At 38.1% G+C, this 72,089-nt stretch overlaps 2 protein-coding genes across 3 annotated transcripts; both read left to right on the forward strand.

The window, feature by feature from the left end:
- Positions 1–220: 220 nt before the first annotated feature.
- LOC306757925 (LIM/homeobox protein Lhx8-like) lies at positions 221–6,930 on the forward strand (the record flags this gene model as incomplete). Its single annotated transcript, XM_079243115.1, has 8 exons — positions 221–295; positions 1,667–1,825; positions 2,376–2,497; positions 2,972–3,192; positions 4,265–4,365; positions 4,758–4,853; positions 6,474–6,654; positions 6,854–6,930. 8 exons carry the CDS (start codon positions 221–223, stop codon positions 6,928–6,930), a joined length of 1,032 nt encoding a protein of 343 aa, XP_079099241.1.
- A 7,049-nt stretch (positions 6,931–13,979) lies between these two features.
- Positions 13,980–29,143, forward strand: klhl20 (kelch-like family member 20). 2 transcript variants are annotated; one of them, XR_013771389.1, is made up of 14 exons: positions 13,980–14,093; positions 15,622–15,685; positions 18,838–19,095; positions 19,210–19,318; positions 20,276–20,482; positions 21,835–21,993; positions 22,336–22,430; positions 22,601–22,716; positions 22,864–23,047; positions 23,179–23,322; positions 23,437–23,570; positions 23,695–23,883; positions 24,679–24,785; positions 26,114–29,143. XR_013771389.1 is itself a non-coding variant. In XM_079244053.1 (14 exons), the coding sequence occupies exons 2-14, from the start codon at positions 15,663–15,665 to the stop codon at positions 26,196–26,198; spliced, it is 1,830 nt and encodes a 609-aa protein (XP_079100179.1). In that variant the 5' UTR covers positions 13,980–14,093; positions 15,622–15,662; the 3' UTR covers positions 26,199–29,143. The 2 variants fall into 2 exon arrangements, 1 of the variants encoding a protein (XP_079100179.1); XM_079244053.1 differs by having other exon boundaries at positions 23,675–23,883.
- The last annotated feature ends 42,946 nt before the right edge of the window (positions 29,144–72,089 follow it).

Below are 72,089 nucleotides of genomic sequence, written 5' to 3' on the forward strand. Positions count from 1 at the left end.
TTTAATACAAAATTAACATTTTGCTGGACGGGTAAAGCCAACACTAAAATAAATAAAAACTACACAAGCATATCCAGAAAGCTTTTTGCGCAAATATTTCGTTAACCAATACTGTCTGTTAATAATCTGAGTGCTAATCAACGTGGTTGTCATGGAAATATGAAGGGGACGTCCACTTACTTGTTCATTCAGGCTCGTGCGTCGACAGTGACTTGACAGCATGTCGGAGGGGGAGAGGTCGCCGACTGAGGCTGTCTTCACTCAGCTGCAGCTTGGACATACTTTTTACGACACAGTAGGTGTTTTCAATTTCAAATTAACAACTTTTTTCCGCACCCGACAGGCCGAGATTGGGGAATTAGGGTCAAGTATAGCCTACCTGGCGCGAGAGCAAACACACTTTTAAGTGCTGCTAAGTAATTAGAAACATAAAGGAAGGGAAGTGAGGAAAAAATAGGTAAATTTGGGTTAGTTTAAACAAAACAAATCCGTGAAGGCAGTTTTGGTTTAGCGTTAATCTCTCGGTGACTAGGTTATAGTTGGCTAGTTATGTTAAAGCACCTAACTAATGTAGGGTTACAGTCTAGTTATGTTTTCACTGCAATATTTACATGAACCTACTGCACAGACTTCTTGCCAATGGCCATGTGACCACAAATTGTTCATTCAAGAAAAAATAGTTTAAATAGCCGACCCTGCGTGCCATGTTATGAACATGTCTTTAATTTAGTGGAAATAAATTATAGAAGGTAATGGGATAAGTGTTCATGAGAAAATTATATGAACCAAACAAACAAACAAAACAAAAAAAAATCAAAGCACGTGAATTCTGCCAGTTATGTTACGAATTGTCCTTTATCAATATAACATGGTTTTAATTTATTTAGGCTACATTTCACGGAAATTGCTGTATGTTTTACGATTTCAACTCATCTATTTGCCTTTAATTCTTTTTTTTTTTTTTTAACTTTTTTTAGTTATCTGTACAAGCTTGCTGTTTTTCAGGCTCTTATTTTTTTTTTTTAAGATCCCTTACTCCCTTATCGACTATATTTTTAATTGGAGCCATTTAAGCCTTTGCTAAAACATTTGTGCATTTCAGTTTAGTGTGTTTTACTGTTTTTTTCTTTTTAGTTAAAATATTCTGAAACCAATCAATCTTTATTGATATACTTACAGGACGGTAAGTTTTTAATGTGTGAAAGGGTGTTTTCTGATATTTAATATTAGTTTGGAAGAGCACTGATCCATTTTGACATTTGATCTCACGTAATGATTGTATGTTTCTCAGCATGGTGGTTAAATAAATATAACGACCTGGAAACAAGTTTCCCAATTATTTACCCATATTTTAACATTTGTATGATGACAATTTACAAAAATTCCAACATTTCCTTTTGCTTGGAACCGAAGACTTTTTATCTATTTTAAATGATATCAAAATAAACACATTCATTAGTATTTGAATACACTGGATATAAAACAGATCATTTTAAACTCAAAATGAACAGAAAACTAGTTTTAAGAAAGCTAAGTTTACTTTAAATGGTTCAGGCATTTTTTCCCCCCAACATTTGCTTCTGTAAAAATCATTGAGGAGCTGCTCATTCCTGCTATAGCTATACATTTAATGTTTTAACTACTTTTGATCACATGTTTCTGACAGGGGTCCTCTGGTCCTGATGATCTTTTTGAGGATGACTCTTACTCACCATCCTCCCTCTCCTCATCATCCTTATCGTCAGTCCCTATGGCAGCTTCCATGCAAGGGAAAACCCTGTGCACCTCCTGTGGCCTGGAGATTGTGGACAGATACCTCCTTAAGGTTTGATATGCACTCTGTCCATGGCATCATTGTTTATGACAAAACTAAGCCAACTTACAAGGCACTTGATGTAAGACAAAACTCGCAATGGACCACCATTGTCTTAACTCTACACATATTAACATTCATTTATAGAAAGGTTTTTTTTTTTTTTCTGGTTTTTTTTTTTTTTTGTATTTTTTCTGAACCTTTATTTGGAGCATGTCCCCATTGTATCTATCACGTGACTGAGTTTTTTTGTCTAAGCTTTCAAATTAATATGTGGGATTTACTCAACATCTTGATGCATTGGAGTACTGAAATTAATGGTTTTCTTCTAAATTTTCTTTAATTTTTATTTTTTAAAAAAAAGGTAAATAGTTTTTGTCTTACTACAATTCAAATTGCATGTAAAATTAAGATGAGTATAATCAGAATGCAAATTCTTGTGAATAATAAGCCAATCTTTTGATGTGAATAGTATAAAATAATTAGTGATGATTAATGATTCTTGTGGACCATTTTAAATAAATCAGTCACCCACCCCCCTTTTCTCCCACCATAATTTTAGGTGAACAACTTGTCCTGGCATGTGCGCTGCCTGTCATGCAGTGTGTGTAAAACGTCACTGGGACGACATGTAAGCTGTTATGTAAAAGATAAACAAGTTTTCTGTAAACTTGACTACTTTAGGTAAGTCCAATCCAACATTTTTAGTTGCTCTCTGTTGTAAATTTATTAGAAAAAACTAATTTAATCCAAGGACAAATTAAAACTGTTTTGTTTTCTTTTTTTCTTTTTATACATGTTAAGTATTTCCTGTTTGTTGGGTGACTAAGTAAAATACCAAAGTAATTATATAATGTATGATGCTGTCACATTCCATGTAAATGATAAAGAAAGTGTCTTTTATATCTAAAGGTTTTGACATTTAAGAAAATTGTGTATAAAAAGTCGGGGCTAAAGAATTTCATAACCTTATGCCATGCCAGAGCTTTAAGTTGCATTTGTTTAAGTGAAAGCTCAAAATAAGGTTTCATCATGCTAATTGTTTGAATGTTTCATTACTTCTTTAAAGATATGAAATTTGAATCATTGGATCATGCATGTCCGTATATTCTGCAAAATCTGACTTTTCTGCTTAGAAGTAATGATTCCTTTCTTCAGGAGGTATGGCACTCGCTGTGCTCGTTGTGGCCGAAACATCCATTCTACTGATTGGGTCCGTCGTGCAAGAGGAAGCACCTTCCACCTGGCCTGTTTCTCCTGCTCCTCTTGCAAGCGCCAGCTCTCTACTGGAGAGGAATGCGGACTATTGGAGAACAGGGTCTTCTGCCGACCTCACTATGACGCTATGATGGAGAGTCTCAAACGTGCCAAGGAGAATGGTGAGTTGTGGATGAGATTGATAGGAAGTTAACAACTTTGGGTCTTCATCCCCATGATTTATAAAGCACACAGATCACACACATCTTGATTCTTTAAAAAATAAGATTGAAGTAGATTAGTGTCGAGTCAGCTAACATGGATCATGACTGTGGCCAGTTCTTCTCCATTAGAGGTCTTGGTTAGCCCATGCTGCATTATCAAACAAGTGGATTCATATATGGTATAAAATGTTCTCTGGAGATTTCAAACTTTACCTTTTTAAAATACAGTATCTGCATATTTGATTAGACAATGCAAGTGTATGGTAAACCCAAAATGATTCTCAATTTTACTCCACTGACTTAAAGAGCAGTTTACATTTTGACACCAACATCATATGCACTAGTCATACTGTAACATTTGGTAATGTAACTCAGGCTAATGATATGGAAAAGCTAAGTTACAGTTGTTACAATAACGTCTTCCCACTCCTTTTTTTTTTTTTTTTTTTTTTTTTTTTTTTTTTTTTCTAAGCCACTTTTTTGCTATTCAATGGCAACAATCAAATCTGCCCATTTCCTCTCTGTATCACAAATACAGCTGAGGGAGGGAGGCGGTTATTGGGATTTGTAGCAATTTTACGTGAAGAGCTGTGTTTCTTGTACCTGTTACCACTGGGATACTTATTCAAAGGCGGTATAAAATTCCAGAAGAGTGCAGTTCCCAATCATTCAAGCAGAGGGATGATGGGAGAATTTATGTTTAAATAGGAATGAATTAATTTTTTAAAATATCTTCCCAGGTACCAAGTAGCTTTGTTGTGCCAGTTGTACATAGCCAGAGATATTCAATGTATAAGAAAAGTACAGTAATGATTTCCTAAAAATATATTGCATTTGTCGGACAAGTAGATGGTATTACTCCTTTCTACCTATCTTCCCCTTTCAAATTACTTAACCTTTGCTCAAAAACAGCTTTCATTGTATTTCTACTATTGTGCACATTAAAAATTCCTGTGTCAGCATGTCATAAAAGATGCAAACTGTGTCAAATTGTCTTTCTTTTGGGAAAATTTTTGGTTTTGTACTTAAGACCAACCAAAAGAAGGCGAGATGGCAGACAAGGATGATTCCAACTCCATGCCCCGACCTGCTAAGAGAGCCAGGACCAGTTTCACTGTTGACCAATTACAGGTACTGTCAACTGGTATTAATATTTAACTATTATAAAGGCTTATATGAAACTCTGCTAAACTATTGTCATACTAGAACTGGCAAAAGGAGACTATATGAATCTACCTATTTAAAACTGATCTGTTGATTAATGATACATGATATTTATGTAAAAGATTAAATGTTAACTTTGGCTTGTTGGGTAAGCAGACTAAATGATTATTTTACGACTTCTGAATGTGCTAAATTATATTAGCCACAACAAAGGCATAACGAACATGACAGATTGTTATAGATATTTCTCGGTCCTTCATCAGGATTTAATAAATGCAGTTTTTAAAGACAGTGAACCAATTGCTGCAGTGTTGTTGTTCAGACATAAAATGGTCTCCCTTTGTCATTTCCATCTGTAGGTGATGCAAACCCAGTTTGCTAAAGATAACAACCCAGATGCCCAGACTCTGCAGAAATTGGCAGAGCGGACTGGTCTCAGTCGCAGGGTTATTCAGGTAAAGTGATGTTGGATGATCATTAAATTTTGTACTAAATCATTTGAGAAATTGGTCGGCACTCATAAGGTAATGCTAATAAATGGTCATGTTATAAAGATGGGACAAGATGTGTTCTGTGCCAATGTGTTTCGTGTTTGTAAGAGTACAAAGTCTAAAGGATGGTCTAAAGAATTTGAGTTGGAAAATCACTTCAATGAAGTTAGAGATTCTGATTTCCCTTCAGTATCAACAGCGAGACATTCAGACAATTGTGTAAAATCAATGCTTTGACACTTTTCTATCAGGAAATCACATACAAATATGTATAATAATCACATCATATGTGAGGCATATTGCAATGTCATTACTGATCATGATGTATGTTGGTTGGCAGAAAAATGTGGTGATTTTATGATGAGCAATTAATGATGCAGTACATGTCACACAACTGTTTCCATTTCTGCGACGAGTTGACAACATTGACGCTCAGCATAGTGAAACAGACTCTTGACTTTAAAGGTAAAAACTAAAAGCCAACTTTTATAAGAATCTTTCTGGGATACCTCTCTTTTTTTTTTTTTTTTTGCTATATTCTCAGCAAAATGACCTATTACTATTGCAGGCAGCCTGTATGTTCTATTTAGACTGGGATCACTGGAGTAAAGGCTTGTATTGTGCCAAAAAAAAGCCTTCTATATTTCAAGGTTGTAAAAGCCATTTCTCCAACACACAGCCTGTGATTCTACCCCAGGGGTCTCCAACTCCAGTCCTCGTGATCTACTAGCCTGCAGGTTTTAGTGTTTACCCGCTGTGACACACCTCACTCAAATCAATGGCTCATTAACAGGCAGGTGCAGGAGATAAGTTGTTGGAGAACCTTTCTTTTAATTCAGGTGTGTTGTACAAGGGGAAACACTTAAAACATTCAGAGGTAGCTCACAGGGACCGGAGTTGGAGACCCCTGATCTAAACTGAGGAAGCATAAGGCAGTTGCACATTGTGTCAGGTGTCTTACAGAGTTGAGAGAGAGGAGGCTTTTTAGCTGTCTGGCTTCCTTAATGCAGGGTCAAGGGTCAAGATTCTGTCAAAGAGTTAACAATTATGGACACTTCATTGTGGTTTGATCCTGCAAACATGAGAATTAGTGTGTTTTGGACAAAAAAATTTAACAAAAGCAAAGCTGTTGGACTGTAGGTGTAGCGTCTAAGCATATTGATTATCAATAACTGAATGAGGGAAATGTTGATGCATTCTCATCTAATAAGATAAGTTAAAAAGGAAAAATATGTAGAAGAAAAATATACAAATCATTTTTTCACATAACAAATTTAAATATAAAGTTAGACAATTTTATGTGGATATGAAAAATTTTAGTGCTAAGCTACACAGACTTTACTGTTTGGTGCTCAGTGATTGCCATTTCTATCATGTGATATGATGTTGCTCATAAAAGAAAACGTCACCATTTTGCCATCTTTTTAAGTCTAGATTGTGAAACTATTTAATATTGCATGTCAAGGAAAATGTTCCACTTGAACTATTTCTGGTGAAATTGGACTGGTGATGGATTTGGCAAGCAACACAAAAACCACTCTAAGTTTTAAAGACCAGTGGCATATTTGATCTTCCCCTTTTTAGGTTTGGTTTCAGAACTGTCGAGCTCGTCAAAAAAAACACATCACCCCAAGCCAAGCCTCCTCAGCCATGATGACATCACTACCAACTGGTCACCTGACTCCACCACTGATGGAGGATCTGCAGTACACAACCTATTTATCCCCTGACACACCTCTTCTCACCACTCTGACTTACATGGATGGTAAGCAACACCAGTTGAAACTGCATAAAATATACCTGAACTCCAGTTTTCTCAATGCTAATCGTATGAATAATTCATGTACAAGTGTAAATTAGTGCGTGTAGTTCTAGGAATTCCTCTAAATTATTTAAGTTGAACACTTCCAGTCAGCATTTAGTTACTGTTGTAGTCATCCTTATATATATTTTTACCTCCCCAGTGCAAACTCCAGACCCACTTTTGCTTCAGCCGCTTGTGTCCCATTCACTGACGCAACTGCCCATCAGCCACACCTGAGTTCAGGTCCAGCTCCTGAGGACTGAAGATTGATTGATGGGCGAATCAAGAGCAGATCATTACTACTAATTACTAAATAAAAGTTTTGTAAGTTTTGGATGAATTAAATTTACAAACAGTGCTTCAATAGTAGCCCTGAAATGCCACTTATAATGCTTGAGTAAATACTTTGATAAATCAACTGGTGAGTTATACATATTTATTTCATACAGGGTTTCACGCTGGAGAATAAATTGAGGGAAAAACATTTTGGCATTTGCAAGATGAAACGTATGTTAATGCGTGTATGTAATGAATTTCTGTATTTAATTTATTTGGAGGATTGTATGAGATGATAAGGCACTTTCTTCTGAAATGTAAAATGACTTTGCTTTGAGTAAAATGGCTTTTTTTTCCCCTTTAAGATGCAACTGAGAAAATATAGTCTTGGCATTTACAAGAATAGAGATTGTATATCTTTTTTTCTGACTAAAGACTAGTAAAAAGTTTAGCTTTTGGTCACACTGCAAATTAAAACCACCATGGATGAGATATTCACAGAGTAAGTCTTCCTTTTATTCTCACTGACATCACATTCATGTACAGAAAATTAACTGAACAGCAAATATGGACAAACCTTTTGCATTTTCTTCTTCCAATGCTCAACTCCTGGTACTTTTTGCATTCACATGTTTTAAGACAACATTTAGAGTATATTTCTTGAGTATATTTCTTTCTTCATGCAAACACGCAAAACTGATGCATAATGTTTCAATAAGTTGTAAATTATTCTGCCAGGAGCCTTGAATAACATTTTGGGAATAAAAGGACCCATTTGATCTTGTAACTAAAAGCTACACCTCAAAGTTTTGTTGGTTTAAATAGTCTGACAGTCATCTTGGAATTTCCAGTTAGCCACAGGCCTTTCAAAAGAAACAGGTTTTGGGCATTACTCAAGCCATTTTTTTGGTTGATACATTAAATAGAAACAAAAATCTTCTAAAATAACTTAAACTGTAGTACGAGCAGCATTACCATATGAGGTGTATGTGCATGTGTTTTCCATTTTAAAGATGGAAGTTGAAACCCCAGTCTTGTCTAAAATGCTGATATCTTTCAAAGCACAGGAAACTTATTCACCTCTATCCAAAAGGAGAAATTGATTTATGTAATTAAAGAGAATATTTAGCACTTTTTTCCTGTTCCAGTCCCCAGGTTTTAATGAAATCCCCCTCTGTCTGTATATCTAGCTTTCTGGCCTGTTATACCCAGTTTCATAGCAGATTCACCACAGAAAGGCTTGATTTTCTTCAAAGGGGTGCTATTATGGTATTTCAAGTTTTCTGAGCTTTCTAGTGTTGAATCCTCATCAGACATGTGAACGGTACTGTTTTTTATCACCTAAACGCATGTTTGAGTTCCAGCACGCTCTGTTCGATTTCCATGGCGACAAAAAACGCGTTGTTTTAGAGAGTTTTTTCTACTTGGAAATCCTTGTGACGTCCTGGGGGATAAGGTTCGGTGATTGGTTACCTTCTACTAGTTAACAAGGGCATGTACAAATACATCAGGCGGGTGGAAAACGTGGGATAAAGTTATTTCCAACGATGGCTGGTGAGTTTACCAAAGAGAGACATCCTGCTGCATTCGTTGCTGTGGGTTGCTGTTTTCCACTTCGTTTTCAGGGTCTGATTCAGTTTCCAACATGTAGGGCTGTATGCTATGTGTTGACATTGTATTTTGTTTTTTTATTGAGTTCACATTAGCCTAATCCTTCTGTTTATGAGATGTTACAATGACGGCGAAAGCAGTTGCGGTGCGCGCTCCCAATGTAGTGCAGTGGTGGGAGGCGGGGCTTAATGTGGAAGAGTCTCAATCCACTCGTTTTGCCCGCAGGCTGATCTGACAGCCTACGGAGAGGGTCGGTCTGAAGTAAATAAAGAGATTTGTGACAATAACTTGATCAATCCCAGCCCTTCTGGGCTGAGAAATAAAAAATTAGCCTGAAATGCACATAATAGTTCCACTTTAAATGCTCATTGTTATACTGGTCAAAGCAGATGGCACTTTTCAGAGTTCAGAGGACTGCATATTTTGTCAGTCAAGTATTAGAAAAAAATCTATCAGTGCAGCTGCTCACTGGCTAACAGATTTGAAAATGAAAAAAGCTGATTTGCAGCTTATTTAATCATAAATCAACCCTTTTTTAAAAAAAATAAAATAAAATGAAGCAAATCAGTTCTCAAATGTCAGAATATAGTATCTCATCATTTAAAGCTTCTAAACAATATACTGTACATTAACTGGCTTCTGATGGCAGTCCTTTGTGCTCTAGCAAAGTTCATTTTAATATTTTCATTTGTGTACTGGGCATGGGCACATCCCTGCAGGAGGAGATCCCTGAGGAGACCCAGGACACAGTAAAGGGATTATATCTCGGCTGGCTAGAGAACACCTTGGGATCCCCCTGCAGAGTTGGCAAATGTGGCTGGGGACAGAAGTCTGGGCTTCCCTGCTTAAGCTGCTGCCCCCACGACCCGACCCCGGAAAAGCGGCAGAAAATGGATGCATTTGTGTACTGTAAACGAGTGGGACCCAGATCGACCATCCGGCTGGTTTTAGCAATACGAGACTGTTGATGAAGCACTGATCTGAGTCAGGTGTGTGGCAGCAAGGAAACACTAAAACCTGTAGGATTGTAGATCTCATGGACCATTGTTACAAACTTTTTTATAGGCAACTCCGGTCCATGGGGGCACTGCAGTCTCACAAATTTGTATTTTCATTCATTTTGATCTTCATTAGCTGTTGGAGTACAGCTAATTTTCTTCGAGTCAATCCAGCACGCTTCTCTTAATACAACCTTTACACCAATTTTCCACATCACCTTTAACAGTGATGACAAAAAATATTTCTCTTCTGCAACACAGCCGACACACATCGGATTTATTTAGCAGACTTGTGCAGAGATTGACATCAAACGCTGTAAAAGTCAGCTAATTACCCATTGATTAGGGTCAGGTGTGTTGCAGCAGGGAAACTCTTAACATCTGCAAGACTATGGCCCTCGAGGACCAGAGTTAGCCACCCCTGCTTTAAAATGTCAGATGTGAAAATTTATTCTAAATTTAACAGGACAATGTATATCTGAAATCTCCACTTAGTGATAATAATAAACTGATTATTTTATTATGAGAAAATTATTAACCTTCATCACACAGCATAATTTTTTTCCCCTTATAAAACTGCATTCCTTTTCCCAAACAGAAAACAAATCATGCCCACCTGTTTTAAAAGCACATATCTTTCTTGTTTATTGTTGTAACAGCCTGGTATTTTGTACATAATTAAAGAATGGAAAAAATATATTCATAGTGTTGTCATTGTTTTTTGTTGCATATATTTCTTTAAAAAAAGAAATTTATTTACAGTTTTTCTTTGGAACTTTTTACTGCTGAAGATCAGGGGTGCAATCTACTTTAAAATTCAAAGTTAGCAACACGAGACGATTATCCTGCTCTGTTGCATCTTTTACTGCAAAACTGCACACCGATTAGTTTCGCAGACAAGAGCTCAAACAGTTCCCCTTCAGACACATCACTGTCTTCTAAATGTAGCCCTGCAAGTTCACAGACAGTGAACTGTGTTACTGTATTTCGGTGCATTCATGCGCCGGCAGCTGTCCAGTGCTTGCAACAATCGAGTGCATGAATGAGCTGGCAGTGTGAAGGTTAAAAAACAAGTCACGATAAAAAGTGCACTACTAAGTTATAAATTTTTCATAAAGTTAAGAGGCAATAAAAAGCCCAGAACGCATGGCGAGGACATAGATTAAACTCAGTCAGCAATTAATGACCTTAAAACCTAGGTAAACCAAAGTAAGTCATGAAACTAGTATGTACATGGATTCAATTTTAAAATCTATATTCTAAATTTATCATTTCACTTTAATAATGTGAATGAAAGAGTTAAAGGGGCTCTATTATGCACATTTCAGTCTAGTTTATTTTAACATGCAAGTCCAGAAGGGCAAGAAATATTCCAGCATTTTTCATAAACCATTTCATTGATTTTATATTGATCCTGTCAGATCAGCCTCTGCCAGAAACAAGCAAACAGAGAAAGCTCCACCCTCTGCCTGCGGGCTGCGTCTGATTGGTCAACTGCCAGGAGTAGTGCTACTGAGCAGTAAAGGTGGGTGTAGCTTTCTTCTTGTGAATATGCACAATCTACAAAAGATTATCAATCACTGAGTCCCTCCCATGGGACGTCAAATTTCGTAGGAAAAAAAAACTCTCTAAAACCAAGTGTTTTCATCGCCATGGAAACTGAACTTAGAGAGGCTCTGGAAAACTCAAACATGCGTTTAGGTGATAAAAAATGGCGCAGTTCATATGTCTGATGAGTATTCAACACTATAACACTGTAGAGAGCTCAGAAACTAGAAATATCATAATAGAGCCCGTTTAAGTTTCTACTCTTTACACTTTTCCTTAGTTAAGCTGCCGTGTGTCCCATTGTCACAGTGGTCGTTTGTAAACAAACTCTTGAGGAAATTGAGGCAAAGCTATTCCATAACAAGTGAACAATGGCTGAGTGAGCCTCTAATGATTAAATTACACTCACCTTTGTCATCTAATCACTACTTCAGACGACGTAACCAAGGAAATCTAATGTTTAGAAAAGGGACTTAACTTGTCAGTGCCACTAATCTGTGTCGGTATCCTGGCTGAACTACAGTATAAATGTCCATGAAGAGCAGCGTGAGAGGAAAACCTTTAAACTATTGAGTTCCTCAGCTGTGGAGTAAATAAGGAGAAAAATAACATGTTTACACTACTACTGCTGCTACTTCACTGATTCTTTTCATTGTTGGTTACGAAAAAGTAGATAAAATGCTTAACACTAAGTCACAAATTCCAGCACATGTCAAAGCTACTGTTCATACAATGGGTACAAACGCTTAGCTCCTTACAGCTACATGACCTTTCATACAACAATAGTCGGTGCAGGATTGTGTAATTTTTGTACCTTAGTTTAGATTTCAATCTCCGTGTGTGTCTCACAAAAACTGTTATATGGCTCAAAATTATGCAGTCCTTGAGTTCAATCAATCCAGAAGATAACATTCAGAAGTGGCATCAGGATTACATTGAGGAAGATTTAGCATGATTGTCAACTGAAAAAGTGCAGCAGACTTTTATTGAGGCAGGCTAAACAGCATAAATCTTAATTGTGTGGATAGTGTAAGATTTGGAATTTATCCGATACCAAGTAAAGGACAGTTTTGCATATACTGATACTTTTGACTAATTAAAGTAAATAAATAAATAATTTGCCAAATCTGAATGAATTTTTGTGGTCTTATAGTTCTTGTGATTTTTTTTTTCATAGGATTTTGGATCTGAGCCATACTATATTCAGTATGTAGATTTAAATCCACATAGTGAATATACTACACCAACTTGACTCTAGTTATCCACCATGCATTGTGCACTCCAGTGTAACGAACTGTCAAAGCTCATTGGTGCAACCCTGCTCTGAAAGGACAAGTGGAGGTGAAAGGACAGGAGCTCATCACATGCTTTTGTGCTCATGATTACATATAGGAATATTACGGAATGTCTACAGAAGATTTAGATCGTACAAATCTAACATTTTTATGCAAGTTATGTTTGCCTGCACTTAAAAAGCAAGTTAGAAGGTCAGTCCCATCAACTTGTAATTCAAGGAGACATGGAGTTCAAGCATCCATCTAGTTTGAGAGCATATCTGCTAGGAAAGGGCATGACCTCCTGCCAACAGACCCAGATGACCCAGATAACACTGCCTGCAGCCTTCAGAGGTATAACTTCCCAGCAACAGCTTAGCTGGTTAGTACTAGTAGTTGGTTATTCAAGTTCAGTCTGTCATTCTTCGTTGTAAATTAAAATATCTGATATGAACTGAACTTTGAACAAGTTCAAGCATGACTGCACAACACTGGTTTAATCAATATCAAAGTTATTACCTATATTATCAATACTTTGATCCCTTTGCCCAACATTAACAACCATGGAGCAATGCAAGCCGGTGATGATGGCTGACCAAACGGGCCAACTCAGCATCAACATCAGCAGCTTTTCTCAAGACTGGTAAAAGCCTGCCCACTGGGCCTACAGCCTGTGGCAGAAACGATTTGTGGCCGGGCGATAAAGTAAGGGGGAGACGCTGAGAGAAATGACTGCTGCCCCACAACAGAGATAATGATGGTGACGAGGGGAAGGGTCACCTGGTTTGTGACTATACTGCACCCAACATAAGCAAAACCCTAAGGATGGCTGACACTGCAGAAAAAACAGAAGCGATGGGATCTCAATAGCTGCAGGACAAGCACAGTCTGGATTCAGTCCTCTCTCAACTCTGGCAGTAAGTGGAAGCAGACTAGTGGTTTACCTGAGAAGCCATGTCAGTCCTCAACCCAGGGACCAAGGTCCTGCACTCCAAGTGGCCCAACAGCTGCTTCTACAGCGGTGTCTTTCAAAGACATTGTTAGACTTCAGCGTGACAGCGCAACATTCTCCTTCTGCCGGTGTACCGACAACTGTGTACCAAGGTGTTCTAGATGTTGTACAGCTACATGGTGTTGGGCTGGCCCACTTCAGGGTCACCATAATACTTTAGCATCTCAGGTCCTGATTCCACTGGTCCAACTTATGCCAACCGATGCAAATATAAAACTCTCCAAATTGGTAATCAATACAAAAAAAAAAAAATATGACTGAACTCTAAAAGGACGATTTTTTAATGTAAAAATTAGCAACACATTCTTTGCATTGATTATTTTCAATGCTTGTGATAAACTGTAAATGCCTGTAATTATTTTACATGTACAACACACACAGACATCCATGAACACACACGAAGTTGATCGGGGTACCACAGGCAGATATCTCAGGACAACAAATCCTCAGTCCAACTCCATCCACGCTTTACGTACTTCCGTAAACTTCAGAATGATAATGCATGTGTACAATGACGTCATGGTATAAATTTATTTTGAAATCCGACAATCCGGAAGTGGTGCTTGGCGTTTGGCATGCGCGTACAGCCGAGGGAGAAAAGCCCCAACGTCTCTCAAAGGTTGAAAACGAACCACCAGCAACCAGGGCTACTTTCCTCTGTCGTTGGGATGGAAATATATGGTAAAACTTTGTTTCCAACGCGTCTACTTCTGTTTTAGTAGCGTACTTGTCAGTTCTCACTCAGCGCTTGGACTTTAATGTTGACTGAACTGATGCTAGCATACAATCTAACCAAACTCATGTCTGAGCAGAGGCTTAAATTAAAGCATAAACCGACACAGACTGTCTGAACATGTAGACTAATGCCTGGATGTCTTCCTTTATTGCAATTAAATTTTCTTAACACTTTCACGGTAACAGTATTCGGCGGTGAGCTCCCCCATCACAGTGCTAGCTCTCGCGCTTGGCACTCCCTGGTAGGCTGGAGAAGTTAACTAACGTCAGTGAGCTAGTGTTACCTCGTTGACATGAGTTCTCTACAAGGAAAACATGGATTTAGGTAAAAGCATAGGTTTCTGTCATAGCTTTGATAAAACATTTCCCCATTAGGGTACAAGAAGCTGTGATACTTAGCACGCTTACGACGCATCCCAATCTCAAGACGCTAACAACCAAGAGTTAGCCTGTTTTAGCTAAGTTAGCTGTAGGCGAAGATCAGTAGAAACGCAAATCAACAAGGGTTGTAACTAACTAAATTTATATGCTCGATAGTTGATATTTTAGCACATAGCACAGCGGTAAAATGAGCTCACATGCAGCTGTTCTTTGCAATAGCATGCGTTTTGTTTCCCCATCTCATTGATTGATTGATGACTGCCTTATTGTACTACAGCTACAGTTTCTGTTTATTCACAACCATCAAGCTGATCACTGAATCAAATTCTAGGTTGTATTACTTAAAAATTCCTGTCCTTTGTAATTAAATTGTATAAGAGAACTGCAAGTAATTTATGTACAATGATAATTTTGCCTAACTGCATGTTTCAGAAATGTTTCATTTGTTATTTTGGGATCTCTGGTTTTATGGAGGGTCGTGGACTTCATCTGAAGTCATATGAATGGAAGGTGTCGGAGTTGCATGCTCATGAATACAAAAACTCAAAGGGGTTTCTCAACAGAACACCTCAGTTAATCACTAAATAAGGCTTTGTTTACCTCATCTGTCAGTGGTTTTAATGTTCTGACTGATCCCAATTTATGCTGTGTATATTAGGTCAGAGAAGTTTATATCTGAACTAAAGGTTGGCATCAGGCTGTAGTTGGGTTTTCTTTTATGGTAATGGATTTTATTAATGAAGAAACCATACTGATGAATTCCTTTCAGAATGACACAATGATGGCCAAATAAAGCTTCCAGATAACCACTGAGATTGTGCAGCATGGTTTTGACAAAGGCAGAGTTTATTGCTGTGCATGCTCTGTCTCACTGAAAGAAATTGCCACAAATTACTTTAGGCAGATACCAGAAAAGCTTGGCTCAATTACAATAATTAAAATAAAGGGAAAACTTCAACAATATGGCTTGGCCTCGAAAAACAATATTGGAGGAGAACTGGTGAACTGGTTACTGCTGAAAATATGAAACTCTTCTTACGCTTATAAGAGGATGGAATGAAAAAAGGGTGATTTTGTTTTGTTGTCTTTGTAGGTTAACTTGAAGGTGTTGGACCAAACGTTGTTCTTCAGTTCATGGACGCGAAACCAATGCGCAGGTAAGTATGGTATTAAATTTGAACCACTTGCATTTCAGATGTTTCCAGTAAAGCACACCAGTAATGGCGCTAATTATGGCGTGGACAACCACAGAGTCCTTGTTTGTACGCTGGTTTTATTTAGTCAGTAAGGAAATCTGATCAATTCATCTCAAGAAGACCTAGTTTGACTGTACATTGTGTTTAAAAGTAGGGTGTAAATGCTTTTTATAGGTGCTACAATTAGTTTTGTATCTGTATATGAAGCAACACTTCCATGCTTTACACAAATGTAAGTTGCATAATATCGAGCAAAGGCCAAACTATTCCATAAGGTAATGAAAGGAGTTGAGAATCGGCACCACCCAGGTCTGCTTTCAAGACTGACAATTCAGTCCTACAGTGTAGTTGATCTAGATTAAAGGCTTTTCACAGGCATGTTCTACCCAGAATTCTCTCCTAACCTCAGGAAGACTGACCTTTGCTCTGCTGCTTTACACAATGTATATATTTAAGTTTGTGGTCCCTTTCAGCCTGTCAGGGTTAATGTCTTGGATGTGTTGGGTTGGAAAATGGTTCAGGGCAAGGCTGAATGAACACACCCAGATTCTAAAAATAGAGTAGGGCCTTCACAATAGCTCAGAATGAATAATTCTGAATGTAAATAATCCATAATAATCTGCTTGTATCAGAATAAAAGTATCCTCCTTTGAGTTTACATAGAGTAATTCTGAATTGAGATTTGCGTTGAAAACACGTTTAGTTAATTCTGCTTTAGATCTGAGGGTCGGAAGAACTCTGATTGGACATGACATACATGCATATACTGGAAATAAACAAACTCCCCTTCCTGCCTCTCGTCTACAACATGGAAAACCATGCACCAGTTTTGCTTCAATTTTGATTATGTTTTTGAAGTACCAGCTTGACACGAGCATACTATTTCACTTTTTTGAGCAGCTGAAGAGAAGGAAGACAAAGTACCTGAGTTGGGAGGCAGAAGGTTGTGCATGTGCATCATCACTACAGGACTAGGTCGCGATGGGGAAGGCATAATACACAGAATGACTAGAATAAACTTAGAGCGAAATGAACATTTACATGACAGAGGAATGAATCAGTTCAGATTTAAAATGAGAATAAACCAGCCACATACTAAATTAGGTTTAATTCCAAATGGTCTTTTTCATACAGAATTAGGTGTTTACACAGTCAGTTTTAATTTGTTAAAAGCAGAATTAAAGAGAAATTAAAACTCCCATGTAAACATTCTAAATGAGTAGAAACATCAAATCTGGGTCTTTTTTAACCAAAATAAAATAAAAAATAGAAAAGTTGTCTGATTTCCAATGTGCATCTGGTTGAGGTAGATGTTAAAGCAACCTTGAAAAAGGCATGGAAACAGATTGGCTGGTTGAAATAATCTTTTTACACAATTTGGAACAGGTCCTCTGCAGCATTTGTGCTTGTTGTAATTATAAAATAACATGAAGTTATTTTTAGTTATACAAAAAGAAACAGAAAAGTGGCCATAAAGTAGTCTTAAAGTCTGATTTTTATCTGGCTGTTTATCAATGACTGTTTTCATTGAAGGGCAGTCTGTATTTCCTTTATTTAGTGGCCAACTAAACAACAATAAAAGTGTGAAAAAATAAAGATTTACTTATTGCTATTGACCAATCAGCAATAACCACATTTCCATCACGCAGAATTTGGCAGTAAATAAAGAAAAAAATCAGTTTCCCTTTTTTTTACCTTCACATGAATCACATTGTTTTGGAAGATGAATTGAATTTATAAGATGAATTGATTCTATGATTTGCTATAGCTCCAATCATATCAACAAACAAAAATCAGAGTAAATGCATACAAGTTCCATGTCATACATCAGTTTGTGTGATAAGAGAAGAATCTAGAGAAGAACCCAGCATTGTTTGTGGAATAAAGTTCCACACGCAGACCAGGTCTTTGATATAAATCTCAGATTTTCTAAGTTCTTGTTTTGTTAATACCCACTTTGTCAGCACACCCTCAGTTTCTAATGCAGGGGTGTCCCTTGGTATCGCAGCTGAGTTGTCGCAGTCTGCCAGGCATGGAAAAGGTTAACTGAAGTTGTCTTGGGTTACATTGCATCACACTTTTTCTAATGATGTAATCTGTATGGATATTTACGCACCTCATTTAAACCCAACAGAATTTTATTGCAGAGATTTTCACACTCGAACCAAGTTAAGAACTCTAGATGAGTGAATTATGAGAAAACTAGTGTAAGTGTGAGGCCCACCCATGATGAAGATGACACATGCTGAGACAGATGTGTTCAAATGTGAAGTACTGTGAACATGACCTGAAGTCAGTCTCTGTGCCAAAGTGTTCCTGTGTCCACACGGGATACATTTACACTGACTGCTACACATATAGGGGTAGTGACCCCCTACTATATTTGTCTGGGCTGGTGGCCACAGAGTAGACTGTCCTGTCCATCTTTGTGGAATAGCAGTACGTTAATATAATAAGTCTATATAAAGTAGATGAATACATTTTAAAAACTATTTACATTTTTTTTTTCTTTTTTTTTTTTTAATACCAGTGATGACTGAACTACCAGTTTAGAGGCATTTCCCAGTTACATAATGCGGTGGCTCTGGTTGAACTCAACAGAAAGGAGGCTTTTTTCCATTAGGCTCAATTGGTCCACTGTAGCACAGTGGTGCTCTGCCAAACCTAATGATATGCATATCCAGCATAGTCCCAAAGGAGGGTTTAGCTGTGCAAAGCTGCACTGCTGAGGTATCAGGGCCAAATCTCAGCATTCTTCTTCTCTTGGTGAAATCTGTGCAGTCTCTCACTTCGATGCTTTTCTTCTACCCGAGTTTCAGCGGTTTGGGGTTTAATTTCGGTCTTTTTCCCCATCCACTTAACATGTTTGGCTTTATTAAGTTTTTCCTGCCTTTATGATTTCCTGCTTTGCTTCTTCATGCTCTCAGCCTCAAGGCGGCTCTTTACGCTACTGCTGTTATATAAAATGAAAATTGGCTTCTGTAGAGCCATGAAGCATAACATTCTCTAAAAGTTTGGGCTAAATCTGATACTGCTTAACACACTTAACTGATTGGATTGCCAAGTTCACATACACTGCATGCACAAATTCACTTATTGGTTATTGTGTTAAGGGCCACCAGCGCACGTCAGGACGCCACTGGAATGGACATCACCAGCCGCTGTACTCTGGGGGACCCCAACAAGCTCCCTGAAGGGGTCCCCCAGCCAGCACGCATGCCCTACGTCTCAGACAAGCATCCACGACAGACCCTGGAGGTGATCAACCTGCTGAGAAAACACCGGGAGCTTTGTGATGTAGTGCTGGTGGTGGGCGCCAAGAAGATTTATGCCCATCGTGTGATCCTGTCTGCCTGTAGCCCTTACTTCAGGTATGAAAAGACTAAGATTAACTTAGTTTTCTTAATGTCAGGGTTTATTATTGATGAGCTATGCAGAAAAATTGCTATACTAATGCTGTGTCTATATTTTAATGTTCTCTTCAGGGCAATGTTTACTGGGGAGCTGGCAGAAAGCAGGCAAACTGAAGTAGTTATCCGTGACATTGATGAGAGAGCCATGGAGCTGCTCATTGACTTTGCATACACCTCACAGGTAGGAATGGTTGCATCCTACATAAACATACTACATAAACATGCACCAAAGCTAAAAAAAAAAAAAAAAATAGCTTGATATTTTCTAACTGCAGCATGTGTAAAGCTGGATAAGCACAGAAGAGAGACATAACTCTTCTGTTTGTGTTTATTATATTACATTGATTTTGAATTTTATCCAAAGCAACTTAGAAGTGAAGAGTGTAAATGATGACAGTGATGATTGTGCAGATTGAATTAGTCCTTTTTTTTTTTTTTTTTCTTTTTCTTCCCCTAAGAGTTGAAATGCCTGCTGGCGTGTATCATTAGAAGTAGCGTTGTTCAGCAGAGTGCTTCCATTAGCTAAACATGCTCATCATGTACATCAGTTGTGTTGACACTTGGTGAGCCATCTGAACAAATGAGATGTACTGTCGTGTGCAGGATTTTCAAGCTACTGAATGGAAGAAGGAAGTATGTGAGGGTGTGAAGTCGTAGAGTTGTTTACACCCTGACATGATGTTTGTCTTTCACCAGTCGATGCGCTGCAGTGTTTCCGAGTCTTCATATGTAGGTGACACTACCTGCTTCTTATGAAGTAGTACCAAAAAAGAAGCGTATTAGAAAAAAGAGTTGGCTTCACAGTGGTGTAGTGGTTTTGACTGCAGCCTCATTGGTTAATGCAGAACATCTGTTTCCGCCACAACTTTTAGTCCACTTCCTGCATTTGCCTCACTTGAACTATCTTTCTAAGCGGATCTTTGCTTCTTTGTTGTGCATCTCGCTTTATTTGCACATTCACACTTCCCAATATGGACCAGACTTTCCAAGCAAGCTAACTAGGTTTTTGAGGCTGGTATGAATCCGCCATAGTTGCAATACATGCTCAGTTTGAAAAGTTGCTCCTTAACTGTGGTGGTTTTATGTTGACAACATAAAAAAAAAAATTGTGCATATCTCTAATGTTGTGATCCCACAGGTAACTGTAGAGGAAGGGAACGTTCAGACTTTGCTTCCAGCAGCCTGCCTTCTCCAGCTGGCAGAGATCCAGGAGGCCTGCTGTGAGTTTCTCAAGAGGCAACTGGATCCATCCAACTGTCTGGGCATCAGGGCCTTCGCTGACACACACTCCTGCCGAGAACTGCTGCGCATTGCAGACAAGTTCACACAGCACAATTTTCAGGAGGTAAAAACATGGGTACAAATAAAAGGGTTAGGCTTTGTTCTTTTTACATGTATAAGCAGTGCAAGCACACTTTTGCTTATTTTTTCACACAATGCAAATGTATGATACATTTTGTATAAAAGCTACTGTTCAAAAAAGTCAACTTGCTTCCTGCAAATGTGTGACTTATTAAAAGCACACGTCTCTCTCTAGATAGGGTTGATATCATTCTGAGAAAACAAGCTGTGTCACATTGACAAAAGTTTGCATAGCTTGAGAGCACATTGGTTTCCTGAAATTATGTGAGAATAGGTTCTTAATCAAATAGCTGATCAAATATACTGTTGGCTGTTAATGCCTGTTTATTTGGGTTTTGCTGTTTTTTTTTTTTTTTAAATTAGATGCATTTTTTCAGACATTAATAGAGCTTGAGTTTACAATATAAATGTCTGTTTAATATTTGATTTAATCATCCTGTAAAATCCATTAAAAAAAAAAGTTGCTTTTTGGGGTTAAACTTGTTATGTGATTAAAATGTGGTTAGTAGAGATTAATCAAGAAAGCCTGTAATTAATAACTTTTTTTAACCCCAGTTACACACATACACAAATAAATTTCTGTGGCAAATATGTCATGCAGACATGTTTCATAGATATTCCATAGATGTCAAAATACTTTGATTTACTTGCTTTTAATGCAGAAGAAGCTGGTCCAGACACACTTCTTTTGCTTTTACATGCTTCTGTGCTTCTTCTATATTCCCTTATTGATTAATGTGTATGAAAAGATTAGACATCTCTGAAACTATTCAACATCTTTCATGTTGGCGTTTATTGTTAATATCGATCACAACAGTTGTGATAGACTGCAGTCACATTCAAAATAATTCAACATATTTATTGGTCTTACCACGACAGGACATTGTCCTTTCTACAAACGTAATTTGGACTGTAATTATACAGATAAAATGAATATTATGGAAATATTTAGTATATACTCTCAACAGTACTTGAGTTTTATTGCATCACCAAGCCAATATCTTGGCTATGAAATCAGAATAAAGTGTAAATTATAACCTATATGTGCATCCTGTGTGCTTAAAATGTCCATTTAGTTTTGTTCTGTACCAAGAGGTTGCTGGTAATCCAGTAGAATATTTTATCACCATATGTTTGTAATAAACAGGTTAATCTTTTCAAAAATGAGAAGTTGAAATATAAAGTCATTTATATCAAGAATGAAAGCTTTATTCTTCAACTTTGTTAAAAGCCACATAAAGCTTGTTTTAATCATTACAAACTTTTATTATGAAAACTGTTTTGAACTTTGGGTCTTTGGGAAAAAAAATGGCTTCTGTTGTGATTGTGTTCTAGGTCATGGAAAGTGAAGAGTTCATGCTGCTGCCTGCCAACCAGCTCATTGACATCATCTCCAGTGATGAGCTTAACGTACGGAGTGAGGAGCAGGTTTTCAATGCTGTAATGGCCTGGGTGAAATACAGCATTCAGGAGCGCAGACCCCAGCTACCCCAGGTTTGTTGAAGGGAACGGGAACTATAACATTGAAAGCTTGTAAATTTCCCCGTGTATTGACATTCACACACCTCATTACACAAAATGGACTGTTCTGATATTGTCCTGCAATGTATAAATCAGAAATGTCTGGAAGGTTTATCAGTCCTCATGTTGCAGACTATAGATTCTGCTGCCATTACTATTTGTTTCATTTCGACTAAAATTTGTTCATTATAAACCTTTGAATTTTATTGTTATTCTTGCCGCTGTTTTCACTGTTTTATTATAGAGTGACGTAGGATACTTTGAGCTGTTTATGCATTGCATGTCTATTCTGACTGGAGGTTGTGTGCTCTGCAGGTCCTGCAGCATGTCCGCTTGCCTTTACTGAGTCCCAAGTTCCTGGTTGGTACTGTAGGTTCAGATCCTCTCATCAAAAGTGATGAAGAGTGCAGGTGGGTTATATTCTTTAAAGCAGAAGCTGTCAGCCATTTTCTGTGTTTTTCAACTCTTTTTACTTTCTCTTTTCAATCTACAAAACATAGTTGAAGGCAAAAGACCAGATGCAGGGTGATTAAAAATGGATATGGTTGATATTGTATTTTTTTTTTTTTTCTGTTGTTAGAGACCTGGTAGACGAGGCTAAGAATTACCTGCTGCTACCACAAGAGAGGCCGCTGATGCAAGGTCCGAGAACCCGGCCGAGGAAACCCATCCGGTGTGGGGAGGTTCTTTTCGCAGGTCCGTGCCCTCAGAAAATTAAAGTCCCTGTGTGGGATATAGTATTTTGTGTATAGAGCTCTACTGCTGAGTCAGATTATGATGGATGTTTTTTATGCCCCCCCGCACATGTAACTGTTTTTTTTTTCTTTTGGGCTTCCTGTGTAGTTGGTGGTTGGTGCAGCGGAGATGCCATTTCCAGCGTGGAGCGATACGATCCACAGACCAATGAATGGCGGATGGTTGCGTCGATGAGTAAGAGGCGATGCGGGGTTGGGGTTAGCGTGTTGGACGACTTATTGTACGCTGTGGGAGGCCACGACGGTTCGTCTTACCTGAACTCCGTGGAAAGGTTGTAGTTGGAGCTGAGGCTTTCTTTTCAAACATCACTCTCCATCAGACATGTCCTGAATAAATCACATGCATTTCTGAAGGTTAAAAGTATTGTCTGAATGTGCAATTAAATGGCTTTTGTTTGTCCAGATATGATCCTAAAACCAACCAGTGGAGCAGTGATGTGGCCCCCACCAGTACTTGTCGTACCAGTGTTGGTGTTGCTGTGCTTGGTGGATATCTGTACGCTGTCGGAGGGCAGGATGGGGTTTCCTGTCTCAACATTGTTGAAAGGTATCGCTCAGAATTCTGGCACACATGATGAAAACAAGCAAACAAAATCATGAGGCTGCTACTGTTGGCTAAGCTGTTTTATTTTAATCATGGTTCTGTGAAATGTGTTTCCAGGTATGATCCTAAAGAGAACAAATGGACTCGTGTGGCCTCCATGAGCACCAGGCGACTGGGTGTAGCTGTCGCTGTGCTGGGAGGATTTCTTTATGCTGTCGGAGGATCTGATGGGACATCACCATTAAATACAGGTATAATAACTGGATAACAAAAGTTATGGGAACATTATTGAGAAGAGAGATGCTGAAAACTTGTATATTGTATACTTGTATGTATATTTTTTTCTCTTTCAAAGTGGAACGCTACAACCCCCAGGAAAACCGCTGGCACACCGTGTCTCCCATGGGAACCAGGAGAAAACATCTCGGCTGTGCAGTCTACCAGGACATGATCTACTCTGTTGGAGGGAGAGACGACACCACAGAGCTGAGCAGTGCAGAGCGATACAACCCCAGGACCAACCAGTGGTCTCCTGTAGTGGCCATGACGTCCAGACGAAGTGGGGTGAGTGTGTGTCTGTGTAGGATTTGAGTTACACTACATTTAACTAAGGATTAAACAACTTGGACCTGTGCATTGCATGGTTTTAATGCACTTCGTGCTGCGCGTCAGGGTGTTCTAGACTCCATGTTGTGCATTAAATACTGTAATACCGGCCCCTAAGTTGGTTAATCTGCTATTACCAAGATTCCACATAGTGAATATTTAATACCAAGTATTTGTTCTTTTTTTTTTATTCATAAAACTTGCTAACTATTTTATGTCGGCCTCAATGTACTTTTTATGCTAAACAAGTGTGAGGTGAAATAAATGCGTAGTTATCATATTTGACAACACACTTCTCTTATGTACCTGTCAAATGTCAGCTGGTCTGAACCAGCTTATTAATGTGAACTACGTGTGCATATAAGCAGTAATAATGTTGGCATTAGCACTGTTACTGACTCTGACAGGGGTAGGCAACTCCAGTCCTCTAGTGCCGCAGTCCTGCAAATGTTAGGACTTTCCCTGCTGCAACACACCTGATTCAAATAGTGGGTAATTAGCAGACTTGTGCAGAGTTTGATGTCAAGCTCTGCACTTAATAGGTCTGATGTGTGCAGCAGAGAAACTCCTATCATTTGCAGGACTGCGGCACTCGAGGACTGGAGTTGCCCACCCCTGTTCTGTGATATGACTTCTTATATGTAATAATGTTTAACTGCATATTGGTATGATATACATTAGAGTTGCTGTGCTTCTCCAAAGTGACCTCTTCTGTGTTGTAAGGCAGAAGGGTAACTGGATTTGTCTCTGTAGGTGGGCTTGGCTGTAGTGAATGGTCAGCTGATGGCAGTAGGAGGCTTTGATGGGACAACATATCTAAAAACTATAGAAGTTTACGACCCAGACGCTAACACTTGGAGGTAAGATTGACTCTTATTAGATTAGTTTATATTTCCATCTTGTCACCAATACAGTTATGATACAAATACATAAAGAGACAGTATGTCACTAGTGCAGCGTAATTCTAGAGCTAAAATCTCTATCAGTCAGCTCACCCCAAATTCTCTGCACATGCAGTCCTTGAATTCTTGCCTCAGTTCTGCCTGTTTTCTCGTTTGTCCTGGTTCAAGTGGCAATGTCAGAGAAAAACGACGAGTTCGAGACAATTAGGCAGAGAAAGACCATACAAATACTTTATCAGAATCAGAATAATGCGGCATGACTCTTGTCCACATGGCAAAGGAAGGAAGCAGATTGATCACTTAAGATATCGATACATAAGGGTCTTAGTGTAGGTGTCCCTCTGTTTCAGTTTAAATATTTTCTTGCATATGTGGCTTCGAAGATTCACTCAAACAGAACATCTTCTCATGAGGGCTGTGACGATATGCTTTTGTCCCGATTCGATTCCGATCTTTTGAGTGCCGATTTGATTTAAATTGCGATTCTCACAATTACTTGACATTTCTGATTTTTGTGGACTTAAAAACAAAACAAATGTACAAACTTTTTTTTACTAGTTTTTTTTTGTTTTTTATTTCAATTAGAAAAACAACAACACAGTACTCATTTATTGAAAAAAAAAAAAATCAATTTTAATTTCACATTAGCTGTTGTTTTTTTGTATTTATAATAAAAAGACTCATCTCTTTCTGGATAATTTTTTTAATCTATAGAAACACGTGCGATTTTGCTTTCATTTATCTGAGTGGAGGAGGACTTTTCTCAGTCTCTGCCCAAGTCCAGACTTTGGTGTCATCAAACCTTTGGACCCTTTAACAGTCTATGAATCAAAACCCGTTTATTTGAGGGAATGTTTGTAACGTATCTAATAGAACTCTCATACCTTACCATCTGGTTTACACACAGTTAGTTAATGGTGATTGAAGCTGAATGTTATGTACACTACTGCACTTGGATGACTATGGACATTTTTCACACTCATTTATGCACTATGAGTTCCCAAAGTATAAAGCCAACCCAAAAAAAATGATCCCTCGCATTATGCAGTGGCCTACGGATATCACCTCTTTGCAAATTTCCATAAAGAGCTAGTACTCAAAAACTGTGCTGCAATCTTCAAATGACAATTTTAAGTTTAGTTTTATTTAACTTTTGTTGTCCTTTGATGATATAATTGGATTATTTCATTTCTTTATTTGCATGTTTTTATCTGTTGATACTTTTAAGCATGTTTTTTGTTTGCACCTTTCTGTCCTCATCATTTTATCTTTTGTCCTTTCTCCAGGTTGTATGGTGGAATGAACTACCGCCGGTTAGGTGGAGGGGTAGGCGTCATTAAAATGACTCACTGTGAATCCCACATATGGTAACGCCACCTCCTACCTCTCCCTGCACTCACACCCTTTCACTTCCCATCATGTGGCAACGGATCCTTCGCTTTACAGATTTTCACGCCTCCAAAAGGAATCATGTGATGCAAAGCATGGAGGAGAGTTAACTGTGGAGGTGGGGAAGGGGTTAGGAGGCAATCCATGATAGGACAAACGTTTGAACACAAGTTCATCCATTAACTTTACTGTCTTTGTGCCGACAAATCGTGATCACCATGAAGTGCACCAAGAGCGGGACTTGACAAACTTTTGTATAGCTTCCATTTAGGAGCGATCAGTCCTTCTGGCAGTGAACTTGATGCTCTCGCCCACCAAATACTTCAGTTTGGATTTGAATCGGCACGTGTGACGACGACCACGTCACCATGATAACGACTGCTCCTGAACAAGACATCTTAGGAAGTCAAAAAACATTGGATTGCAGGAAGAAGCTTACTTTCAGCTACCATGGCATTTCGTGCCAGCCACCAGGAAACACAGCGGTGAATATTGACTATCAGAGGAATCTCTGTCTCAGACAGCCCATCTCAGCTCTGGCTGTTACCCATTAAGACCCAGTGCAGCATTTGCATCCACCAGTCTCCATGTTAAGAGAGCATCTCTGGGTGAAGAAACAGAGCCTTGTGCCTAGCATTTAACAGCTAAAACATTCAAGCAGTTTCCTCTTTGCATGGACATCCCAGTGTTCATTGCAGCAAATTAGGATTCATTTCACCAAAAGCTACCGGGGAGGATTGTTTGCAGGACAATGATGAGCTAGCGAATGAGACTGTAGCTGATACTTTGGAACTTTTTAAGAATTTACTTGAGATGGTGAAGCTGGAGAAATGTACTTTACTTTTCACAGAAAACAAAAGCATCCAGTCAGGTCGCTGCTTTAATGCTGGCTCCACTGCTGAATCATCAAGGCAGAAGTGTGCTTCAGACTTGTGTGATAGCTGTAAAGGGCAACACTAAAAGATGTGTCTGCATCACTACTTAGCCCTCCACTTCAAGTCTTTTTTCTGACTTTGAAAAGGGTTTTTTTCCCCGTTGTTTACTCTTCAAACGTTGTACCCCAGACCCACTTCTTTTGGAAAGGGAGTTTGTCCAGCTGAATCATACAGAGGCTTTAAGTTTATCATTGTGGGGGAGGGGAGGTGTTAATATGTAGCCAGCTTGAAACACAAGTAAGGTATGTATTTATTAACAGGTAAGGCTGGTGGTTTGTTCTTGTTAAAAAACAAACTTGAAGACCAAAAGTAGAAAATGTTATTTTATTAGGAGGAAATGGCGTTATGTTGGGCTGCTTTCAGCAGTGGGATAACTCATTTTTGGTGTCCTAGTGATGTTCATGACAGCAGGAGAGTATGAGTAGCAAATCAAAACAACTAGTTCATATGAAGGGGAGTTTGTGTTACAATGTTCACTTTTCTTTTCTAGTTTTTGGAGAATAGTGAAACGGGGAAATGATGCATACAATTTTTTGACAGCAAGCAACAATAGAGTAACATCACACTTTGCCTGGCAAAAAAATAAAGGACTGTTCATAAGTTCTGTTTATTGCACTACACATAAAAACAAAAGATCTGCTCCATAGTTCAGCCTTTTGTTTGATCCTCTGGATACTTCTGTCAGAAAGGACTGATATCTGTAGCCAAAGGATGCTTCGCTATCGAGCTCCAAGCAGTTCCTGATCTTTTACAACAACTTGCCATTTTGTTACTGAACTGGTAGAGACCTACGCTGGTTCTCCGCTACATTCTTTTCAGCTTGGTGTTGATGCACAAAACTTCAAACGGAATGGCTAAAATTTGATAGCATTAATATAATTTTATTTTCTTTTTAAATTCATCAAGAGAGTACTATGTGCATGGGTACTAGGCATGGATATGGGATTTCCCACAGCCATGTGGCTTTGAGAGTCAGATCTGCTCCCACAGCTCAGCTGAAACAGTACAATGGCACCACCTGCTGGAGAAGGGTTACAGTGCAGCGCTAATCTAAAGAAAGTGGTTCCTAATTTCAGCTCTATGTGAAACAATTTGAGTAGAATATAAAAACTGGTGTAAATGAATCTTTTCAGAGGTTGTTGCACTGTAATTGGAAATGTATTTTAGATTTTTAGCTCTTTTCTTGGGGGTGTTAGTAGTTTTTATATGGACCTTCTTGATAGATGTGAGACTGAAGTCAGTGCTTGGAAATATTAACATTTCAGGCCGTGATGCTGCGCGGAGGTGGTTTAGTTTCCTACATAGAACATATTTGGATTTCTCATATGCAGTTTGTTACAGTTCAGCGCTTTAAATCATTTATGCGACAGGCACACCGCTGAAACCGTCAGATGTTTCTCAGCTGGGTGATTTTTTTTTTTATTTTTATTTTTTTTTTAAACATACTCCCTGAGCAAGAAGGACCGAATATGAATGTCTGTGGTAGTGTTCAGCAATCTGTCAACTTTGAAATTTAGTTAACTTTGGTTCAGAAACCTCACCACTTGAAACCCACCCACACAGTATTGTGTAAGTGGGTTTCAAGGGGCAGGATGCCTCTGATTGTGTTCTTTCTGAATGCAGGGCTTGACTTAAAAAAAAATGAATGTTAATGCTTATTTAAATTTCTGAATCTGAATGTTTGTGAATTTTTTTTTTTTTCCTTCATGTTTTGTTTTTCCAAAGCTGACATTTGAGGAAAGACTTTGCTGCATGTGAACATGTATGTTGGTTGTAACACATGCTTAACAAAAAGTGAAGCTGTCTGGCCAACTGTGTCTGCCTGCTGCTTGAAAACACTCAGCAGAGTGTGTTTGTATTTTCACTGCCAGGAAATCATAAGGAGATTCCATTCAATTTGAGTCTGTATACAGTGTTACTGCATTGATCTTGGGCAGTCCTGTTACTTTCCTAAAGTAATTCTGTCAAATACATATTTACCACAGACTAATAAACCACCCTGTTTTCACTACTTTACACATCTTTTTTTTTTTTCCTTTTTATTTAGAAATAACTAACTCTGTATGGGAAGCTTTACGAAAGCCAGTGTTTGGATTGTTCAAATGGCTTTTAGATCCTCCATAGTTGACATAAACAAAGGAGCATTGCCTCTACAAACCTTCTAGCTGGTTTACAGCTGGTCTTCTGTTAAGTGCCCCCAGCAGTAGAGTTGTATTTAGCTCCTGAACTAAGTGGACTTTCCTTTTATTCAAATTAGGTTCTCATTATGCCGTGACAGTCAGCGTTCAGTCAAATACAGATGTTTCAAGTAGCCTCAGTGCAACCTGTCTAACCCCCCAACCCTAACATGGCTGTATTTGCAGCGTGCGTTTTCAGAAATCAACAAGCCATGTCGTAGCTGTGACCACTTCATTACCACACTCACCAGGACGATAACTTTCTGCTGAAATTTCCCACATCAAATTACAATTTATAAAAATAAACCGAGGCCCACTTTTAAAATGATTTTATTCAGTAACATTATTTTCTTTTATCTTCAAGACATCTTTTCTTTTTGCTTTTTAAACCCACTAATTCTCACATCAGGACACCAGTGGGAGTTCAGGTCGGACAAGATTCAGGGAAAAAAAATGACCGGATCTGTTTATTACAAGAAACTTCTTGACTTAAGTATTCTGACAAGCCATACCGGGAGGAAAAAATAGCAACCGTTTGAGGGTGTTTCAGTAGCACTAGAGGGATCTGGCAACCCGTATACTTCATACCAAAAGAGTAAGGTGGTTTTTTTTAAAAAAAAAAAAAAAAAAAAGGAAAATCCAAACACCTTTTTGCATCATGCCCGGCCTCCTGCTTGCTTTGCCCAGGTCCTGCTGCAGAACATTTCTTTGTCATCTGCAGTAGAGAATCTCCTGCTGAGAAGGGTGAACAACAAATACACACATTATTTCATGCACATCCTCCAGAGGTCCAGTAGCTTGAATGTGAATACGACCTAAGTGTATAAACTCTGCACTTGATTTTAATTAGACTTATATCATCATGAATTATTCTACAAGAAATCTCACTGTCTTGTGACTGATTTCTGAAACATAGTTTAACATGTTGCTTGAAGCTCCGTTTGAGCTCACTTACTGACCTACTTTACTAAATGAACCTACTGGAATTCTTTTGTCAAGCGACCAACATAAGATGTGCCAAATAGAGTTGAATAATAAAAGAACTAATATTGATTTACTGAGGAAACCAGGTTATCCAGAATATTTTTTTTTGTATAAAAAAAAAAAAAAAGTCCAACAAAAAAAAAAAAAAAATCTTTGATTATAAGTTAAGCAATTCTAAGTTGAGGCGCTTATTTCTCTACCCAAAGCTACAGATGTGACAAACTTTAAAACATCAATACTGTCATCAGGTCTGGCATAGACCATAGGAAGCCCACGTTTTAAATTCCTGGTCTGTTCGGCCTGGCTGGAAATGATCATTACCAAAATTTGATTCATTTATTTAAGATTTATATGCAGCAGTTGTACACCTGGTGTCATGGTGGTCTGTGAGTTTTGTTCTATTGCAGTCTTAGTTTCTAGTCTTCTGTTGTTTTTGTGAGTTCTGTTTTATCTTGTTGAATTTTCTTCTTACCCTAAATTGGAACAAGCCGTTAAGAAAATGGATGAATGGATCTTCTTGTGTTCTGTTCACTTTACTTTCTGCTCCCAGGTTATGACACCTGTTTTTTTTTTTTTTATGTTTATTGCCTCACAGATGCTCATTTTGTCTTTAGTTCCACATGTTACTCTTGCAGCCCTTCTAAACACACACACCTGAATTAAATGAATGGCATATTACCATTCCTCTGGTAACATGCCATTTAATTCAGGTGAGTTGGAGAAGGGTTACATCTAAAAGTTGCAGGATAGTACAGGTACATCTCAGAAAGTTAGAATATTATGAAAAAGCTCAATATTTTTCATCACTCACGTCAGAATGTGAAACCCATATATTATATAGATTCAAACACAGAGCGAAACATTTCAAACACTTCTTGAAATTTTGATGATTGTGGTTTATAATGAAAACCAAAAAATACAATGTCTCAGAAAATTAGAATATTACATAAGATTAATTAAAAAAAAAGGATATTTTGAACAGATATGTCATTCTTCTGAAAAGTATTTTCATTTCCATGCACTCAATACTTGGTTGGGTCTCCTTTTGCATGAATTACTGCATCAATGCGGTGTGGCATGGAAGTGATCGTGTGGTTTCTTTGATAGCGGCATTTATTCTTTATTGTTGGGTCTGGTATCTCTCATCTTCCTCCTGACAATACTCCACAGATTCTTTGTGTTTGTTGACCAATCAGATACAGTAACACCATGGTCATTGAAGCAGCTTTTGGTACCTTTGGCAGTGTTGGCAGGTAACAAGTCCTGCTGGAAAAAAATTGGCATCTACATAGAGCTTGTCAGCAGAAGGAAGCATGAAGTGCTCTAAAACTTCCTGGTAGATAGCTCTGTTGCTTCAGAAAACACAGTGGACCAACACCAGCAGATGACATGGCTCCCCACATCATCACTGACTGGAAACTTCACACTGGACTTCCAGCAACATGGATTCTGAGCCTCTCCACTCTTCCTCCAGACTCTGGGACCTTGGTTTCCAAATGAGATCTAAAATTTGCTTTCATCTGAGAAACAGTCCAGTCCTTTTTCTCCTTAGCCCAGGTGAGATGCTTCTGTCATTGTCTCTGGCTCAGGAGTGGCTCGACACGAGGAATGTAACATTTGTAGCCCATGTGTAGGATTTGTCTGTGCGTAGCGGCTCTTGATGCGCCGAGTCCAGCTTCAGTCCACTCCTTGTGAAGCTCCCCAAATTCTTGAATGAATGTTGCTTGACGATGCTCTCAAGGCTGCAGTTATACCTTTGCTGGAGCACCTTTTCCTTCCACTCAACTTTCCATGAATATGCTTGGATCCAGCACTCTGAAAAACCAGCTTCTTTAGAAATGACCTTTATGGCTTTCCCTCCTTGTGGAGGGTCAATGATCGTCTTCTGGACATCTGTCAAGTCAGCAGTCTTCCCCGTGATCCTGTATCCATCTGACCCAGACTGAGAGACCATTGAAAGGTTTAGGAAACCTTTGCAGGTATTTTGAGTTAATTAGTTGATAAGGGTGTGACACCATGACTTTCTAACATTAAAGCTTTTCACAATTTCTAATTTTCTGAGACACTGCATTTTGGGTTTTCATTATCTATAAGCCACAATTATCAAAATTTCAAGGATTGAATATTTGAAACGTTTCACTCTGTGTAATGAATCTATAAAATATATAGGTTTCACATTCTGAAATGAGTGACAAAAAATACAGAACTTTTATTTAGAACTAATATTCTAATTTTCTGAGATGTTCCCGTAGATCTTCAGGCCTGGACTTGGGCACCACTGCTCTTAGTTTTCAGTTCAGTAATCTTGGGCTTTCTATCATGCCATGTTTCAGTATTTGTACTGCCTGTAGTCTGTTGTGTTTCATGAACACAACACCTTGGATGCCACTGGGCTTCTTCATCTCTTGTTCTGCATTTGGGTTCATTTAATCGTCTCGTCCGTCTTTGACAGGGACACTTCTTGTAAACCGGGGCTATTAAACCTGTTCCCATGAGGACAGCAGCCCTGTAAGTTTTTAACAAATCCCTGCATTAACACACCTGACTCTAATGAGTTGTCGTGCAGAACTTCATTGGCTGTTGGATCCTTTTGATTTGCATCAGGTATTTTGAAGCAGGAACACACTGAAAACCTGTAGGGCTGCTGCCCTCATTGGACTGAGTCAAATAGTCCCGTTGTAGACAGTTTGAGACTGGTTAGTTTTTACTGTTTCAGATTTGTTATTTTGTGGATTACCTTGGAAGGAGACATTTGAGCATCAGCATCAGATAACTTTAACTATATATATGTGTGTGTGTGTGTGTATATATATAATATATATATATATATATATATGTGTATGAGTTTATATGTTGTGAATATGTAGTTTAAAAGGTTATTTAATAAAGCATCAGGATGCACCAACATTATTCATTTCTTGAAAGAAAAACTCTGGTTTTGTAAAATGTACTTTTTCAGATGAGCTTTCTTACATCTGCATTCATTTATCTTTGTATCGACTACGCTGGCAGTTAGTCCCACTTTTCATCGAACAATCTCTCTGACTAACTGAGTGAGAAGAAAGTTTAAAAGAAAACCACTGACTTCTACTGGAACAGCTTTGTCCAAGGATGAAAAATAGCATTGCTCCTCTTCATGGTAAAGTCAGGCCTTCCTGACAAATGTCAGTTCAGTTTCACCTTCACAGCCCCAGGCTGATTAAGTACCAGTGCAAGCACACATTGTGAAAGATGTTAAATGACAATGAAAAGTTTGGTGTTTTTCTTTTTTTTTTTTTCTTTCAGGTTTTGCATTGTCTGACAGTATAGTATGCATCCTGACATTCAGACTGCTCTGCAATGATGCTTCATCTTAATCAACTATATATATATATATATATTTTTTTTTATCAAATATCAGTTTGTCAGATCAATAATTCTGTTAATGGCTTTAATAGCTTTTCCAGTGATTGCTCATTATTAAACATCTTTGAGCTACATGAACTCTTAAAGCATCAGATTTGGAGTTAAAAACAATCATCTCCAGCTTTAGGCATCAACTATTACAACCAACGTAGATACACTAGAAATAATACTTTGTAAGCCGTAAACACTGGGATGGCGGTATGGATGTATAAGCTCTGCCATCTTGCTCCCCAAGAGCAAAGTGGACAGATACCCAATAGAACAAAAAGCATACACTCATATGACAAAAGTAAGAAAACATACACACATCACTGCACACTGCCTCTGTCTCAGGCTGCTGAGTTCTCTATCTCATCTTTCTCCTTTTACTGTCTCATAAATGTACACTGAGCCAGTGGCTGTGGGCTATTCTTCACCGAACAATCTCCTGCTCGGGCTGTGCGTCCCTGAAGATTCACCTTTAGTCTGAAATATACACTAAGCTATGAAACCTTTGCTCTGGGCACATCTCCAAACAATCTGAAATGAACTTATATTGGTTTGTGCCTCAGCTGGAACCTACTGCTGTTCCAGTGTATACACTCGAGATGTGTGGTTTTTTTTGCCACCAGGGGCTTATTTCAGCATCTTGCTCGCAGTTCACACCTAAACAATGATTCAGAATTACAACCCACTGCCCACTCTGTTCTGTTTCTGACCAGTTCCTCCACCGAGAGTCGTAGGAGAGAGAGCGGGGAGGGAAAGATTGTTTATTCTGCTTACACATGATATGGAAATGCATCATCACGCTCACCAAATCTTTTCTTGCTTTGATTCCAGCTAGCAAACCAATTTCTAACATGCAAAGTATGTTATTCCAGATTCCGTTGAACTTCTTTTTTTTTTTTTTTAATTTATCAATTACTATTTCAAAGTAGGAACAATGCATACTTTAAATTATTAGGCTGTGGTTAATTTGAAAAAAACAAAATTGGATTTTAGTTAAATGTTTGCTATGATTCCATCTGCAGTTTAAAGCAATACGACATCATTTTCCCACCTTTGCATCACTCTGACTTGTTTTGAAGGCACACTGACATTCGTGATGCACACTGCAATATCCTGAGGCTGAAACACTTTTTTTCCCAGGTGCATCATGTGAAAGCTTGGTTTTGCTGCAAGACATTGCGTCACACGCCAGCAATTGGATATCAACGCATTTTAGTACATAATTTTGTACATCATTTTGGTTGTGCTTTCTACAGTTTAGGTCCTGTCACAGAAAAGGCCCTGTCCCCCTAAGTTTTAAGTCTCGACTTCAGGACCATAAGCTGGCGCTGGTCCTCTGACCTCAGAGCACGCGCTGGAGTGTACATTTGGATCAGGTCAGAAATGTATATCAGGGCCAGTTCATTTAACTCCTTAAAAACAAACAATAAAATCTTAAAACCAACTCTGAAACAAACAGGAAGCCAGTGCAAAGATGCAAGAAGGGGGGAGATGTGCTCATGTTTTTTGTTTCCTGTTAAAAGGCGTGCAGCAGCATTTTGGGTTAACTGCAGTCGATGAAGTGTGATTAACCACAGGACGTCAACTAGTGATTAATTCCAGAATAAAGTGTATTGCAGTAGTCCAGACGCGAGGAAATAAAAGCATGCATGACACGCTTAAAATCAGAGAAAGATAAAAAATATTTAATTTTAGCTACAAGGCGAAGATGATAAAAACTACTTTTCACAACCACATTATCTATTGAGTTTAAGGTCCGAGTCCATCATCACGCCCAGGTTGGTGGCTTTGGGCTTGCCGTACTGACTGAGAGGGCCCAGGTCTGACGAAGAGCTGGTACTGACACTTTCTGCTAGCAGTTGGTCAGGCCTGCCTAGATACAACTTTGAGCTTAGAAACTTAGAAATATCTGGCTACTTTTAGGTGTTACAATGACATCACCATGCTACAAAAAGTATCTAGTGAAGTTTAAAAATTTATAATGCATAATTTTTTTAATTTAAGAACACCCACCTTACTCGCACACACACACAGAAAGCTAAACTCTGCAACTTTATAGCCCTCGTCGTGACTATGTCTCCAAACCATGAACAGTCAGTAATAAGTAATAATATCTTCTGAAAGACTGGGCTACAATTTTTAGAATATTATGAGAACAAAATTGCATGTGGTTTTCACACTCGCCCCTCTTTCCTGCTGATAATACATACGGTGCATCCGTTCATGTTACCGCCTTTGACAGAATGGTGGCAGTCCAGTTTTATATAAGTGGGGTTTAAAATAAAAATGACTGGATTTCCTGTAAGAAAATGAGTTCTCTGTCCATATGGATGAAGAGCTAAACTGGCAAAATGATTAATGTTAAAAATGTTTTTGGATTCAAGTCAGTAAAACTTTATACTCCCTCCTCCCCACCAAGATTGCGGACAAATGTAACAAAATTATAAACCCAGTACCAAAATATTATCAAATATGAAGGTGTAATGGAAATTTCCTATTGTGTCGACCTTAGTTACTTTCTTAGTGACATTATATCTAACAATTACCTGCTTTTCTTCTTCATTGACGTAAAACATGTATGGTGAAATGGGAGGACAAGCTACTTGCTTAATAGACTGGTGACCTGTCCCGAGTGTTTTTGTGACAGCTGAGATAGTCTCCAGGCCTCCTGGAACTCTGAAGAGGATCAAGCAGGCATAGAGAAGGAATCATTGGAGAGAGATTGTTTACTTTGTTGTGACAACTCAAGCTGTTTCCTTGGAGAGTAAATGAAACACTCCTCAGTAAAGTGCACAGTGTAATTTACAGAGAAATTTTCCTGGGCTGTGTATACATCCCAATACTCTCTGATTTGCAGAACAATGTACAAGGATGTCTCCATCAAAAGAAATGACTACCGCTCATTTCCCATCTTGGCTGAAGATGAGAACATTTTCTCTGTTTCCACTGCAATCACATGTTATGTTTATGGTATACATAAAATCTTTATATCAACACACACACACGCCTGTTTGTCATTAATCACTACTCATTTGGTCCTATGTTCTCATTTGTGAGATGACCATCACAGCTTCCTGATGTATTCTAAACACAATGTTTCCTGATATTCTGTTTATTGGATTTATGTTCAATTTTTCCTTTCATTTCATTTGTACTGTTTCTGGTTATGCTGACCTACGTTGCTCCAAGGCCATTTCTAAGTTCATTCATTCATTTTCTGAACCGCTTATTCCAATTCAGGGTCACGGGGAAGCTGGAGCCTATCACAGCTTCCTGATGTATTCTAAACACAATGTTTCCTGATATTCTGTTTATTGGATTTACGTTCAATTTTTCCTTTCATTTCATTTGTACTGTTTCTGGTTATGCTGACCTACGTTGCTCCAAGGCCATTTCTAAGTTCATTCATTCATTTTCTGAACCGCTCATTCCAATTCAGGGTCACGGGGAAGCTGGAGCCTATCACAGCTTCCTGATGTATTCTAAACACAATGTTTCCTGATATTCTGTTTATTGGATTTATGTTCAATTTTTCCTTTCATTTCATTTGTACTGTTTCTGGTTATGCTGACCTACGTTGCTCCAAGGCCATTTCTAAGTTCATTCATTCATTTTCTGAACTGCTCATTCCAATTCAGGGTTGCGGGGAAGCTGGAGCCTAACCCAGCCGGCTTTTGGGTGACAGGCAGGGTACACCCTGGACAGCTTGCCAGTCCATCGCAGGGCCACACACAGAGAGATGAACAACCACACTCACTTCTTGCTGTGAGGCCACAGTGCTAACCACTGCGCCACCGTGCAGCCCCCATTTCTAAGTTAATTAGTTTTTTTTTTTTCCTTTTTTGCCTGTTTTCCAACTGCTTTTCTTTGAAGTTTCTTTTTGGGCAACTTAAGTAAATAAAATAAAAATGTCAAGGATGTCTACAACAATTCATACACACAGTTTTGTCACCCCTGTGATGGACTGGTGACCTGTTCAGGCCATCTGCCTTTTGCCCAGTAATTGGGATGGGCTCCAGCTTCACCAAAAATTAATGAAGTTTTACTCACAAGATTCGGAAGTTTACATCTGACTCTCATTGTGGATGTTTTAAATGAACTTTGTCCTCTGCTCAGTTTATATTACATTCATCTCAAGGGGAGATCCAGTTAAAAATGCAGCTGCAGACTCAGTGAAGCTTGAAAGTACATGATTTCGATCATCATTCAGCTCAGACAAAAGCTGTTGTGATCCATGTTTATGTACCTTCTGATGTGAGCCAGAAAAGCTGTAGTTTGTGAAATACTCCTTTTATGGAGATGAATCCACTCATCTTTCAGCAATATTATGCGGCTCCTGCACATCATTCATTTACTTGATTTCATGTTAACTGTCATTCTTCTGCTTTAGACTTTGATCATGTAGGTTTGCAGCCTCTATGAATTTTGTAGGATTTTTTTTATTTTTGTTTTTTATTTGTTGAAATCTTATTAAAGAAAATACCTTTCATTTTAGAAACGAGTTTTTGGATTGAAGAGAGCTAGATGTGGTCTTGTGTCACTTGCAAAGTTTGCATCTCACAACTCAACTGATGATGCCTTTAATAAAAATTACAGAAAATGATTTTATTATACAGAGATTGAATTGAAGAACCAGACATGAGGTGGAAAGAGCACGGCATTATTTGTATAGCCAGCTCAGACTCTATATTGCTTACAGAGCCTTAAATCCAGTCACAGATGGCACGAAAGACGGCCAACCGTAAAGAATTGACTTAACGGTCAGGTATTTAAGGCCACACAGTGGCAAGAAAATTCACTATATTGCATTTATCATTCTTGACACCAGGCACCCGGGCTCAAAATCAACCATATTTGTTCGGAAAACCACGGACTCAGGCAAGAGTTGATGGAACGTACACAAACAATAATTCACCATGAAAAAAATTGTGAAATGTGAAATAAAACAAACAAAGAAGACCACATGAAGCAATTGGGATTATCAACTTTGTGTGTTTGGTGTAAATAAGCCTGCAGAGGTAAAAAGGATTACTGAAGTAGACGTGAGAGGCAGTAAAGCGCATCAGCTCACAAAAACATCAGAGTTACAATGGCAAGCTCCACACAGCTCAAACACAGCAGTTCTATGAAACCTAAAACTATCACTTGCATAAGGAATCTCATTTAAAGTCACATATGCAAGGTGTTAATAAGACCAAACTGGCCATCATCAAAAAGACCATTAACATGGCTGCAGTTGCAATAGCATTAAAATATAATAGGAAAAAAAGAACTTACCAAAGCACAAAAATATGAAATACAGAAACATGCATGATACCACAATGAAAACCTGGAGTGTTAAGCAACTGAAGCTGTACATCAAGCAGTTCCACCTACAAAGCTTCAACGATTACTGTCCTCAGTTCCCAAACTCTTTTTTTAATGGTGTTGTTAAAGGAAAGGTGATGTAACACAGCCGTAAACATGCCCCTGTCCCAGCTTTGTTGTGTAATATGTTGCAGGCATAAAAAGCATCTGAGAGAATTTTTGCAAAAGAAAAATAAAGTTTAAACATTAAATATCTTTTCTTTGTTGCGTATTGAATATGGGTTAAACGATTTGAAAATCATTGTATTCTGTTTTTACATTTTACACAGCGTTATTAGAATTTGGGGTTGTATGTTCTATGTCCTCAGGGTTACTGTATTTTCTCAGGCCATATATGCAAACATTTATAGGACACCTACGTACAATACAATATTCTTTGATGAATTTGCTGTATCGTTGTCCATAATTTGGATTTAATCAGAGTATCTGGTAATCCTTGGTGACTTTAATATTCATGTGGACATATCCCTGGATCAAGCCTCAAGAGAACTGTTCAGCATTTGGATAACTGTGTTGACCCAACATGTGAAAGAGTCAATGCCCAATTAGAGGCTTTCTGACCATGCCCGTGAGTTTGTTTTACATAAAACTGTTCCAGATAAATGCACAAATATGATAAAACAGAGGTGATCACTAGTGATACATCAATAAAATTACCAGTGACTTATTCTCTCAGACTGTCTCCTCTTTGCCTTCACTCTTTTCTGGCCAATGAGCCAATGAGCTTGTTGATCAGATCCCTTCATGAGTTACAGATGTCATGGAGTCCACTGCTTCAACAAGTGTAATAAAGTCAAGTTAAAAAAAGATATCCATGGAGAAATGCATCCATTAGTAATGTGTGATTAGGAGTTTATTTTTCTTGTGATGATGTCGCCAGACGGGCTCGGTATGGTAAAGAGAATAAAGGTTAGATTAAGTGCTGTTACACCCAGAATGGAGAGAGAGATTTGCTACATCAAAACAAATATACCCCATGAACATGACGTGACCATCCTCTGAGGGGGGAAGAGATAGATTTGCTACATCAAAACAAGTAGGACCCAGAGTCATGTCACTTCACACTTCTTTGTTGGTGTTTAAGGATTACATGACATTTACAGCCACACTGCTCCTGGTTCTGTTTACCAAAGACTTTAGCAAACACCTCGCCAGCCAAACATACAGAAACGTTTCATGTCTGTTTTCATCAGTGTCATCAAAATTCCTCTTATATGTGTCGCTTGTCAGGCTGTCATCCTTTTAAAAATGCCACAAGCATGCTTCAGTTCTCTCGGCTGGAAAAAGAAGCAGAAGTAACTGGACAATGTTTTCTCTTCTTTTTGTCATGTGTCAGATGAGATACGAAATAACGAGATGGGTTGTAAATGTTTTAGTTGACTTCCTGTGGTTTCTCGCCTAAAGCACCATCCGTGATGCTTCTTACTTTGGTCCCGCCACAAGACATTTTCTCTGCAAGTCGGCAAAGTACTGGACAGTTTGTGTGAAATAAAAAGGAAAAAGTATTTGTTTTCACAAACACAAACTGGCTTCCAAACTTGAGTTCTACAATGTTCCTACTCCATGAATACTCAAAAACAGAGCTTAAATATATAGTTTATATATTTATGTCTGTCTATCTATCTGAAGCCTGAATTTTCCATTCGGCGTATGTGTTAAAAATTTGAGTTCAAGATGGTGAAACACATGTCACACAGTTTAACCACATGCCATGTTAATGATTTATGTGTTTTATTTTTTACATTCTTTTCTCAGACTCATTATTTACTTTCATAAAAACAAAGCTCGGCACAGACAATACTATATGAAGCTTTATGCTGCATCAATGACCTTGAGATGAAAAAGCTTTTATGCTAATGCATTTTAATTTTCAAATTTGACATTTGGAATTGGATTTTGGTACCTAAAAAGTAAAAAGTAGTGCACTCACCATTACCCACAATGCATCCTGAAAAGTAATGAGCATCGATGGTCACAAGACGGGTCAATTTAGACCACAATGCATTGTGGGCAGGAGCTCAAAGTGACGCAGTAGCATGCATGTCAAAACAGGTTAAATACGACTAGATCATTTATTTATTTGTTTTTTTAATCCTTATTTATTGAATGAACATGTGACAAAGAAAAAATAAAATACAATAGAAGGAAATATAACATTTTTATATGAGTTTGGATTGGATTTGGAAAAACATATTAAGGTTGTCGTGGTGACAGTCAGTAGTCACATGATCTGCAACCAGGTGAAAATAGCCAGCTTCATGTCTGAATCGCCAACAGAATGAGCTATTTATGTTGTGTGCTATATAGTGTAGCTTTATGTAGTAAATGAGGGATAAGGGAATAACGTGGATGTTTGGACACAGTCCATCTGTCCCTGCTCCAACACACCAGGTTTAAATGAGTGGCTGTGTCTCAATTCGTTAGTGCACTGGAATGCAGTGCGTAGTGCACACTACGCACTTTTCTCTGTAGTGCGCACTACGGTGGGTAAGTACTGTCCCAAATGGAACATGGACGTAGTGCACTAACCGGTAGTGACGAACTCACATTTGACCACAATTCTTCTGCCGCCAAAAGTAAAACAAAGCGCTAAGTTACGAGAATGAATTTGCTTCTCTCATGAAACTACATCGCATTAAAGGTGACGAAGGATCCTCCTCCGATTGGCTGAACATGAGTTGGTACGTATATTTATTTATTTCTAACGTGTATGACCCGCCTGCATACGTGCCCAGAGTGCGTACCTATTGCCAGCCTTGCTTCATTATTGGCTCATCGTTTCAGGGACGGTTCGTCCCACTAAATTCTTTTTAGGAATTTGTAACAAATAAATGAACAAATCCAGCAAACTTAACTTCATGTATCATATCATCATATGGTCTAGAGTGATCTATCTCAGTTGTTAACAATACAAAGCAACATCAGACTGTCATGTGTCTCTGCATGTCTCCCACATGCTTATTAGTATAATAAAATACAAATTTAACTGGTGTTTACTCTGATGCTGTGCACATTTGGCAACAGGAAACGGATTATAAATGATAATGTAGGGAATGCAATGCTGTAAAGAAGATGCTCAGACACAGAGATGCAGCAAAGTTGTTATAGAAACATTTTATTGAATCCTTTATTGAATCTCCCCCTGCTTGTAGCAGTCCATCTTCCTCATGATGCTCCTCAGGCAGCCTGTCTGAATCCACCTGCAAGCTCGCTTCAACTGCTGCCTGTCAGAAGCCAGGTGTGTGTGGAGAGGTCTTTCAGGATCCTAAAGACCAGGTGGAGGTCCGTCTTTCAGGATCCTAAAGACCAGGTGGAGGTCCATCTTTCAGGATCCTAAAGACCAGGTGGAGGTCTGTCTTTCAGGATCCTAGAGACCAGGTGGAGGTCCGTCTTTCAGGATCCTAGAGACCAGGTGGAGGTCCGTCTTTCAGGATCCTAGAGACCAGGTGGAGGTCCGTCTTCCTAAAGGCTCTGGAAGGAGGTGAAGTACATCCACCGTCCTCCACAACATCTGCATGAGCAGCGGTGATCCACAGGAGCCAGATGATGATGAAGATGTCAGGATGGCAGCTGGGGAACGACCAGCAGGATCAGCAGCAGCATCTCCAGGAACTGTCTGTGAGGCTGATGAGAGGCAGAGGATGGCAATGATGTGTTACTCCACAGATCATGATTGCATTTATATCTAAACAATAAATAATTTGGCGAATGGGAAACAAATTGTGTGTGTCTCTATATAATGAAGATCTACAACGAACTATTTTCTTTACATTTTTCAAATATAATTAAATATTTGTGATGATTAATTTATTACCATACACAAAACACTAAACATTCAGCAAATATTACATGACACCAACTACAACTAAACTAACATACACACACATATACATGCATTATATATATATATATATATATATATATATATATATATATATATATATATATATATATATATATATATATATATATATTCAATGATCGATTTTCAATCAGGGACAGACGAGGTGGAGCCATGCAGAAGAAAGTTACACACCTCACACCATGCATTCTAATAATCAAACCAACTATATCCAACCAAAATATCTATATTTTCTTGTTTAGTCTTAGCAGATCACATCTGACGATGCAGATTTATGGCATCAGTGGTAACCATAATAACGGACGGCTCTCTAAAAACTGCCGCTATATCGGTGTAAGTAGTTTACATCATGGACACCACAATGCTTCATCTGGAAGTTCAACAATGATCAATGAACATACAGAACCTATAACATTCATCATTTTTAATATGTATAACCGATCTACGTCCACTACGCCGGATAAAATCAGCTAACAGTGTGCTAACCTACGGTGCTAACTACTAAGTCAGCAATCACTCATAACTGTCGTCAGGGATAGATTAGCAGGTTGCAGTATACATCAGAATCATAACGGAATAATTTAATTCTTACATTTATACAAATGAATCCCCGCCTGGATCAGCGTTAAGCTCCGCCATTATTTACCTGGTAAACTGATGAAAAGTCCATCCTCTTCCGCTACGTCAGCAAAATGGCGTCGATTTAGTCCGCGAAGTGTCCATCGTTCCACACTGTATTTATGGGCAGGTTTAGGGCAGCATCCGGGTACTTTCAGTGCACTGAGTTTTTTGCACAAAAGTCAGTGTAAACGCACTACGCACTGAAACATTGTGCGCAAAGTAGTGTTAGTGTGCTGATTGAGACACAGCCAGTGTAAACGCACTACACACTGAAACATAGTGCCCGAAGTAGTGTTAGTGCGCTGAATGAGACACAGCCAATGAGTCAATATGCAGAACTTCATAGACTGCTGGATCCATTTAATTTGAGTCAGGTGTGGTGGAGGCAGGACCTCTAAGACTGTGGCCCTCATCCGACTGAATCAAGTTACCCTGGTCTAAAACACAGACCAATGTCAAATATGAATCTCAGTAAAGCTAGTAACTGTGACAGACGGTGACCTAACCAGGGTATGCCCAGCCTCTTGTCTGCTGTTTGCTGGCAAATGTTTTAACTTTAAAACTATACTTTGGGGACACTAATCTTTTCCTTTAGGTTGTTCAAAAAATCAAATGATTAATTACTAAAATAAAATACCTAATTAGGTTTGTAGATAAAAAGATTTTCAATTTTATTTCAATAATACAAAACAGTGGTTTTATATGTAATAAGCAGTTTCCAAGGACTGAAAACACCATTTTGTTTCAACCATATTGGAGAAAATAATGAATTATATCATTTAAGGAATTTAAGACAAGTATTTCTAGATAATCGCTTTGTAAAACTGATTTAGATTGAACAGATTCTTTTGTTAAATAAAAGTTAAGACTGGAGCTTATGAGGAAGCGACAGTATGCTTTGGCTGGCACTGGAGAAAAATACAGTTTCAGTTTAGTTTGTAATTCCAAACATTGCACAAGCTCACATATTTCCACAAAGTTAAAATTAATTGCAAGTGAAATTTGGCATTGTTTGATGAAAAAAAGAGTTTGCCCAGGTTTTGTTGGGGATGTCACATTGATGTGTTTGTTTGGCACCGTACCTGGTACCCTAATGTTCAGCTTGCATACAGAATTAGAGTCCTCCATCAGGTTTATTGGAAAGGGTTTTGATATTAATGTGGCTGCCACTGAAAGCTGCAACAGGCCTTTTTGTCCTGAACAGCAGCATCCCTTCCGGCATTGCCATAATAAATCAAATCTGCTTCACAGGAGTGTTTGTATGCAAGGACTGTTAACCCTGGTGTGAAATAAGCTGCAGCGTGTGGGGGATCTCACCATGTACGACTGACTAAAGGTCAATTTATGCACACAGTCTATTATAACTTGGATGTGGGAGAAACGCTTTTTTTTCTCGCTTATTATCATTCACTTCCATTAGCACAGGCACAAAGCCAGGAGCAGGTCAGTGTAAAAGCGCTTTCTTTTTTTAAATAACACATTCACTCATGTAAAAAGACGGGTATGGCTGCATACTTCACATACTTGTTACTAAGAAGTTCAGTATACAGGGGCCATAGATGTGAGTTTGGACAGTTTACCATTTTTATTTGGTGTTCTGCTCTGCCGTTTTTTTTTTTTTTACCCCTTTCAAGGGGAAGAGAAATATGCTAAAACACTGCAACTATGTCAACGAGTCTGAGTCTTATTTCATATGCAGTGAGATTTTCCATGGTCTTTTATCAGCTTATGAACCTTGGGCATTTAAAACTCATTTCACATTCAGTTGAGAACAAGTCCTAATCTCCTTAAACTGCAGCACTTTAAAATTAAATTGAACATCACAGGCATATTTTGAAAAGTCATTTACTCAAGATTTAATTTGGCTTGTTTGGAGGTAATGAAGTATTTTTTTGTATAATTCAACTGGGACTAAACAGACAAGCTCCTCAAGTCACTGGCAGATTTTCATATCGAGTTGTGTTATTCGAGAAAAGGAGGACAAAAGATTTCTAAAATATACAACAAAAATTTGGGGCTTGTATAAAATGCAGTTAACATTAAAAAAAAAAAAAAAAGGGGACTTGGAAGTTTCTAAAAGTAGAGTGGTAAAACCTCTGATGATCAGGTCCCGCTTATGGAGCCAGATCCTACTTTGAGTTGAGGAAGCAGTCACTCTCTCTTTCGGATTAATATAAAAACTTTCCTCTTTGATAAAGCTCATAGTTCGGGCTGACTTCAGTGACCCTTAGTCATCTCTTTGGTTATGCTGCTGTATCTTCAGACTGCTTGAGGACATCTCATGATGTAGGGTGAACTTCTCTCTATTTTTGTCTGCTCTCTCTTTGTTCTCCATGTATGAATATATGACATGATTATTTGTATTTCTTTGTGCTTTCTAATTCCTCTCAGCAGGCATGCTTTAAAGCCATTTTGCTGTTGACCTCTCAGCCCTGTCCTGTGAACCCTAAAGTAGTCAAGGCTGATGTCCACCCTTCCCTAAGTCTGAGTCTTTCTCCACTCCACTGTCTCCTACTGACCAGTGCATGATGGGGGATTGAACTGAAGAGAAGACTCAATGCAATATGTTGGTTTTCTTACAGGAAATGTTTTTATAGATATGATAAATTTAACTACCATGGATTATGTAATGGATTTATCTTATTTGGGTTATAGCTGAACTAAACTGACAAGGACTGAATTGGAGTGTATCCATAAGAGTGCCTTGATATGACTTTGTTATGAACAGGCTCAAATAGAGCTGAATCTGATCTGATCTGAACAGTTCCCAGTTGTACAAACAAACCTGTAAAACAAAACAACCCAAAACATCAGCTCTGCGGTCTATATCCAACATGGCTACCCTAAGTGTTAACAGAGAATTATGCTAGCTTCAGAAGCAAACTGTTTATTAATACAAATTAGCTACTAGGAAGCTCAACCTGAACGTTGACACGGTTATAGTGAAAGAAAACCTTAACAGAACAGAACTGAAAGACATGTTTCATCCCAGCTCACAGAGAGTAATGCCTTTTGATATGATAAATTATGCTTTATTGGTTGGTATTCCTAGCCAGAGGTAGCTAAACTTGATTAGCAAACAAAGCAAATGTGGTTTACTAAAAGTTAAAACAAACAAACAGACAAAAAGCACCAAATCCTATGACCCTTAAGGCCTTAAAAATGAGCTTCCCCTTGTTTTGTAGAGCTGAGACAATCAATAACTACTTGGAATAACACCACTTTTTAAAGTAGTGCACCAACAAGTTCCCAGTAGCTATGTAGGACTGTAACACAAAACTTAATCTCTATTCACCAGATTTAGTCTGAAGAATAGTGCTGTGTTTTAGGCCCTCATTATCTAAGCTTATACTGCAATGTAGTGGTGGATATGATGTACATAATCCTTTTAAATCCTCTTCTTTTAAATATCCACTTGTACAATTCACATTTAAGTCCAATGGCTTAATAACTGTAGGCCAAACTGAACAATCAGCTCTCTGATGAAAAGATGATAATGATGACTGGGTCAGAGAAAGATTTAAAAAACTTAACCAAAAAAAGAGCAAAATTAAATCTTAATTAAAAAGAAATTGACAGCTTCATGACAATGAGTCAATGATAATGTTGCTACTCAAACAGTTCCAATAATTCTGAAACACGGGTCGAATGCTGCGTCACGTTTAAGAGCAACCTGTACTGCTTGTCATCACAACATCTGAATTAAAAAAAATACTTTGGATCCAGACATAGCGGCACAGTGCAAGTGACAGCAGGTTAAGGGAAGTAAAGCAACCCATCAAAGTGTGACAAATGTTCAGTTTACAGACAATGTTGCTGTCATTTATAGTTAAAAGTTCATCAGTTTCATTTCTGTTTAGGCCCAACAAAAAAAAATCAAACACTGCATTCACTTGAAAGAACCCCTAAATGTGTCTTGATATTCATTTTTTTAGGACACATATATCACAAATATGTGGGATTACACTAAACTACTCCAACACGCACACACACACACACACACACACACAAACACACACACACACACACACACACACACACACACACACACACACACACACACACACACACACACACACACACACAACCCACCAAACAAACCTTTTCTTAGGCTGCATGTTATATTCCTCTAGTGTCGCCATGTGGGGGCATCATTGCTCCACAGTATTGTGTCCTCATTGTCTCCGTTTTGCCGAGACTCTTATCTGGGACAGAGTGACATTAAGGAAGGCAGTTAAAGGTTAAATACTTTCCTCAAGGGTGCTCCACACAGTCCCTCACCATACGGTACAATCCTCATACAAGACGCTGCAACTTGCAGCTTATGGGATCGCCATTCCACAATGTCGTAACTGGGAGACCGCTGTACTTCAGCTTTAGGGTTGTATGCTAATCATCTGGCTCAGATTCATGGGTAATTATAATTTCAGCCATGCAAAATGTAGATAGATGTGATGTTTTTCTGTCTGTTTGTTGTGTTTTTTTGGGAGGGGGAGAGGGTGGCTTAAGGAATTTTAAGGCTTAGAGATACAGCATGACTGGTAATTTCTCAGCACAGTTTCTGCTGTGCAGTGCACCTCAACCATCTTCCATGTTCATCACAGTGTAACAAAACCTCCTCATATCTCACAACACACCTAATTAAAATGAAATAGTAAACACACGGGATCTTAAAGGATTAGGTAATGTGAGTTTTTCAGTGTTTTTGCAAAAATTGCAAGCTATCCTGATTACCATCAACATGTTTTTATTTTTGTCTTGTAGTCCATTTTTTCCAACCCATAGCAACCATGTCCACATTTCAGCCTTCATGTCCACGCCCGATTATCATTTTTAGAGAAATGAATAAGGTACTTTCAAATCTGAAGGCTTAGGTCAGTTAGTTTCTCATTAGTAACTAAAAAGCAGTGCATGTGTTACATCTGTAAGAGATAATATTAAATTGCAGCTCAAAAGATCTGACAGGTTTGGCCGAGCGGATATTTTTTTACCAGGAATCAGGATTTAACAAAGTTACACATGATAGATGAGTAGCCTACGGCATTATAACGGCGGGTGATATGTTACTGATTGAGTGAAAAATCTGGGTTCATATGATGAAAATGCGTCTGAATATCTGTGACACACACACTATCTGCTCTGTTGTGTTGTTGTCAGAATTTATTAGTTATAGAAAATAGAAAAATAGCCAATGTGTGTCCCGACAAGACACACACATACAAACTACATAAGGACGAAATTAAAGAAACAGTGGTGGAAGTCAGCTAGCTCTTTGTAATAACTTTTTAAGTTGCACTAGCTGCTCTTTATAAATCAGGTTTCTTTTGATGTTAGCAAGTCATGTGCTCTGTCAGCATTTCCGTTTGTTGGAATTGTGAAATCATGAACATTGCCCTCATCTTGAAAGTGTCATATAAAAAGCTTATCTTAACTATTAGTAAAATAATAAACTTGAAAGTGTGCATTGAAAACCTTTATCTCACAGATGTTGCTCCACCCTCTAATCCACAGTGACTAGTTGCCTTCAGGGATCAGTTTCAAATAATTTAGCAGATTTCTTTTTTTACAGCAATTCCAGAACTATTAATACTTTTTTTTCGTGGTGACCAATCAGGTTAAGTTGCTTGCTGAGTTGTGTTTATCATGGATTCTCCCTGCAGGGGGTACTTTGCTGGTGATGATAAAGGAGGGATAATAAGTTCAAAATGACTGTTTCATGTTTTTCTTTTCTAAAAGTATCCACACAAGTCTTTTCAAATTATTGCTTAAAGGCAGAGTATGTAAGATTTCAAGGCGATTCTTTCCACCACCAGGTGGCAAACACCAGGTCGTGAGCAAAACCACAAAACTGCTACCTCCACAAATGACCACAGGTTGGCAGTAATGAGCAAAACTCACCCCTCACCCCTCCTCCTTGCCAGCTCCAATGAGGGCAGGAATCGCTTGTGAGCTGTAGCTCAGAGCCGCTCTGCAATAAATGGGCTTATACTCCCCCTACTGGTGGAAAAAAAGTATTTTTTTTTTTACTGGTCAGAAAACATTCAAGAAGGGTCTTTGTCATTAATTAAACTTGTAATTTAATAACGCATCAAATATGGACAGACTGGAACCTACATGTTTAAAAAAACTATCTAATTATGATTGTAGTTATTTTTTTAGTTAATTTATTTTGAAAATATTGAAAATCTTACATACTCTACCTTTAAAGACGGCACTGCAACATCTATTATGTGCATTTTTAAAGCCGTTACTGCCCAGCAGTGTCTTGATAAACCCCACCATAAAAGGTTTTCTTCCAGTAGGCTGCTAGGTTACGCTGCAGCTCTGTTTCTCTTTACATACAGCATCCCACACTAGCAACGAGATATAAAAACAATGGCTGTTCTTAATGCACACCATTCAGCTAAGATGAGAATATTTGAAGAAGACAAGGAAATTAAGCAAGAGCTGGATGATAAGACAAGACTCTGAATAAAATTGTCTTTTTCTAGCTGTTTAGTCTTCTTTACAGTCAAGACAAGTTTATATTTCAGACCACATTTATGTACAAGAAAACTCTTAATATGCTTTCTATGAAACATGAAAAGCATAACAAGTGGTGAAAAAAGCATCAAAAGTAGCACAAGACAATAACGAATATAAATCACAATGCAATCATAACATCCTAAATTAAACTAAAATGATTAAAAGCAATTGTACTTAAAAAAGTAAAAAAGTAATGTGAATTTTATGTGTAGGCACGTGACAAAAAACTGTTCACAGACACACATAATACCTATATGTCTTTATCTATCCATCTATCTATCCATTGACACACACACACACACACATATATATATATATATATATATATATATATATATATATATATATATATATATATATATATATATATATATATAAATGAGAGAGAGAGCAAGCGAGAGAGACAGAGAGAGAGAGAGAGAGACAGAGAGAGAGCAAAAACATATCTATATATACCTATTTACTAAGAGTGAATGTAAGACAGCTGCAGAGGGACTTTTATATTTCCCAGGGTGGCGGGGACAAGAGTGCTAAGTCTCACTTTTTGTGAGAAAAGGGGATGAAGTGGCTCATTATTCTAGGCTTGTTACTGAGGCAGCATTGAGTTTGCCAACCAAACTGAGGAGCCACACTTTGTGGTACCAGCTGTTGAGCTTGCGAGCACACATACATTCACTGCTTCCCTTTGTCCACATTTGTCCGTTCTCATTAAGAAAAAAAAAGAAGAAAAAAACACACCCTAAAAGCAGCAGAAGTCAGCCTTTCTTCTGCTATAAACTGCTGCTGTCATTTGATTGATGTGTGGTTCATGTGGTTGCCTTATGGTACCTAAAGCATTTGGAAAGTTCAAGCTGAACTTTGAGATTGTTATAGTGTGAAAGAACAGAGACGTCTGACCCAAAAGCAAATCCTTGGTGTCGGTCATGTGGAGTTTTGTCTCCTTAAAAATGACACGTTGGGTGTAATAAATTATCATGCTGAGCTAATATCACATCTTGTCAGTCATAATTCACTGCTTCACCTGAAACCAGACATGTAGCTCATGTACGTTAGTAATTTTATTGAAATATGACACATCAGTATTTATGAGTTGAAAGCAAAAATGCGCTCATGCTCACATGTTATGGCTTCAAGTAGCATCAAGAAGAACAACTGCATGACGTACTTTGACCTTGAATTCATGATTTCTCATAGAGGTGTTTTACTAAGATAACCTTGGGGATTAATATTCTGTAATGATTTAATAACTCCTTTCAGCTCTAAATATGAGTATAATGAGAAATAATTAAATGGCTTTGAGCAGAAGAAGGAAAATAAGGCAAATATATGGTTCTACATATTTCATTTTATTTTTTTTATTTGATTTTCTTTTATTTAACTTACTTGGAGTTATGAAGTTCTTTAATTTTATGAACACTCTGTACACACACACACACACACACACACACACACACACACACACACACACACACATATATATATATATATATTGGGGGCCCTGGGACAACAGAACAAAATAAGGGTGCTACATTAGGTTGGAGTCATCAATCATGACAAGAAGCATAAAAACTGATATAAAAGATAATGGTATGTTTTAACTAGAACTCAGATGAAATGAGGCAATTACAGGTAAAATGCAGCATGATGGGGGCATTAATAACAATGCCATCAGGACCTGGGCAATCAAAGCCGTTCAGTTCCAAAGTAATGCTGGGAAAACTTTCATTGTGAAGTTTAAAAGTGATGTAGATTGAGATCAATAGATAATTGTTCTAGTATTGAATTCTAGAATGCCAGATGGTTCATTTATGGAGACAGAGCTTCCATGTTTATGAAGTAATTTATCTTTGTCTTGTTTATCCGTCATTATTCTTTCTGCATTGAGAAATCATGGCGAAGACTGATTTACTGGATGACTATTCCAGTTACATATTTATTCTGCTTACATGACAGTTGGAAAAATAATGGACTGTGTAAGTCTGGCTGGAATGGATATAAAATGTTTGTAAATTTTTTAGCCTGACTAAAATAATTCTAAGAGTTTTCAAACCTGCAATAAAACAGCCAGTGCACTTAGAAGTCAAGTAACTCCTGAATGCACCAGTTCTGATTCACAAAAGGGTTCAGAGATCTGTATTTTTGTCATGTTTTTACATGTTTACTGCTACTCTTGTAGTTTCATATCAGAGGCAGGACCCATGAACAGAAACAGAAAACAGATTTTTAAGAGAAAGGGATTTATTCAATAAATATTTGAGCTGTTTTTTTCCTTGTTTAACCCAGGTTATTCGTGAGGTAGTAGAATTTCCTATTTTCCGGTGGTCAGTGAATGCACCACAGGAATGCAACGTGTTCAGCGAAGTGCGACGCCAGATCTTTCCTTTTCCATCTGCTAAGCAGATGAGAAACTTGTTGCTCCTGATCCCTTCATATCTTGGAAATTTGAGTAAGAAGCCATGTAGCCGTGTGCATGTGAAGCTGTGTCGAGTCTGACAGGTTGTCGCCATTACACAGACTCCTCTGGTTGGTCCCCCCCTTTTCTCTTGAGTAGCTCTGGTTCCATTGGAAGAATTTCTGCACAACGATGTTCTTCAGATAAGTCCACTAAGCCATTCTGCCCTGTGAGAAACAATTGCTGCAGGTGGATTCTACGACTCGCTGGATATTGCTGCCTCTAAACATTGCACTGTTCCTAGGGAGTGGTAGGAGCAGATTTAAGGACCCCAAGGTTGCACTTTATTTTTCCTGAGCTCAGGTATTTTTTTGTTTTGGCATATAAAGGAAAAGGAAAGGCAAAGACCACAGATCATTCTTTATTCTCACATGGAAGACATTGAGTGGGACAACATAAACGAAGGTGTCACCTTATTGGTTCAAGTTAGAACAATATAAGACAGGAATTCAAAGAAGCAATGCATTATGCTGAACTTTTTTGTCCTTTTTTCAATTCTAAATGAATGTGTGTCTTTATTGAGTGAGATGTTCATTGTAGGCTAGAAGTTTAATGCCCTCATGGAGCAGCTAATACTAATCTCCTTTCGTGAAAAGTTTCTGATGGTAGTTAGACATAACTGAATTCTATAGATGAACTGTCTGACTTTGGATCTGAACATTGTGTTGAATTTAGTTAGATAGATATTGATTGAGCTACCCAACATCAACAGTCCTGATTTTAATGTGCCTAGGCTTTGGTACTAGTACAGATGCATTACACTTGCTTATTTGACATTTTGCAGAGTTCTTTTATAGAGTTCTTCTGTGTTTTCAGCAAACAACTTTTATTGCATCAAAGTTGACCCCAAGAAGCTTCAGCTGGTGACATAATCATGTAGTGCAACAAGTCTGCAATTCATTCTTATTGCTACACAACAGATATTTACCTTTCATGATAAGTGTATTTTTAAACATAATACTCAAAGTGGATCTATTACGCAGATTTTGTTCTAATATATCTTAAAGCTGGGGTAGGTAATGTTGGGGAGCTAGCAAGGTTTGAAAGTGGCACCCTGTCTTGGCTCCACCCTCCTCAGGCTTTGCTCCTTGCATTACCCAAGGCTTTTTTATTTGCAGCTTTTTCCACCAACGATTTTCTCTTTCTCGGCTGTTTAGCGGGAGGAGGCAAATAAATCAAGCCAGGTCAGGTAATCCGTCCTACATTTTCTCAGCCATGTTTGCCTTCCGAGTTTCTTCTTCACTACTTTGCATTTTCATCCTAACATGTTATTTATATGCAGGGTGTGGCTATCAGGTATGCGCTGTTGGAGGGGGAGGAGGGGAGCCGGGTGAAGAAGCTTATGAAATATAAGAAATGAACAACTCCATTTTAGTCTGAACATTTGGATTGGTCAGAGTTTTTACAGATTTACAGTAACCCGCAGGGACTAACTATATTTCTTATTGTTTGTGATTACAAAATGTATAGACTACTATCAGGACGAGGAAGCACTTCACGCCGAGTAAAAAATAAACAAAAAAAAAATGTCTGAGCAAGATTACTTACTCCATCTTGAATTTCCAGAAGGGCCAAAAATAATCAAGCATTTTTCACAAAACCCTGTTCATTTTATATTTATCCTGTCAGATCTGCCTCTGCCAGAAAGAAGCACAAAGAGAAAGCTCTGTCCTGAGACTTGCCTGTTGGCCGCATCTGATTGGTCAGAAGCTTGGAGTATTTGACGGGAATGTACACATCAGCTGTTTTCTTCATAGAAATACAAGCAGAGAAGGTAAACGAACCAAAGTAGTTACTCATGACATGACAACACCAAACATAAAGCCCTATATGTTCGAGCCCGAATCGGATCCCAAAATGGAGTGTAAACAACTCAACAACCTGCAGCAGGACACATCTGTTTGGTAAATACTCGCTTTTTTTTAAGCTATAGTCAGAAATAACATTGTTTGCCTTTTCATCTACATCTATTGTTTAGGCAATAGCAGGAGAGCAGGATGTTTTTAGCATTGTCGTTAAGTTTGTAGCTTCTCTCCTTCTACATCTGTTGTTTCACGTGGCTAATAACACAATGTTTTTAGCCTGATCAAAACAAACTAACATATTTTTTTGGGTAATTTGGTTTGACTTACTGCTTGTTTCTCAGGATTGGAAATGCTTTCATGAATTGTAGGAACAGACCCTCCTTTTTAGCGAAAGCCTGGTTGCAAATCATACCGGCTCTTGTTTATCCAGGAATCTTCAGCAAAGAGCCGGTCACAAATGAAAAAGTTGTAATCCTTCATCTAAAACAAACTTCTTTCCATTGCGTCTTGTCATTGTTTCATTTGAAAATTTGAACAAAAGTAGCTTTACCTTACAGCCAATGAAGCATTTCTTGTGTGACATTTTAGCACTGAAAACATCCAGGTGTTTATCCTCTTCCATCTTACACTGAGCAGTGGGTGTGACTTTTCGTCTGGTGAAGGTATACTACCCAGAGAAGATGACCAATCCCCCTCGGGACATCACAATCATTTTCAGTGCCATGGAAACCGAATGTAGAGACTTACTGGAAAACTCAAACGTGTTTATGTGATAAAAAAACAAACAAAAAAAAACTGCCGCTCACTTATCTGATGATTATTCAATACTATAACACAAGCTAAAAAAAACTTGAAATAGTATAATATGGCCCCTTTAAGGTAATTTATAAAAAAAAATTAATGATTAACATCCATCAATATTGCCATTGTCTGTGTAGCATCAGCAGTATTGGGAGGTCATACTTTGTTACAGGATTATTTTCAACTATCCTTTGTCAGAGTTCTTTTAAAAAAAGGTTTTTTTTTAAAAATAACTTTTAAGGAAAAATACTTTGTGGATATCTGTGGTTTATTTCAATGGACTACAAAACATGAGCAAGGACATAATAGAGTACTTTCAGTACACATTGGTAAATCATATTGGTGAAACACAATGGAGAGTCTGGGATGGCACACAACAACACATTGAGGGAAAAAAAAAAGATGTCAGTTTGTTTTGAAAAAAATAAAACATCACTTGCAAACTAATAACATTGTGTCAGAACAACAACTGAATATCAACTGAGAGCCAAAAATCTATGATAAATAGTTAATTCATCTTTAGAGCTGTGGCAGTTTTCTTTATCATCGTCATCATCAATTTTATTAACAGACTGCATTTGTTCAGCTGCGCTTTGCCAAAAAAAAAGAAAAGAGGAATTTTCAAAAGGAAATTACCACATGGCATCTCATATATTTCCAACACAGACAAACAATATTCAGCATCAATAATTTTAATAGTCATTAGAGTGTGACAGCTGGGTGTCTGTCATTGGGTTGTTGGGCTGACATGATTACTTGTCTGCCTGGCATAACACTATTCCTTCAGCTCATACAATAAGAAGAGGGTGAGGGTGTGCACACACACTTCTGACAGCTCTGTGTACACACTTGCACAGCCTTTGTAACCAGAATATCCACAGTTTTTGTAACCAAAAATGCTAAATTTTAATACTATTGATTATTTCTGACAAATATATAAATGAAAGTTAGTCCTAATTCAACACAAAAATTTGGGATGCAGGAGCTTACATTTGTTTTTTCTTTTCTTTTGGGACGGGGGAGAGCTGTGTAATTCTCACTGTTTAGTGTCTTTGTAGGAAACTTTTTGAAAGCATTTGAGTTATGTGCATATAGATGACAGTGCTATTTTAGCTTTTAAACTTACTAATGAGTGGCATCGTGGTTGGCACTGTTGCCTTGGAGGAGGAATGTGTCTAAAACATGCAGGGCAGGTGGGGTTGAGGACTGGATTTGAGAAACACTGGGTTGCTCAAAATTACCCATAAGAGTGAGCTTGAGGGGTTGTTTGTCTTTGTGTTGGCCCTGCGATGGACTGGCAAGCTGTCCAGGGTGTACCCTGTCTTTTGCCCAAAGACTGCTGGGATCGGCTCCAGCTTCCCTGTGACCCTTCATGGACTAAGCAGTTCAGATAAGGAATAAACTTGCAAATGTTACTGAAGAATTTTTTAAAATCCATGGCTATAACTTTAATATGTACTCTCTATACAAACTGTGTTATTTTGTTCTACTGGGTAGTTAGGTAGTAAGGCATAGATGGGTAGTGCAATGACCAGAAAATAACTTTTGTGTCTTAGAAATTCTAAATTTCTATCTAGAAATTCTGAGTTTTGGTCATCTTGAGTTCAGTTAATAAATAGAAACAGAACAATAAATCTAAATATGCATCATGAATCAGAACAATTTGAAATCAATAAATTGGTACATAAATAAAACAAAGTATATTAATGTATATCTGTTGTGATGCATAAACTCACTCAAAATGTAAAATTTATTTAATCTGATCAGTCAGGGGTTACGATATGTTATACACAGCATTTTAAAACATGGTAATCGTGCCTGCATATGTAAATAAGACCAACAAAAAGAATTACCATGCATTGCCTGTCTCTCTTTTTTTTTTTAACACAGCTTTTCACTACTTTAAAACATGGATGTGTACCAGGAGAGGAAAGAAAAAAGTCAGATGCAATTTGGAGTCCTGAGCTAACATTTTAACCTTCATTTGTTTGTTTAGCAAGACCTGACCTTAGCTTGATTTCCATTCGCTTATTGCTGGTGTATAGATGAACAGGAGGAGGCGGATCAGACCTTTTTTGCGTATGTGTGCATAGACGGTAAAATTATTGCTGATTGCCAAAAAAGCGCGAAAGTAGAAAAGAATACTGCAATTACTGAGTTGTTATGGACACTTTGACCCAGCCAAGTAGCCTTTCGCTAATTTCAGCAAAGCATGTTGATACTTTTAAGTTTAGTTGTCCATCTGTCTGGCAAGTATCACAAATTTGTCATTATTTCAAGACTTTTCCAGAGCGAAGCTGGAGGAGGTATCCATGGACCACTAGTGTGTCTCTACACCAGTTTGAGTACAATTTTAAAAAGTAGTTTCCTAAGTATTTTTTTTTAATATACTTTTATTTATATATATTTTTAAAAAAAAGAATTGACATTTGTCAATTTACCTAGTTAAATAAAACTCTTAGAAATCCCTTTTCATAGAAAACAAACAGCAACACAAACTGATGTACATTAAAAACAACAATAACAACTACAAAAAACAAAACAAAAACAAACAAAAAGCAAAAAAACCTTAAAACATCTTAAGCTATTAATTGTCCTAGGCCACAAACCCACAAGTTACAGTAATGTTAGCATAGTGGTATTTAGCAATGCTAATCTATTATATGGTAGCAAAAATTAACTATAGAAAATAAACTGTACAGAGCAAAGATGCTCAAAAGACTCCCTGAGTATCCAAGTTACCTAGCGCTAACTAAGCTGCCACTAAAAAAATCCCCTTAATTTAAAGAGGAAGCTAGCAAGACTGCTAGTTGATTTTAATAGTAAGCATGACAAAGTGAAGGAATATTGCCTGTGACAAGTATTACTTTGTAAATGAGGATGTAAGAATTAAGTACATATATTTCTTTTTTTCATTTGGAATGTAGAAAGGCTCAGATTAGGCCTAAACAAACCACAACCTCAATGTCAGTAGCCCTGACAGAGTCCAGTGAGGAGTGAGAAAAAATGGTTGACATTCCCATTAAGATATATAATAAGCTGTGCACACAATTTAAATCTTGTTCAAATTATAGTTTGGCCGCTATCATTTTCCACTATATACTGCAACTTTTTGTCTTCCACGCAAGTTCTCCTCAACCTCTGGCTTTTGAGGATTTGAGTATCGCTGCATCACCCTCCAGACGCAGACAAAACAGTCATGCAAAACTTGCAAAGCTTGTGTCAACCTTCTCACATCATGGAACAATTTCTGAATATCACAACTTTTCTCACACCACTGTTAAAGGGGTCCTATTACGGTATTTGGAGTTTTTTTTTTTTTTAGCTTTCTACAGTGTTAAAGTGTTGAATCCTCATCAGACATGTGAACGGCACTGTTTTTTTTTTTATCACCTAAACGCATGTTTGAGTTTGAGTTTGAGTTCCAGCACGCTCTCCTTTCGGTTTCCATGGCGACGAAAAACACGTCATTTTAGAGAGTTTTTTTCTACTTGGAAATGCTTGTGACGACCCGGGGGATAAGGTTCGGTGATTGGTTACCTTCTACTGGTTAACCAGGGCATGTACAAATACATCAGGCGGGTGGAAAACGTGGGATAAAGTTATTTCCAACGATGGCTGGTGAGTTTACCAAAGAGAGACATCCTGCTGCATTCGTTGCCGTGGGTTGCTGTTTTTCACTTCGTTTTCAGGGTCTGATTCAGGTTCCAACATGGTGAGCTGTATGCTATGTGTTGACATTGTATTTTGTTTTTTCATTGAGTTCATATTAGCCTAATCCTTCTGTTTATGAGATGTTGCAATGACGGGAAAGCAGTTGCGGTGCGCGCTCCCGATGTAGTGCAGTGGCGGGAGGCGGGGCTTAATGCGGAAGAGTCTCAATCCACTCGTTTTGCCTACAGGCTGATCTGACAGCCTACGGAGAGGGTCAGTCTGAAGTAAATAAAGCGATTTGTGACAATAACTCGATCAATCCCAGCCCTTCTGGTCTCAGAAATAAAAATAAATGAGCCTGAAATGCACATAATAGTTCCACTTTAAGTTTGCTCTGGTATGATTTAGCCATTGGGGTGAAGCAGAGTTCAGCTCACAACTTACTGTGAAAGGGTCAATGGTAAAAACTCCAAATCAATATTATCTGCCCTTAAAAAAAAGAAAAAAAATCTTTCATGAACTTTCTCCATATAATATCATTTTGTGTAGCTTGATTAAGTGAACAGTGGAGCTACAAAAGCCTGCAATCCTGTAATACGGTCTTTCTAAGCCACTTAGCATTCGGACAAAGCTTCTGAAAATCACTGGTCTTTCAGTTTGACACCCACATGTGTGCTTTCGATTATAAAATCATAGCTTTCTGTCCATTGATCTGCCTTAGCCTTGACTGACTCTGCTGTCTCAGCTTAAAACTTTTGAAATATTTTCTGCATTTGCTGTTAATCCTTTATGACATATTAAAGTGCAGATACTGTTGAAAATCAAATCGTGAATTTCTGCTAGAAATGTGCTGTAAATCTTAACCATCAATGTAAGCTAAAACTCAGTTTTGGGTGTTGTTTTTTTTAACTGCGTTTGCATGTGGTTGCAATGATTCTGTGCAAAGTCAGCAGTTGTTTTCCAAACTGTGGTTGTGTGTACTACAGTGATAGGCAACCCTGGTTTTTAAGGGCCTCAGTTCTGCAAATTTATTATGTTTTCAACACACCTGAGCAAATCTATCCAACAGCATACTGAGTCCTGCAAAGCGGCTCATTCAATTAAAAGTGACATGTTGTAGCAGGAAAACATAGAAAACTTGCAGGATGAGAGCCAAGGTTCCCTACCACTGATGTACTGAATAGTGGACATGCTGACTGATTCAATTCATTCATTCATTCATTTTCTGAACCGCTTAATCCAATTCAGGGTCACGGGGAAGCTGGAGCCTATCCCAGCTGGCTTTGGGCGACATGCAGGGTACACCCTAGCGCCAAAGCTGGGGAACAATAGTCTGTTTGGGGGGGGGGGGGGGGGAGAAATGGAAAGGAGTGGGGAAGAAGGGGGAAGAAGAAAAAAAAAGAAAAAGAGAAAAAATGGCGACAATCCGGTGATTGCTGGTTCGATTCCAGCAGCGGACACCACATTCTGCACCGTTTTCTTTAGGTTTTAGAAGAACTTTTTCAAACTTTTGTAACTAAGATGCAAAATGTAGCAAATTAACCTCAAAGAGGAATTTTTTTCTGACGTGAGCATATTTTTCATATTGTCTGTAATTTTGTCCATTTAATTGAATGGAAATAATTTCGTAAATATATTTAAACCACTAAATGCCTCCTTACAAGCTTTGATTTGAATTCCCCAATGGCATCTATATTTTAGCAACTTTGATCAGTCATTTATATATAGCATTTATTTTATTTTAGATGTAATGAGAAAATATTTTTATTGATTCATTAGATTTACTATATATAGATATACTATAAATAGAAATATTTTACACACACACGTATTAGATATATATATATATATATATATATATATATATACACATTCATTCATTTTCTGAACCGCTTATTCCAATTCAGGGTCGCGGGGAAGCTGGAGCCTATCCCAGCTGGCTTTGGGCGACAGGCAGGGTACACCCTGGACAGCTCGCCAGTCCATCGCAGGGCCACACAGAGAGACGAACAACCAGTCACGCTCACACTCATTCCTAGGGGCAATTTAGAGTGACCAATTAACCTATCATGCATGTGTTTGGACGGTGGGAGGAAGCTGGAGTACCCGGAGAGAACCCACGCATACATGGGGATTTTAAAACTACTATAGTTAGGCTTTGGACAACCAAACATTCTTTCATTTTTTTAAACTATGAAATCAAACATACTTTTATACAAAAATCTATACATAAGTAACAACACATGCATGCAAAACAAACAGAACTATGTACAGAACCGAAGTGACTGTCATTTTTTTTTTTTTTTTTTTTAATGTTCTCCAACCACTGCTCTTTGGGCAAAGAGGAGAATAAAGCTACACTGCAAGTGAGACAGCAGACAGCCGTGCAAAGAATGCGTGAGGGCATGTGATCTTTTATGATTATGAGTGAGAAATTTTTAAAAGTGGCCATAGTTTTAAACATTTATTCATTTTAAACATTAATGCAGTTTTCTTGAAATTGGTTCTTATTCTGTTTTGTGGTGTTTTTTGCTCATTTGTGCAATAAAAGACTTTGGTTGAAATTTTAATTATAATAAAAATTAAATAAATATGGCGACAAACATAAGAGTTCTCATAAAAACACTGAAAACAAAATGGTTTTTTAAACACAAACCATTCATTTTTTGGAAGTTAATGTAAAATATGTGGCTACAAAAAAAAATAACAACCAAAAAACCTAAACCAAGAGCCACTTGGGAGCCGAAAGTGTCGGCTCTCTGCTTTTTTCCATAAAAATTACACTCTTATTTAAAAAAAAAAAATGCATATATTCTTATCAATCCACCTGATTCCTGTTCATTTTGTTTTTTGTTGTTGCATGCTGAATACAACAAATTAAACTTAAAACTGCACTTACAGTATTTATCATTTTTGATTTACTAGTAGAACAGTAGAAAAAAGTAACCCTTTATTTCCGAAAATGTCAACACACAAAGGCAATATATTTTGAATATTTTATATCAAGTTATTCAACATTATGAAATTAATTACTTGCATGCTTGATACTTTGAAATCTCATTAAATTAGTTGAATGGTGGACACAACACTGCAAAGCCCATCTGCTGATGTGGTAAAATATATTTTACTGCATGGGCATGAAATGCTTAGATGTTTATGATCAAACAGCATACATAAACTCTTGCTTTTTTGTGTGTGAGTGTGCTGTCCAACATTTAAGCAAGCAGAATGGTGATCTGGATGCTGTGTCCTGCTGAGCAAATTTACTTTGTCAAGGGCAGCTTTATAGATATAATGATCCCCTTTCTAAATTCTTATTTTATTTCTATATTTATTTAGCATTTTTGTTTGCATTATAGAGTTAGCACTGCTGGACCGGCCTGGAGAGGATAGCAGAGAGAAAGAAAGAGAAACAGAAGAAAGAAACACATCATAGAGACTAGGGTGTATATATATATATATATATATATATATATATATATATATATGACCTTTTTTATATATATATATATATATATATGACCTTTTTAAAAAAAAAAGCAGTTTAATAACAGTTACAAAATGAGTAGTCTCGAAGAAGAAAATGACAATGCAGTTTGGATCATTTATTATTCATTTTATTTATGAATAAAAAACATTTCTGTTAATCCATTTAAATTTGAATTATGATACAGAATTGCTTCCATACTGTTGAGTCTGACAATACACTGTACTGATCACTCACATGCACATACACAAGCCATGACTTGTAAAACCATACCAGCTGTAATTTTGATCAATTAGGTGTTACACAGCAACCAATTGTTTGTTTTCCTGGACAAATGAACTATTTATCTCAAGATGGTGATAAACAATAAATTTAAATGATTAACGTGTTCAGTTCAAAGCCATGTATTACTTTTTTTTCCCCTTTTAGTAGAGGGAATAAAGACTGAAAAATTAAACATTAAAAACTGAAAAAAAAAAAAAAATAAATGGTGTGCTACTTCAGCCCATATCCTCCTCAAAATTCTTTTAATGAGAATGAAGAAACAACTGAATAACATGAATTTCCAGTGAAATAATTTTCCTTTACACAAATTCAGCTGAAAAGCTTCAGTATTTCAAGAAGTTTCCTCAGGGTAACAACCACCCACAAAGAGGGGTTTAGAAAGCAAATAACAAAACTTTGAAAGAACCACTAAAAAGCATAGCTAATGGGTGTGTGTGAAACTTTTATGTAGAGCAGAAGTAATCACACACAGGTGTGGGTAATCAGACACAGGTGGAATCAATCAGATAATCGTGAAGCATGAGGGAGCAGCTCTGGTGGAAGCGGAAAGCAGAGCAAAGACTGCAAAACCCGGTAAAAACAGAAAGGTAATTTAAAAACTGTAGAGGGCAGGTAAAGATAAAGAAGACAGTAATACAGAAGAAAAAGATGCAATTCAAAGGAAAGTTGTGGAAAAAAATGTAGTCTAGAATGTCACACCACTGCAGGGATCAGATGAAGCTGTGTGAGCATCGAAGCTTTCCAGCAATTTGGTTCAGAATAAAATTTGTTTCTTGAGGCCTTATGTGCAGAAAAAAATCTGGCCAATGTGTAACAAAAGCAGATTTGATGTTAAGCCTGCAAACTGTGTTTCACAAGGAGAGCTACAAGAAAAGAGCTTCGTAAGGTCGATTTTTTTTTTTTTTTTTTTTTTTTTTTTATGGCTAGCAGCAGCACACACATGAAAACAAGCTGTGTCCTCAAGGGCTGCTGTCCTGCAGGTTTTTAATATATTTCCACTTCAACACACCCAACTCATATTAAATTGATGTAACAGCCTATAAAGGTTTGCATAATGACTCATTAATTTGAGTCAGCTGTGTTGGAGCAGGGATGCATGGAAAACCTGCAGAATTGTAGCCCTTGAAGACCGGAACCAAACATCCCTGCTAATGTAGTTTGGTCAGCCACAGTAAGCTACTTCCTATAAGACAGGGGTGCCCAACCTTTTTTGTCCCAAGAGCTACTTTTCAAGTAGTCAACCTCCTGAGATCTACCAGTCCAGTGTCAACATTGTAAACCCCCACAGATCGTTTCCAGCCTGCAGTAACTACCCTCACAACACGTTTTGTTGTTGTCACACAACCATTGGACATCCCATTACAAACCCGTCCTCTCTCAAACACATGCACACACAAACACACACACACACCAATCTGCATGATGAGCAATAGCCATAACTGACCTTAATATGAACCAAACAGAAAAATAAATCAGATAAAAAACAGGTAAATCTCTGTTTGGAAAAAGGAAATCACTTCCTACCTTAGTGGGAGACCTGGCACTGGGAGGAGGAGGCTAGCTTTTCACAGTTAGGAGTGTAGGAGCTGGTTGCAAGGCATAGGCAGGCTGCAAGGTAACCATCAGCTATTGTTGATCTGTACTTGGACTTGATGATGTTCATGTGCGAGAAAGCAGACTCGCACAAATAAGTTGATCCAAAAAGAGCTGTCCGGTTCAAAGCACATCTTCTGAGCTTGGGATACCTCTCTGCCAACAGTAGTTTCCAGAACACAACACGCTCTCCAGGTTGAGCGGATGTTGATCTGGCTTTGATCTCAATGTCATTTTGCAATGTCAGATTCTCATCCTCAAGAGCGGAGCTTTCAAAGTCAAAAAGTGATTTGACTTTGGCGGCAATGTCACCAACGTCAATACTTGCACCAAATGGATAACACATATAGCTGGCTATAGGCTCAAGGGATGCAAAGTCAGTAAAACGCCTCTCAAACTCTAACAAGATGCTCTGAACATGCTCGTCATAACATGCACTGTCAAGCTGTGTCACACCTTTACCGTGACGTTGTAGTTCTGCTTGCATGTGAGGGAAGTTACACAGGTTACCTAGCTGCAGCCTGTTTAACATCAGCTTTAGCTTTGCTTTTAAACGTGCTCACTGAACTCATCATGTTGACTACATCTTTACCCTTACCCTGCAGCTCTAAATTAAATTCATTGAGCTCGCCGGTGAGATCAGTGAGGAACGATAAATCTAAAAGCCACTGGTGGTCCTCAAGCTTGGTAAGGTAATCCGTGTGTTTTAAAAGCCTCAGGAAGTCCTTGATTTCAGGCAACAACTCCGTAAATCTGGCCCAAATTTACCTCTGCTTAACCACCTAACATCCATGTGAAGCAGCAAGTCTGTGTGCTCAGCATCGTTCTCCTCCAAGTTAGCCCGGAAAAGCCTTCTCTGCAGACTCCTGGCCCAAACTGAACACACAATTTTCATCGCAACATCCATCACTTCTTTTATATTTAAAATCTTTCCACACAACACTTACTGGTGAATTATACAATGATAATTCCGGATATCTGGGAAAGATTCACTTTCTTTGCACAGTGAAATGAACCCACTGGTGCGGCCCACCATAGATGGTGCCCCATCAGTTATGATGGAGATAAGCTTGAAGAGCGGCAGTTTAGTCCCGCTAACAAATCCCATGAAAGCGTTAAAAATATCCTCACCTCTGGTGTGTCATTTTAATTGTAAAATGGTGAGTAGCTCTTCCTTGGTGCTCATGTCTTCAAAAAACATTCTGATGAAAACACACAATTGTGCCATATCCACCATATCAGTCGACTCATCAAATTGGAGGGAAAAGCTCTCGCATTCATCAATATCTTTCCATGAGATATTCCTCCACATCCACAGCCATTCTCTCACATCGCCTTGTAGCAGTATTGCGGGAGAGTTGCACTTCTTTAATGGCGTCCACGATCTCTGTTTTATTTTTAAAGTGATCAAAAAGGCTATCCGCTTACCCGATTGGAAGCAATAGTTGCGGCCTTACTCTGGGTCTTCGGTTTGGTGAAGATGGACTGCCGTGCTGGCAGTTGTGCTTTCAAATCCCGCACTTTTGTAGCACGTCAAAGTGTGGAACTCTCATAGTTCCCGTGTACCGTTTTGAAATGCCGCTCCAGATTCCCTTTCTTTGCCAATGCCACCATTGCATTGCAAATCAAACAAACAGGCTTTGAATAGGAATAAACAAAAAAATAATCTTGCTCCCACTCGGGGTGAAAGTGGTAGGTCTTGGCTCGTTTCCCCTCAGCCATGTTGATGTTTAGGGGTGTGTAACCGCTGTAATCGCTAGCTGCTAGCTACTGTTGACAGCGGTCAACTTCCTGCACTATTACCAACGCATCGGTAAGGAAAGTAGCTATTGGCTATCCTAAAAGTCGCTAAATTATGTCATCAGGGTGTGTGATTTACTTGGGGGATGTAGTTTTTTTTCTTTTCACTTTTTCTTTTGTAATTTTTTATTTTTTTTCCTTTTGGTTTATTTTAGACAAAGAAAAGTTTACATTTCCATCCAGCCCTGATTATAAACCAGGGCGGGATCAGCTAGATGCGGCTTCATTTTCAACATAAACTCCTGGGAGATAAGGTGGAAATTGCGCAGCACAAACAGTGTTTAACCAAATCAAATCAAAGACACTTTATTCATCACCGAGGGGAAATTCATGCTTTGAGTTAAGTGTGTCATTACACTATAGCTCAGTAAGCTCCATTTGGGGGTTGGTTGGTGCGCTTTTCACGTACCAACCAACGTGAAAAGCGCACGTTAGCAGGCTTTGCATCTTGCCATAGGGACATGTAACACTAACACAATGTTTCTCAATCGCAGTTCTCAGGACCCACTGAGCTGTATGTCTTAGATGTCTTCCTACTCCAACACAGCTGATGCAGATTGATGAACTTCCTCATCAAGTTTTTTGCAGCCTGTTAACGAGCCATTCATTACATTCAGGGGTATTAAAGTTGCAAATGGGTTGCTAAAAGTTCAAATCTACATTTTTTGGCTTCAAAGTTGGCAGAATGTTGGGTAAATTCAGCGCTAAGTAGATCGACTTTTTCACCAAACTGTTGCGGGCCAAATATAATTTTAGGGCCTGAGTTTGATATGTATGCGTAGAGGGTCTGAATAATTGCTAAATTTACCGTCAAAGTCACTAAATTGACAAAATTGACTTCCTGTTATGTCATTAAAAAAAAACAAAAAACTTTTTTTTCTACACACCTCGCGGTCGACTTGTGATCGACTGGTTGGGCACGTCTGCTGTAAGAGTTAGCAGGCTTTGCATCTTGCCATAGGGACATGTAACACTAACACAATGTTTCTCAATCGCAGTTCTCAGGACCCACTGAGCTGTATGTCTTAGATGTCTTCCTACTCCAACACAGCTGATGCAGATTGATGAACTTCCTCATCAAGTTTTTTGCAGCCTGTTAACGAGCCATTCATTACATTCAGGGGTATTAAAGTTGCATTGCCTCTAAATGGGGGGTCACCAACTCCAATCCTCAAGGGCTATCTTGCAGGGTTTAGTGTTTCCCTGCAGCAACACACATGATCCAAATCAATGGCTCATTAACAGACAGGTGCAGAAGATGACAACCAGTTGTTGAACCATTTCATTTGAATCAAGTGTGTTGTACATGGGAAACATGAATTCCTGCTGGATGGTAGCCCTTGAGGACCGTACTTGCTGACCCCATGCCTCTGAAAACATGCTGGGCAGGACCTGCAGGACCGGAGTTGAGAAACGCTGCACAAAGGTAGTCTCCCGCTCTTTCAATGTCTGTGGTTTCATGCTAGAATTTGCCGAGCAGTCATGTTTTGGATGGGACAGGATTATCTTCACTTATGCAGTCTGCACTGTGAGTACAGGAAGCCGGAGGATCCAGTCGGCTTCATTTGTCAGTAGGGGCTGTGTTAAAGTAAAATAGTTACGTATTGGGCTCCTCAATACAGATTTTTTTGTTCAGATTTTTGTTTAACTTTTTCCTGTCATAACCATCATTCAATTTGCATCTGGTTGGTTATTATGATATTCAAATAAAATCTCTGTGTACTGCATTAAGGATTTAGTACATTGTGTAGTACATTGTATAGTTAATCTGTAACAGCGGCATCATCACCAGATTTCTGCCTTTCACGCAGACTTTTAAAATTGGGAGTGATGGGACCCGTTTTTATACTTTTAGCACCTTAGAGTTCTCTGCACAGGCTTAGTGAACAGACTTCTGTATATGTAATTAGCTATGATTATTTTATTAGTGCATTTTATGTTTATGAACCAGTCGTTTGGCCCAAACTGTTTTGTTTAGTGTTATATTGGCATGAGGGGTAAGATTCCTGTTCTGCTACTTCTGGAAGATAACATTGGTTTAATCAGGCAGAGGAAGGTGAGAGTGTACTTTTAACAAAAATTTTGTCTGGTAAAAAGTAGATTTATTTATTGAGTAGAAATATTTTTTAAACCGTGTTTAGGTTTAGTTCTATCCTGTTTGGGAAACAAAAGTTAAAAGACTCTTTTGCATGACATAAGTGAGACTCAAAGAAAGATCTAAGATGCTTTCTGAATCTGCCACGCGTGCTACAGCTGGGCTGCGAGGCTTGAGCCCTAATCATTGATTATTATTTCTCTGAAATGATGTAAGTCTAAATGTGTGCTTCACTGAAATGCTTCCAGGTTTAGACAATACATGCTCTGAAGCCTCAGATCAGTACTTCCCCTTACTACTCACGACCATACCCGGGTGCCACAAAACAGACCTTTTGGATCAGAAATAGGAACTTTGCAGAGGAAAAAGAGGGATGATAAGGCTCTGCAAAGAATAACATTGCATCACTATATCTTCATATTGAAGAAGTTTCCAGTCGCTTACATACCAGTTTAATAATAGTGTACGTATATTAATAGTGGATGTGTACACAAGGGAACAGATTAATAAATGCTGTGGGGGAACTCTTCATCATTGTGTGCCTACACAGATGAGAGCAAGCACAAATTATTTTTCTACAGCAGAATTTTTTGTGCCCAAAATATAACTGATATGCTTGCTGAAACATATTTATCTGTGCTCAGTGTCTTGCTACTGGCTCAGGAATTTAGGACAATTTTAACACTATATTTAGCAGAGTCACAACTTACTTATGCTTTAGTTATATATTAATAAAATCTATATGAGCTTTATGGTGATAGAATGTCTGAAATATTAACCGCTTTATTTATTTTGGCAGAATTGAAGTTGAATTTGTTTACACATTGTGTAAACTATCAATATCTACATGTAACTCTTCTAATGATAAGGTGAATTTTGCACCAGATTAATGCAGAAATGCTGTAGTGGGGTCATCAAATCAGTATTGCATGACTTAAGGTTGGCAGACTGGAAATGCAGTTGTGAAAAAGACAAGTACTGCTTCCATGGGAGTTAAACAGATAATTGGCAGCCAGGTGCTAATAATCAAATACAGCTGCAAATCAGCTGGTGTGAACTTCTCCCATATAAACAGACTTTTTTGACAGGTTTTTGAATGGAGCATTCATGTGTGTAACAATGCAGAGGTGGAAAGACAACATCAGTGATCTAAAAACAACCACTGTTGCTGCCCATCAATCTGAAAAGGGTTATGAGGTCATTTCCAAACAATATGAAGTGCATCAGTCTACATTAGGAAAGTTTGACAGTGGAAAATATTCAAAACAGTTGCCAATGTTTCCAAGAGAGGATGACAATTTCATATGTTCATGTTCTGGGAAATTTAACTCCAAGGTCAACTGTATAATTTGCAGAGAAATAAATGAAAAAAAAAAATCCAAGAGCTATATATCAAACTTCACTGGCCTCAGTTAGATGCCTTAATGCTAAAATTTATGGCAGAGCATTTCCAAAAGATCTGAAAAAGATCTAATTCCAGGAAAAATCCTCCTTTCTTACCTGGCAGCTCAGCAACTGTTTACAAAGTTTCATTTGAACAAACCACATCACTTCCCAAACAATGTTTGCTGGACACATGAAACCAAAGTGGAGATGCCCAATGAACAAACAGCATATAAGCCTCGACTCCTTATATCAGCTGTTAAACATGACAGTTTGCATTGTGGTGGGATCTTAAGAGATGTTGAATCAACTAAGGCCACCACTCACTATGAGCTAATACAAAGAGTTGTAAAGAACAGTGGCCCAACTGAAAACCTGCTTGTTGATGACTGCAACAAGCAATTTAATAAATGAGTGATAGTTGTAAACACAGTATCTATGTATTTTGGATTCAGTTTTTGTGTTATATTAAGATACAGTGAGATATTGCTGTATTTGGCTAATTTTTAAACTTGAAAATAACTATGATTTATTGTATTCTAACAGAACATGATATAAAACCTTTAGAATTGTGTATATATAGTTTTAGCATGACTGTAGGTTAATATGAAATACTGTACATTCTAAGTAATTTATGAACCAATTGATTTGGAAAGATTTTCCAATGACTTGTCTGTGTACCAATATTTTTCACTGTGAGAGTGATATCTGATGGATATGTTAGTTAAATAGTTAGACATGACAATGAGACTTTTTCCATCCATCCACTCTCCTCCGGTGATCCAGGATCAGCTCACAGGGTAACTGCCTAAGCAGGGAAGCAGAGACTTCCCTTACCTTAGCCACTTCTTCCAGGTCATTTAAGGAGGTCCCAAAGCATTTCCAGCCTAGTTTAGAGACATTTTCCCTCCAGTTTTTCCTGGATTATCCCTGGTGTCTCCTCTTATCTAGGGGTGTGGCTACAATACGTAACCAGAGATGTTTTCAAGAGGATCCTGCCCAGATGGCCGAGCCACCTCACCTGGCTCTTCTTATTACTCTTATCCCAGCTGTTTCACACATGGCTAAAAATTGGCTCCATTGAGAGTTGGAAATTATGGCCTGTTGGAGTCAACAGGCCACATCATCTGTAAAAAAGCAGAGAAACAGTCCTGAGGCCACCAAACGGTAACGCCTCAACTGTGTCTGCAAATTCTATCGATAAGTTATGAACTGAAATGGAGACAAAAGGCACTGGAAAAAAATCCGACTTACTGCCAGCAATGTGTTCTTGAACTTGGATTTTGGATTTACCTTGTTCATTTCTGGTGGGAAAAGTATTATTGTTCCTCCTGAACTTCCTTTCTCATCGGAATTAAATGCTTTGTGTGCCACTCTGCGAACCCTCCCATTGACTTCAGCTGCATTCTTTTATGGACATCTTGAAGGAGGAATATTTTGCATTCAACTGAAGAGCCAGATGCTTGATTCCTGGGCTACAGTCATTAATAAAATATTCTATCTGATCCCGAGGTTTCTGATTTGTTTTTGGGTCTCATCTTCTGAGGCGTTACACTGGTACTTCATATTCCCAGAGCACCTCCTTAGAGTACTCCCTGGGGGATATGGTTAAACACCTTCTCCAAGTCCACCAACTTGGGCAAACTATCTTCCTCCCTCCTAGATCTTATGAAGCAGGGGTTTCCAGAGTTGGTTGAGAGTCAATGTTCAGCAGGTTTTTGATGTATCCCAGTCCCAACATACCTGTCTTGCATTCAAATGATCCAACAGCCAATGAAGTTCTGCACAGTGACTGCTTCATTTGAGTCAGATGTGTTGAAACAGTGACACATGGAAAACCTACAGGTTTGTGGCCCTAGACGACTGCAGCTGGGGACCGTTGTAGTACAGGGTGTAGAACTGGTCAACTGTTCCACATCTGGAATGAAAACCACACTGTTACAGAAGCTTTGTTATATAGATATTTGGAGAAATTTGATCAACCTAGGTGATGTGAACATGTTTAGAGTTAATCTTCACTACTGCTCATGTGCAGCAAGAAAGATCAGTTACTGCATGTATGAAGCTTTTACAGGACATCTTCTTAGTTTCAAGGGTATGTGATGCAAGAATATAATGTTAATAATTTTATTACTAAAATTAAAAAGCAATTATTTGAAACTTTTGAATGAGCTTTATTTTGCAGATGCATGTGTAATTTGCTCATAGAAATCTGCAGCATCAAATCAAATCAAAGTTACTTTATTCATCCCTGAGGGGAAATTCAGAGTTCAAGCATGAGGAATGTTTCTTTTTTTTTTTTTTTTTTTGTTTGTGGACACCATATTACACTCTTGTATTGGCAAAATTTGATTTATTGTCACCTGCAGAACAATAACATTACCCTAGTGTGGCGAGGTTCAGTCTACTCTGATTTTAGATGTTACTTTTCTTACTGGATAATGAGTTCTTCTTTGAAAGGTGCTGTAGTTTTATTTTTGACATGTTTCAGCTGTGTTTCAACATGTTTTTTTTTCAAAGAAGACTTAAGTGACAGTCAAAACACTTCAACACTGCAAAAACTCACCCTTAAAAAACAAGAAAAAAAAAATACAAAAATGAGGTAAATGTTGCTTAAAATAAGATCAATTATCTGCCAACAGAACAAGAAAACT

Source organism: Telmatherina bonti, assembly GCF_933228915.1.
Source record: "Telmatherina bonti genome assembly, chromosome: 7".
Lineage (NCBI taxonomy): Eukaryota > Metazoa > Chordata > Actinopteri > Atheriniformes > Telmatherinidae > Telmatherina > Telmatherina bonti.

What these genes read in the sequence shown, in the direction of transcription:
- klhl20 (XM_079244053.1), top strand. Translation starts at nt 15,663, where the DNA reads ATGGACGCGAAACCAATGCGCAG. An exon ending in CACAGCACAATTTTCAGGAG is followed by an intron (nt 20,483 to 21,834) that starts GTAAAAACATGG and finishes ATTGTGTTCTAG; the next exon opens with GTCATGGAAAGTGAAGAGTT. An exon ending in TGACGTCCAGACGAAGTGGG is followed by an intron (nt 23,884 to 24,678) that starts GTGAGTGTGTGT and finishes TTGTCTCTGTAG; the next exon opens with GTGGGCTTGGCTGTAGTGAA.